We start from the raw sequence: 72,089 nt of genomic DNA, 5'->3' as shown, positions 1-72,089 counted from the left end.
TATAATATTTATGATATATATAATGCATAATATATAATATATATATTACATATATAATATATATTATATATATAAGAATCACAAATAACAATTTAACTGAAAAGATAAACACATATTAGTATATCAAATAATCAATGTTTTACTTCTACTGACACTAAAACGTTAACACTCCCTATTTAGCTAGGGAGAAGTAAAACTTTAATTAAGTCAGAATCATCATACAAGCAACACAATATGAACAGTAAATGATCTCTACTTGCACTTAAGCAATGTCTAGAGATAGCACATATAATCTCTACTTGCACTTAAGCAATGTCTAAAGATAGCTCATATAATCTCTACTTGCACTTAAGCAATGTCTAGTGAATCCTAGAAATAATCTCTACTTGCACTTAAGAAATGTTTAGAGAAGCCTAGAAATAATCTTTACTTGCACTTAAGAAATGTCTAGAGAAGCCCAAAAATAATCTCTACTTGCACTTAAGCAATGTTTAGATAAGTTCATGATACACATATGATCTCTACTTTAACTTAAGCAATGTATAGAGATGCCCATAACACACTCATGATCTCTACTTGCACTTAAGCAATGTCTAGAGATGCCCATAATAACAGGACTATCATTTGTAAGATCGTCACCTTACAAAGATTACCTTTTGTTTATTATCATGATGTCCGGTAGATTTTGGCCCAAAGAACCATGATAACAAGCCTATCATATGTAAGATCATCAGCTTACAATGATTACTTTTTATTTATATATGCCAATGAAAGATCGTCAACTTTCATTACATATCTGAAACAACAATTATATAACCAAATATAGATTGAAATCAACATATCAAGTTTTACCTTTGAAATATTTCAATTTAACATTTCCCTTTAGAACTTCTCATAGAGAAGATGTCATCCATAAGGGATTGCATCTCAAAATTTCTCCCTCTGAATATTGATCCTGGGATGTCAGGTCCTCTTGTTACTTCCTTAGAAACTCTCTTTTCCCAAGGATGCTTTTCAAACTCATCACTCCCTCATGATATACGTAGGAGTAGGCCCATCAACATCATGCAGTCACCCACATGGATTTCTAGACTCTCTCTGAGTATCAATCTTCTAAGTTCCAGCATTGCCTTCGAAAAAGTGTCACACTCCCTCTTAATGTAGAAGAATCTCATAATCTCAATCATCAAAGATTCTTGCATCAAGAGCCACAATTTATCTTGATCATCAGGGTCTTTGGAACTACTATCATTAGATTTATTCTATATAATATTAGGTAGCATATTGCAGTACCAACCTTCTTTTCTTGTAAGAATATCCTCAAGCATAAAGGAAAAAATTAAAGCAAATGACCCTTATAGTATGTATAGAATTACAAATAAATGAATAGATAAATGTAAAATATATAAGAACTTATCTATCCATGAAGGTCATGAAATATCTCCTTTTCTAAGGATGGTTCAAATGGGAATGAAACATTATCTATTATTCCCCCCCACAATGTAAAGTTACCACTCTTATATTATTGAACACTTTCACATCATATCAAATTTGATGACTTCTTTCTAAGTTCCAGCTTGCTCTTTTTATCCATTGAAGCTCCAACCATTCATTAAGTTGAATAATACCATTCATTAAGTTGAATAATAGAAGCTAACATGAGCTCGTCCACAATATGCCAATATCTTGATTGAGTATGATTGTGTCACTTGAATAAATCTAGAATTCATACATCAAGTATCATTTATCATAGATGATTAAGATCACATAGTTGCATGAATTAAAGTCCTCTTGACAGTTACAATTTATCAATCATTGAAGATTCTATCACAACATAGTTTACTCCCTCTGAATCAAAATCTTCATTTTCTTGCAATAACATTCTCAGAAAAAAAATAAAAAATTGAAGAACATAGCTCTTACAATAAATATTGAAATGCAAGTACGAGAGAGACTAATATAATTCTCAAAATAAGCTCTTTCCAATTAAATATAGATAAATACTAGACTTGAAACATAGGTACATATATTCCATTCAAATAGATTATAAAAATCATCTTTTCAATAATAATTTTAAATTTTCCTTTTATTACATTAATTATCCTAAAAAAATGTGTAACCATAATGAGAAATAATCTTATTAATTGTTAATCATTGATCACTTTAAACTAGTATACCTAAAAATTTAATTCAATTTTTTTTGTAAAATAAGCCGAGAGGTATCTAATTTGAAAAGAATTAATATAAATTTAGTAGTTCTATGAATAAACTATTGTATTTGTTTTCATATATACTATGCCTTGCCTTGATATTAATACATGAGATTGAAAAATTCAGCAAATCAATTTTAGACAATGATTTATTTCACCATGTACAAATTTTAACAAATCATATTCCATAAAAACCATAGCAATAAAAAAATGCATATCTCTATTTATTTTTTTTGACATGTAAATGAACATCAAGTTTTTTCCAAAGTGAAAAATGTTTGCATTGAAGGTTGCTACCACTATAGAAAGCCTCTCAGCTTAATTAATCCCTATCTCAAAAATGTGTGTGTGTGTGTGTGTGTGTGTGTGTGTGTGTGTGTGTGTGTGTGTGTGTGTGTGTACACTACAATGAATAGAAAAAAAAAAATTAAATATATGTCATACCTTGTTTACCTTACCAATCTCATTTCCCAATATTCCAATCATTCATTAAGAGATGGCTTTATCGCCAATTTCTAAATGGTGGTGGGTGCTCATTCTCACTTTAATCGGGACCACGATCCAAACTTATTTTTGAAGGTAGAAATCAATATCTCATTCTTGGTAAATCATATTCATTCATAAATTTCACTGATTCATTCATCTAGTTATCTTAATTTGGATTGTGCAACATCCTCTATGCTTATCCTCAGTATTAGCATTTGAGGGTAGGTTTGTATGCATCCACAATTTCTTGAATATAGTTTCCAAATAAGTTTAAATGATCTTACATATATTTATTTCATCTCCACTTACATGAGGTTTAGTTTATGGTACAAACTTTAATCAATCTTTTAGTAGCATTCGCTAAACTCTAAAGTAATTCTAGATCATATCTATATTCCCTTCGTTCCTTCTATTCTGAGGGGTCATACCTTTGTCAAAAACTTTTCATTGGTCATTGTGATCATTATTATCTATTGTGTGTGACTTGTGCAATTAAAATCTCTACTTAATACTTTTGTGGTTATCATTCTCTTTATGCTTTGCTGCCAATATTGAATAACGACTTGGTATTCCAGGTTGTTCATGAAAGAGGAGATGATATATGCCTTTTCTATATATGTTTCTAATAGATTACCCAAATTTTTACACTTGGTCATTCTCTATCTTCTATTTAATAAGCTGCCATCAATAAGTGTATAAATCTTATACCCACTTTGGTTGAGGCCAGATGCCTTAATATACATACACCCATATATTATGAGATAAAGAGTAGAAATTATGTACACCTCTCAATCCAATTGTACATGTCACACATACCTTAAAATATTTTCTTCTATCTTGTTGGGATCACCCGTGATCACGACTTTGCTTTTGCACTTTGAAAGAGTGTTTCCTACTCAATCCTAGTAACTACTATCGATGCATGTACTAGCCATTATTCTTGTTGGTGGAAGATGTCCCATCAAGGCTCATGTACATTGAATATCTTGGTTTATATATGAAATCCAAAAATGGCTATATTTATGGGGAGCGGTTGATTTCATAAGATAGTTTAGTAACTATTGGCCACCTTTGATGCTAACTAATGAATAGCTTTGATGGATAGTTTAGTATTTGACTTGTGTATAAAGCCTTTCCATCTGAGTTGTGTATGTCAAATCATAACTTGTGTTGTAGGCATCTTCTCAAGATCCCTAGTCTTCCCTAAGAGGCACCTTCTGTGCAAATCATAGCATAAATCTTTGAAGATTATTAGTAGCACATCAATAGGCAAGACTTCTCTCTATAAACACTAGAGGTAGATGTAAGTCTGTGCATTTAGATGTACCTCCTAATATCCTCATCTCCTCTCTTTTGGATGTTGATTGTCCATGTCTTAATTTGGGCACTGGCTAGTTATTTGTTGTCTCTACTTCAACGTTTGATGAGTCTCCTTTCAATGTTTGAGTTCTTCTTTTTTTTTTATTGTGACACTATACAATAGTTTCATTCTTAGTCTCTCGCAATGCTAACTAGAGGACATATTGTTGAAAACATACTCTACGATATGTAGAATCATCGTTGAACAAACAAATGTTGCCTCAACACCCAACCACAAGGAATTGAAGAGTTGATCAGGTCAGCCCCAAATAATGGTGTTGATTCCATCTTCGAGTAAAAATATCTATCCTCTACGATATCCCCTTACTTCTGGCATTCAACATGGTTCTTTTCAACCACTACGGCTTTGTTTCACCAGTCCACCCAGGTTCCTTTCAACTTCATCCAGTGTGCTCATCATCTATGCCACATATCATATTTGCTACCTCCCCCAATATGGTGCAAATCATGGTTGGATCTTACATATGAAGTAAAGACATCAGATGTGAGAAGACATTGGTGACTCATCCATGACATCCATGATACACATGTGGGGACCTACATATTCTTTGTGATCTACTATTCCAAAAAAGAACTCATGTTCAGTGACATTAATAGTCCATTTCAGTATAAATTTATCCTTTTCAAACTCTAGATTTTATCTCATTTGAGATCTAAATTCTGCAATTTATAATTTCTCTTTATACCCTTATCACTTTAATACATTTGTAGGTGACTCTGATACCATGTTAAAGTAACTGAGATTGTTTCTACAAATGTACTCCCATTGCCATTGTAATTGATGATTTCCAAATGCAGGTTTGGATCTCATATATGTATAATATGAGAGGAGACATGTCTCTTCAAGAGACATGAAGAGACATGCCTCTATAGTAATCACCATTTAGATTATCAATAACTATATGCATAACTTATCTTTAACATATATATTATATTATAGTATTATTATATAATAATATATAATGCATAATATATATAATACATATTATATTACATATATCATATATATGTATGAGATATATAATGCATAATATATAATATATATTATATATATAAGAATCATAAATAACAATTTATCTGAAAAGATAAACACATATTAGTACATCAAATAATCAATGTTTTAATTCTACTAACGCTAAAACATTAACAAGCTTCAAACATTTTCAGATAGACTCGCTTATCCTGTTAGGGAAAATTATTAAATAAGTCAAATTCAAATGAATTATAAAAATACAAGTTATCAAAAATTTGTGCAAGGGACCTCAACACCATGGATGGTACTCAAATAACTCTAATTCACAAAATCCACTTCATATTGCACTCCAATACTTGCAACCAATGACAAATCTCACATGCAATCACCAACAAATTACTAGTCCATGTTGATCCAAACAATTTGAACGCATTAAATTAAAGAAAACATAATAAGATAACAAATACACAATCTTATACTAGCATCAAAGTTCCCAACTAGCACATTGACTTGCACATATACATCCATGGAGCAAAGTTAAGAACTCTATCACCAATCTAAATTGCGTAACTAGTAGATAAGCCCTAGGATGAGAAATCCCATGTAGATAACTTATTAAAATTTCCCTATAACAATTTGATTTCAAAAAATCTTTGCAACTTTCTCATGATTTCCCACTCACTTGGCATTTGAATTTTGATGGGCGGTGATGGCCCTTCAGAGATAGGCCAGATCCCAGGGATCTACCTAGATCTGCAGCTTATCTTGACTTCAACTAGGAGTTTCTAGGGAGGTGCAGATAGAGAACGTCCCCTTGGTGCGATCTCAATGGAGTCTACTATGTTTCCTACGGATGGTCTAGATAGTGTAGTGAGCCCTAGAGTGACTCAGAGTTGGAAGGATTTAGTCTTAGGTGAGAAGATGACTCACATACCTTTGTAAGCCCCCAAGGTGATTAGTCATGAGGAGGGTTGGAAATTGTTATACAGGATAGCTTGGTCGATAGTTTGTCGGCTAACCTGAAACTGTGCCTAGTTGGCAAGTTTGTGGCTTTCTACCCATTGATTAAGATGGTTAGGAAGTGGGTATGTCAAAAATGGAAGGTGAAAGGGAGTGTGACTATTTATGTGATGTCAAGGGGTCTCTTCTACTTTAAATTTATAGTAGTGGAAGACATGACAATGGTTCTAGTTGAGTTTTGGTACTATGGTAAACACAGTCTGACAGTGCCTAAATGGAATCCTATTGTGCACCCAATGAAAGAACTAAACAGGTTGGCTCCTAGCTGGGTCAGACTCCCAAGTCTACCCCTTGAGTTTTGGGATGAAAGAGTTCTTAGGTCTATTTGGAACTCCTTTGGACACTTTCTTGAGATAGACATGGTTACCCTCTAGAAATCCAGACTTGTTTTTGTAAGGTTTAGTGTGAACGATCTGATTGATGTTGCTTTACTTGAGTCCATTGTTCTGAGCTCTAAGTGGGGGAAGAAGGTGTAGCCCATTGCTTATGAGAATGCAGGGCTATTTTGCCAAAGTTTATCAACGTTTGAACATTTGATTGTTGACTACAAGAGGAATAACAAGCCTTCTGGAAAGGAAGTTGAGGAAGAGAGGGATAAGGATTCAAAGGGAGTTGGAAAAAAGGAGGGGGAAAATGGAGGGGTTTAGGAAGAGATTCCCCTAGAAGGGGTTAAGGAGGTGGAGGTGGTGACCTCTAATGTGTAGGGCATAATGATTTTCCCAGCCATGGCCTCTGAGAGGATTCTAGAACTAGGTGGTTATTCAAGTATGGTGGAGGAAGGTGAGATTGTTGATATTAAGGTTGGTGATCCTTCCCCTTTCCTAAAAGGAATTGAGGATCTCCTCAGAACCCCTATGAGAAATATGGTGTTTGAGGAGCTGTGTAGGGACTTGGAGAACAAAGAAATATTGCTAGACAAGGGGAAGGACTTGAAAGAAAATGAGGTGGCTCATGTCCAGCTGGTGCGAGGATGCTCCCCCTGTCACCAAGTTGATAGTTAAACCCACCAATCCTACTCCCCCTCTTGAAGAGGAGGAGGGGAAATGGAAAACGTAGAGGAGGAAGACCAGAGTCTCAAAGAATCCACAAGAGGAAAAGCAATTGAAGTTAGATGTGGGGAAATTAGGCAAACATAATAGGATAATGAAACAGATGGCAAGGGAGGTGGCTAGTGGTTGGAAACCTACCCTGAAATCTATGAAAAAAGGTGGAAAATGATCATTCTATCATGGAATATGAGGGGACTGAACAGCCCCTAGAAGCATTTTGCAATTCAGCAGCAGTTGTTTAATATAAGGATAGATATTTTACTGATTTAAGAAGTTAAAATGACCATGGCTAACCTTGAAAGAATTGTGGTTTTTATCTAGCTAGGGGCCAATTTTTGTTATAATGAGGCAGAGGGAGCATCAGGGGGTGTTACTACCTTTTGGAACCCTAGTACTGGTAAAGGAAAGTTCATACATTGTTCTAAAAAATACCTTATTACTGAGCATAGGAAAGATGATAAGATTTGGAATGTAAGTAATGTTTATGCACCAAACTCAAAACAAGGAAGAGGTTGGCTATGGGAGGAACTGTCTAATTTCTTGTCCCATTATAAGAATACTTTCTGCATGGGAGATTTTAATTCCCCATTGTATCCCTCTGAGAAGGTTGGACAAACGGTGGATTCTACTAATAGCAGGAAGGATTTGGCTGAGTTCATAAATAAGAATGACCTGATGGATATGAAGATGTGTGGTGTCAAGTTTACTTGGTCAAATAATAGGAAAGGGTTTGACTTTATCCAAGTCAAACTGGACAAACTCCTTGTCCCGTCAGGCTAGGATGGGTTGACCTCTTCTACTCTCATGGGTTTACCCAAAATGGTCTCAGATCACGCCTCTGTCATTTTTTATTGGAAGGAGATGTTGCAAGGGGGCCCAAGACCATTCAAATATGAGATTATGTGGCAATCTCATCCTAACTTCCATTCTCCGATGGAGGAGTGATGGGGTATAAGAGTTGAAGGAATTGCTACGTTTGGGCTATCTGCCAAACTTGATAATGTGAGAAGGAATGTTCGGCCATAGCAAAAGACTCAATTTGGAGATATTTTTACAACAAAGGAGGAGGTGGAAGGAAAGCTAGAGGAGCTCCAAAAGGTGATGGGGGAGGGTTCTACCTCAAAAGATATGATTCCAGAAGAGGAAAATTGTAGGAAGGTGTGTAAGGACACAATGATCAGAGAAGATATCTTCTAGAAGCAAAGATCAAGATTTTTATGGCTAAAGTTAAGAGATAGGAATATGGTATTTTTCCATAGATTGGCCTCTATCCATAAAAGGAGGAACATGATTGATGAGGTGACGGATGACAATAATACCAAACTAACAAAAACTGAGTTTGGAACCTGGGCTAGCAACTATTTTAAACATTCTTATAAGGAGGAGCATAGGGCCTACAACAAGGAGGATAGGCAATGGTTGATTGAATCCATGCCTAATGTTATCTCGGTGGAGGAAAATGAGGTGCTTACACAACAAGTCTCTAAGGAGGAAGTTAGAAGAGTCATTTTCTCTATGAAAGCCTATAAGTCTCTAGGCCCTAATGGCTTCCCCCCAACCTTCTTTCAACACTTCTGGGAGCTTATAAAGGTTGACCTCCTAAGAGTTGTGTGTGATTTCTTCATAACTAGGAAGTTACTCAAGAGATTGAATAAAATGCTTGTTATTCTAGTTCCAAAAATTAAGCACCCAGGGGCTATCTTGGATTTCAAACCTATTAGCCTATGCAGTGCCACTTATAAGATCTTCTCTAAGATTATGGTGAACTGCCTAAAGCCACTACTGCATAAATTTATTGGGAAAACTTAGAACGAGTTTGTCCTGGACCACTAGATTCTTGATGTTTCTATAACAGCACATGAAGTGTTGCACTCTATGGAGAAAAGTGGTAATCTAGGTATGGCTTTAAAGTTAGATATTTCCAAAGCTTATGATGGGATTAATTGGACTTTTATGTATGAGGTGATGGCAAATTTTGGTTTTAGTCAGGAGGTCATAAAATTAGTTAGATCAATGGTTAATATTGTTAATTAATCAGTGTTGGTGAATGGGTCACCCTAGGGAAACTTCAACAGGGAGAAAGGTCTAAGACAAGGGGGCCCTATCTCTCATTACTTATTCATCATGGTGGCAAAAGTGTTGGGAAGAGCATTCCTGAGAAAGGTGGAGGAAGGGGAGATCAAAGGCATTAAACCTACTACCTTGCTTCCAGCAGAGGTTATACAGTAGTTCATTGATGATACGTTCCTAAGCAGGGTCCCTTCTGTGGCGGAAGCTAAAGCTTGGAAACATGTATTAGAGATTATGTTGTTAATTTGGGACAAAAAATTAACTTGGATAAAAGTATGGTTTTCTTCTTCAACACTGAGTTGGATATCCATAGGAGAGTGTTAAATATCCTAGGGTGCAATACTACTACTCTCCCAAACACATATCTTAGGCTTTCTTTGACCAAAGAAGTTAGCAATCACTTTTGGAATAAAATTCTAGAGAAAATGAAGAAAATTTTGATTTGGTGGAAAGGTAAAACCTTGAGTAGTGTTGGTAAGATTCAACTCCTGACTTCTTTCTTCCAAGGGATCCCAGTCTATTTTCTGTCATTGTTCAAAATCACTCAATTTATGGCTGAGAAGTTGGAGAAGATCCAAAGACACTTCCTTTGGTCGGGGGAGAAGAGAAGAACAAACTAAACTTGGTAAGTTAAGATACTGTGTGTAAACCAAAAGATAGAGAGGAGGTTAGGTATTAGAAAGATCATTGACTTGAACAATGCTCTCCTTGCTAAGGTTGGATGAAAACTACTAAAGGATGAGAATAATTGGTGTAAGATCTTGAGAGAAAAGTATCTAGGAAAATTGAATTTTATACAATGTATTTGGAGAAATGACCTTCCTATGGGATCCAGGGTTTGGGTTAGTATAGTAAAAAGAAAAAAATTTCTTAGGGAAGGTGTTAGATGGTTGACAAGAGATGGTAATCAGATTAATTTTTGGGAGGACACTTGGCTTCTTGAGAAACCTCTTATTAGAATGAAGTATGGTCATCTCAGAAACTACCTCCAACTACAAGAGGGAAATAAGGTGGGGAATTTTATGGAACTAGGTAGGAGATGGAAAAGGTTACAATTACAGCATGATTACTTAGAGAGTGGTCATTTGGTGGAGGAGCTGGAAGACCTCCTTGAAGGGTATAGAATCTAGAGGTGGTTCAAACTAACTCCTTTATTTTGGAAGGCGGCCACGTTTGGGGGTTTTTCTATTGGTTCTACCTATAAGATGATTTTTGAGAAAGATATGGAGCCTAAACGCTAGTGGAGAATATGACTTAGCCATCTAATCCCAAAGGTCAATATTTTTTGTTGGGTCTCTGATGCAGGAGCATCCTAAGCTTTCTTACAATCCTTCATGTTGGAACCGAGTGCCAGTGATTTTGGATCTTATGTTGTTGTCGAACTATCTAGTGGGTGCTAAGTTACTGTAGCACTTAGTGGATGTCGAGTTACTATAGCACTTAATGGGTGCCAAGTTTTCCTATTTATGCCAAGTGTCAACATTTTGGACATGATTTCTACATTTTTGGTGCAAGCCAACTTGTGGGATTTATTTTGACTGCAACGTTTATAATGAGATCTCGCCTTGGGATGTGTCCTGACCATTGTTAGGTTAGCCTTCCTATTTTGTATGTTCTAGAATGTTTTGTAAGCCATTTTGGCAAGTATAAACAAGGGTCTTGTTGAGTCTTTTAGTAGTTTAGTTTTTGGTGAGGAAGTGTAGATGTGAATTTTGAAGAGCTAGGGTTGGAGCTTGAGAACCAGAGGATCGCTTGGTGGACCTGAGGGTACAAGTGTGGATTCTCTTGGTGTTCTTATCCACTTGTGTATCTGGGCTAGCTAGGATTGGATTTGTAAGTTGGATCTTGTGGATCTTGCAGAACTGATTTTATAGTTGTTGTTTGTAGTTGGCCCTAACCCGGAAGGCCTTATAGTTAGGCATATTGCATGTCATCAATTATATCTATGAATAGAGAGTTATGATTTGGTATCAAATCTTGCATTACTATTATTTTGTGTTGTGTTTCCACCATTTGGTTTTATTGCTGGGGGCTAGGACATCTTTAGAGATTCTCTTGCCTTGCACTACATTAGTCTCCATTTATGGGAAGGTCCTTACCATTGATAATTTAAGGAAAAGGGGATTCCAATTACCCAATAGATGCTACCTTTGCAAAAGCAAGGAAGAAAGTAGTCCCCCATCTTTTCTTAGATTGTAGCTATGTTAGAAATATATGGAGTAGGTTATTATAGAAATTGGAATTTTTTTGGGTGTTTGATAAGGGAATTGAGAAATTTGTTGTCAATTGACATTGCACATTCCTCCACCTCTTCCTTATCCAGTTGTGGAAGGTGATTCCCCCTCATGTATGTTGGGGCATCTGGAAGGACAGAAACAACAGGGCTTTTAGAATTGAAGAGAGAAGTAGGGAGATTGTAATAGGAATTATTTTCAACTTGATTGTGGAAAATATGAAGATTTCTAAATGGAAGAACCCAATGTTCCAACCCAATACAACTGAACAAAGGATTGCCAGGAACTGGAACATTAAGGAAGGCTTCATGGACATCAAAAATTCAAAACATCTTGCTAGGAAATTGACTAGATGGAGACCCCCTAAGGAGAACTGGGTTAAACTTAATGTTTGCTGGTGGAGAGATGGTTAGAGATAATGAGGGCAGAATGCTTTTGGCCTATGTTGGTAATCTTGGGAAAGTCTTGAAAAATGTTGCAAAAGTCATGGCGCTCCTGTGGGGGTTTGAAATTGGTAATAAATGTGGGTTGGGAGAACATGGAGATTGAAGGAGATTCAAAAATGATTATAGAAATTGTTAAAGGCAATATGAAAGAGGGACGGGAGATCAAAGGAGTGATAGAAGACATAAAGCCTTTATCAATCATCCTGAAAAGGTTTGAGCTGCAGCATATTTTTTTGGAAGGTAATGGGGTGGCAAACAAGATGGTGGCGTTAGGGCTAAGAGTGCATGGCTTATGTTGCTGGAGAGAATTTAGAGTATTACCAAATTTGGTAAGACTTTTGGTGAATAAAGAAACTATCTTATGATTATACATTGTTGGAAAGATCTTTTGGATCCTAGTGACAACTCAACTCTGAGTGATTTGACAGAACTAGGCCACCATGGACAGATGGTAAGGAAGGATTTAATGTGTACTTTCAATAATAAATTTGCTTGTTTCAAAAGAGAAAGTACATCAAAGTACGATATGGGCATATTCTTGTACATTTCTTTGTACTTAGTGATGAGTAGAAATTCAAATTTTAAAAGGGTTCGGATCATAGGGAACGATGGAAAGGAAAGGATTTGGGGTAAAGGCAATTAGCACATGATATCTAAGCCAAGATGTGACATGGGGAGTCATGACAGTAAAGGCCTTTATGAACACTTAAGGCAACCCTTTTTTCGCATAAGTGTGACTATTTTCTGAATTTCCATCTCTAGGGTAGAGGTCTAAAAGTAGCAAAAATTTAGGTGAATATTGTTGATATGGGGGGGGTAGGCAATTTTCTTCATATTGAGCCTTTGATGATTGAGGATAGAGCCCATAAACCCTTTGTCTAGTATATGCTTAAGGAAGGGGTTTGATCCTGCTCATGGAGACTCTTAATGGCTTTGATGAGAGCTTCTCTCAACAATTTGTTAACTCCTAGGAGAATAGAAAGGTTACTTTAAATGTTATTACTTTTTAGATATCTAAGGAGATTATCTCAGACGCTAGCTTAAGTCATTTTTTTCAAGAGGGCGAGGAACCCATTAGGCATCATGGGGGGGTTTTGCGGGAGAAACTTTCAAAACCCTGGAATGAAGTTCTCTTGGTGTTGATGAAGTATTTAACACCGGAAGGGAGGTATGGTGTTTGTTACTCCTATCATTTTCCTCTCTTGAATCACTTCCATCATTGTGACTATATCTCTATCCCTTTTATCCTACTTAATGAATTAGTTGATACAGTTTTTTATGTTAAGGAGAAAATGAGAAAGGGAATCAATTATACTATCCTCCATCAATGATTGATGTTCCATCTCAAATAGTTTCACCTAGCCCTGTCACCCCCTAGAATCATGGAGGTTGACATCCCAACTATCCATAACCCCCGCCTCCACCATATCCCACTTAGAATTACTGGCCCTAGAGCCTCCACCCCCCAACCTTCACCAAGTGGGTTCCATGAAAAAAGGAAGATCCCCCCATGGTAAAATTATGAAAATAGAGAAAGGGAAGGAGAAGGAGATGGAGGACTCGGATGATGAGATGAGAAGGGGAAGGAGGAGATGACCCATGACGGTGTTTTCGTCTATCAAGGTTTCACCTAAGGAAATGTTTACTTCTAACCCCCCAGTTTTGTAGGTAATTGACAAGGGCATGGTGGATGGTAATCCGAGTGGTAAGTAGGAGGTCCCCGAGGAGACTAGTAAGCTAGCTAACAGTGAGCTAAGGGAGAGAGTGCATGCCTTGGAGGAAAGAGTGAGACTCCTGGCTAAATTCACAATCAAAGTGACACACGTTGCAACCACTACTTTGCACCTATTGAAAGAGAACTAGGAGGGGGACCTGACTCGTGAGGACTCCAGGATGTTGCTCAATTTTTTGGCTGAGTATAGGCTAACATTCTCCTAAGGGGAAGGATGACAAGAATCCCAATTAGGGCCTGTCCCTCTTGGTTTTCTTTGTTTTATGTTTTGCTAGTTATGGAACTTAGTTTGGTTTAAGGCATTTCTACACTTGTTGATAAACTTTTTTAGTTTAAGTAACATTGTTACAGACAATATTAGTATGATTCCTATGAAGACTTTTAGTATGTTACTTCATTTGTTGTTTTTTGGATTGACAGTTGTGGGAGGTAATTTTGTGTGGTGCTAAAGGTAGTTACCAATTTGTTTGTAAGGGCCAGCCCCCTTGTTTGGCTACTTTTTAATTCAAAAACTTATTTAAATTTCCCTGTCATGATTGATTGATTCAATGGCAGATAAATTTGAAAAGACAAGTTAGGACATTGCGCCACCTATTCTTTATATGATCTTGCAATAGAATCAATCTGTAAGATCCTTTGATTCAATAGTTTTTGTATGTTGAGATAGCATTTCAACTATAGAAGTCCATGGACTCATTTTAATAAGCTTGTTTCAATTGAAAGATCACCTTTCAGCATAATGCCTATAATGCTTACCCTATAAAGGGGGTAATTTAGTTTTACCTACATTAAAAGGAGGAATGTTTATTTTGATCCCAAGAGAGGTGGTGAGAAGTGATTGGATCCAAACTGTTACTTACAATCAACAGTCAACTATAGAAGTTCATGGACTCATTTTAATAAGCTTGTTTCAATTGAAAGACCACCTTTTAGCATAATGCTGATAATGCTTACCCTGTAAAGGGGGTAATTTAGTTTTACCAACATTAAAAGGAAGAATGTTTATTTTTAGCCCAAAGGGAGGTCGTCAGAAGTGAGTGGATCCAAAATGTTACCCTCAATCAGCAGCAAAGACCGATCATAGCAATAGCAAGGTTTATCTATAAAAGCAATAGAAAGATGGAAAATGTAGGGACAAAAGTACGTTAATAAAATGTTCAAGTCATATTACAGAAATAAGTTAAAATTTCCTATGGTAGGTACCAAGCTCTCATAAGAACTTAAAATGTTCATATTATTATGCATTGCAGAAATTAGAGGTTAATAGCTGTTCTAATATACAATCCAAACATTACTCCTACGGAAAAGGGGTGTGCCAATGTAATAGAAAATTTATAATTACATACCCAGTCAATACCAATATTGATTACCTTATACAAAATTATAAGACAATTAAAACTTGCATTTAAGATATTCGCATAAATGGGACTGCTCTATAATCTCTATAGCATTTTTCTTGGCAAAGATTCAAAAATGACAATAAAATGGCTGACAGTGGAAAGTAATGCCAAATTTGAATAAATACTACTTGAGACGAAAATGGTTGTAATGTACAATCAGTGGGTGTTATGGATATTTTCCTGACAAGCATCTCAGATTATTGCACTTAGCAAGAATACAAAATGAAAATACAAATGCAAAAACAAATGCTGTAAGCTTAAACCATTCTCAATTTTTGGAAGGCTCCACACTTAAGATGTCATGCCACTCTTAGTAGGATAGTACATCCATTATCCATGTTTATCATTATCCATGTTTATCCATCATTTAGATTGTTGCAAGTGAGTAGGATAGTACATCCATTATCCATGTTTATCATTACCTTTTTGTTTTTCTTGAATTTAACGCAAAAATTTGATGAGTGGGTATAGTTTCTAGAATGAATTTAGAGGCACTATGAATTTATGCATTTGGTTCATCTTTTTTGCTTTTATAAGTGCGAATAATAAAACTAAAGATGGGTTCATTGATTTACGCAGCAGTTTCGCAATTTGTAATCAATGCATTGAAATTTAGAATGTAAATCTTTTTCCTTTTCAGAAGAAATTTATAGTGGGATATAGTAGGTGTATACAATTTCAGGCAAAGACATAGGATGTATAGGGTCCAATATTTGATACATTTATAGAATTTATTTAGTTAGGTAATTTTTAGTTAGAAAAGCATATAGTTTCCTAAATTATTGGTTGACTTCAAATTTTTTTTCATCAATACTCAAAGCTTCGTACATTACAATATTCTTGGGCTTTTGTAAGAGTTTATTTTTGATAACTCACAAGCATATATAATTTCTATAGGAAAAGAAAGATAGGCTTATTATTAATGCATTGGTTTCAAACCTTGGCAGTAACCGACTTCAGTATACATGGCACTAAACATGTTCCTTGTAAAAATTAAGATTCCCACTAATGATTTTGATTTCTTTCTCATTAACATTTTATATGATTATTTGTATTGGAGCATGTGAATTCTTGACACATTAAATCTCTTTCAATATTAAAATATAGTAACATGCCACACAAATATGTATTAGTTCTACCAATCATAGCCAGTGAAAAGTGGTATGTTAAATTTGGTTTTAGGATATGAATTAGGGGATTTATCCAGTAGACTAAGAAATGTATATCAAGTAGTAGAGAATTACAATGGATAAGGAAATGATAATCTCAACATAAGAAGGAAAAGTATAGTAACCAAAGAATGCATGATAATTGAGTGGAAGTGAAACAATAAAGATAGATACAAATGAAGCTATAGGTCAAACTTAAGACAAAAGTGTACCATTCGTTAATATTAGTTAAATTTAGAACATTGTACCAAAATCAATGCAAAGCAAATAAAAAATATTAACAATACTATAAATTTCATCAATACAAAATTATAAAACTATTCCACATCTAAACCCCTATAGCTACCAATTCACTCTAAGCATATATATATATATATATATCATTTTTTCGAACATTTCTAAACATTCGTTAATCGATAATGTCAAACCACAAGAATAATATTTATAAACTTACAATTCAATCTCCCCGTGAAAACAAATAATAAAGAAAATCCCATAATATTTATTAACTACTGATTACCTTGCAACTTCTCGAAACATCTCTTGACATGGACTTAGTGTACATGGAAAGGCATGGAGATATTTGAACAAGCATGATAAATTGAGACTGAAAAATGTGTTTTGACGTTTTCTAATAATAATAAAATGATAACAATCATACCCTCTTTTATGTCATGATCGTGACAAATCATCTACAAACAAAGGATGGCTGTAATTATTCAATATATATTTATATGAACAATTTTACATATTACTCTACAGACCAAAGATTTAAGAGATCGGAGCAAATGGACAATTCGGATTAGAAGTACAGAACGACGAATCTAATGGAGAAATAAATAGAATAGAAGTTCCAATGGAACTTCAAAGTTGGAATAAAGAATTCAAAATATTTGCACTCACATTTAAGAATAAAGAATCAATGAAATTTAATGTTTTAATAGGTTTGCACTGACAGTTCAGAAACGCATAGAATTCAAAATATTTGCACACTTCCACGACCGCGAATTATGAAATGAAAGAAATTTAATATATTCATATCAAAATTGGCATGTCCTGTTTTCCTGGACTTGCTATTCTTAATATCTGCTTTCTGCCTTCATTAATGGCGGTGATACCCCCACCGGTAACGGTTTTATCTCCCAGAATAAGCCGCAGAAGAGCAAAGAGTTGACACAGTTTGGCACACGATATACGAACTTTTATCCGATGCTTGCCTATAATTGCTCGATTTTATCTCGCCCGTCATATTCCGAGTTCGATGGGAGAGCTGTTTCTAAATATTTACTTGTCGCAGAAGGTGTTCTGTTTCTGCATGATTCGTTGCCATAAAAGCTGTTTCTAAATATTTACTTGTCGCAGAAGGTTTTCTATTTCTGCATGATTCGTTGCCATAGTCGTTTATTTATGCCTCTTTCTATATTTTTTTGGTATTGATTCGTTGCCATAGTCGTTTTAGTATGAAAAGTCTACGAAAGGTCGGTGTAGAGGGGGGTGTTGTCAATGATGAATCTGCAGATGCAAACAGTTTCATTAGTTTTGATCTTGATTTGCAGAGTAATAATATTTCTGTACCTGTTGGTGGCCAACAAGAGGATAGACCTGCTATCCTCTTGTTGGCCACCAACAGGTACAGAAATATTATTACTTGTATTCTTGAAAGAGAGGTCACAAGTTCAAATCCCATTGGCGGTTAGGGTATGTACGCTTAGAGTACGAAGTAGTCCCATATCACTGTCACCATATGTAAATCCAAAAACTATGGCACAGTGTTGTGGACTATAAAACCCCCTTTCCTTTCCTTTCCTTTCCTTTCATTTTCCATCCGCTCAACTAAAAAGTAGGGGCTCCTAGTTAATAGGAAAAGATACCAAATTAAGCTTCAGCCCGCACCCCCCAAAAATATTATCATGGGACCTACAGCTCCTTAAATATAGAACCCAAGCCCCCTCCATGGGACCTCAGGGTTACTTTAGTAACTAAATTAATTTTAGTTTGTTTCGTAATTTATTCCAATAAATGAATCAGTTAGTTCATTATTATCCAAGAAAATATTATTATTTTTATTTCTGTATGGAAATTAGTTAGTTATAGTCAAAGAATGTTTTTATTTTTATTATTATTATTATTTCTATATGAGAATGTAAGAAGTAAAAAAATGTCTATGCATATCTAACTCATTTAGTAATTCACTGAAATAGTAATTTATTAATTTTTTGTAAAATTTCTTAAGTCTACTTTTCTTTAATTTAAAAAAATATCTTTAGATAATAAATTAATCAACTTGACTTTATTTAGGATTTGGTCATATGAACCTTTTTTCATAGTTGTAGCATGGAATTATTTATTTATTTGAAAAAGTCATGAAATATAAGAAAGTAGTTCTTTGATGAAGCTTTTTCATTATCTATGTTCTTTTTAAATAAAAGCACTAGCAATATCAAGCTAGTGTCCTATAGTACAATTCGAAAATAACATAGTAATAAAAGGAATCTAAAGCATAAGAGTTCCAAACCATAACAATAATAAACATTTTCACACAGGGAAAGTCCACATAAGTTATTTAAAGTATAGATAGTATAACTATAACTAAACAAACTAATGCCCCAAAAGCCAACCAATAAACAAAAAATAGAAAATCAAATAGTCCTCATTGGGGTATCTTCTCAGACGGCTTCTTTGATAGTAGCACCATGACCCATTCCTTCAAAATGAACATAAATAGATCCTTATAGTCATCATCTTCTATCAACTTGTCACCCTTACATTTGTTCTTGCAGCAAGCGCAAGGTCATTGTAGAGCTACAAATCACCCTAAGCATAAATTGACAAATGTCTTGCAATCTCTTCTCCAAACCCAAAACTTCAGTAATGAGGCTTTGGAGGGCACCATCAACACCTACATGTTAGGAATAACAATTCACACAATTGTGTGTTATAAATTTATAAACTTTATACTTTTTAACCAAATCACCAATGCAAAATATAGTAGTACAAAACTAAATGAACAATATATAAACCAACACCATAACACACAAGATTTTTGTTCTCAAAGAAAATGTTGTTAAGGGAAAAACATTAGTGAGGATGATACCTACAAGATCATGCGAAAATTTCCATGTTAGGATTTTATACAATACGTCTAGCACATAAGTCCATCTTAAAGGACTGAGTCCCTGTTAAAAGGGTGTCCTTCAACCCTGTTAAGAGTTAATGAGAACAAAATGCTCATTGCATGTAATGCATTTCTCAATGGAGAAGGTTAAAGCCACCTTCAATGGACTCATTGTCGAAACAAATAAAAGAGCACTCACTATCCAAAACATGAATTTGCTAATAACAACTCATTTGCCTTTACAATACCATTGAAGTGCATAAGGAATAATCACAAATTCCACTCATACCTCGGTGAAAGCATCAAATCTACCTTCTCCTCTGATCTAACCTTATTCACATCAATTCACAACCTCACATCTATCCACATATTCCATACATTACAACAAAGAAATCATTGTCCTTTATACAAGTTATTGTTGTCTCAAAAGTTTGCACCCTTGCCTAAAGTTTGACCTAAAGGCAACCTTGTGAAACATGGAAACAAAAACAACCTCCAAGTTGTGGGACTTGAACAATGAGATTGAGTCTCCAGAGAAGGTCGACTTTCTTACTATCAAGATGCACCTAATTGCTTCTTGAGAGGAAAAGGGAGAAGGAAATGCATGAAAATCAACTATCTAATCTAATCTAAAGGGGTGATGCACCAAATAGTATGTTAACTCTTGTCTCTACCTAGAAATGCATAGTTCATCAACATAATCTCAAAATACACAGATTCAATCCTTGCTTAACTCAACAACCATACATAGATCAAAAACCAAAGGAATGCTATAAGGAAGGGGCTTCACTCTATATCATTCAAGGCCAAGTAGATACAATTATACAGTTGAAAAATGGAGGAAATACATCAACATAAGGCAAGAAGATATTGCACAATATATTAATGAATAAAGAGGTACAGTAGAGAAGTATATTCATTCAAAGGCAAAAGAAAATTACAATAGTAGAGCATGTAACAAAACTTCTATAGAATCAGAGAAAAGACTGATCTTTGGAAGGGTTACAAGCATAACTGAGAAAACTTCTATCGAAAGCCAAAACTCAACTACTGTCTTTAAGTCACAGAGAACAATCACTGCAAATCTAGGGAAGATTGGATCGGGTGTACATCCATATGTAGGAAATCTTATCTTTACGTGCAACTTGGGCCTTCAAGAGATAGAAACGGCGGCCACAACTTCTCTAATTTGGTACATGGATAACCATGGTAGTGGTAGGAGGAAATTTGCATTCATTAGGCATGGAGAACACTCAAAATAGTAGTTGCAAGCGATCAAGGACTTGTTTTCCATTAAAGAACTATTGTTTTCATGTTCACGACCACACCAAATTAGTTGTGTCATTATTCAATAGAAAACATCAGTCAACTCACCATGTGGCCCTATAATCTTTAAGCATTATGCTACCCTACCTAGCTTTGCTTATGTTAGGTTGACCTATGCATGTTCTTGTTCGCAACTTTGGAACTTATTGCCCTCGCTAACTATTCGGTCTTGCAAGAACATGATCGCTTCATCTCGTACCTTTATCGCTACTTCACAGCTTGAAAACACTTTAGTCCTCTAACTATTGTGACCCTGCAAACATCATAAAAATGGACTATTCCGCACCTTCACAATGGTTAGGACCTAACACTTCCTTAACTGTGTGATGTATCAATGACCCTAATTGTTCCAATATTCTTTGTTTGCAGCTTCGTGACTTGAGATTTTTGTTCATGACTTAACCATACGAAGCTACGATGACTGTCAACCTGACCATTCTCTCATTTATCCTAGCCTCACAATCTTGAAGATCTCTAATGCTTACTAACCTGCGACATTGCGATAACTGCTAAACTAATTGCTTCATGTCATGGCAACCTTGCAATTGTATTCCTCCATTAACCATGTTGCCCTGCAAAGCAATGAAGACATCTTTAATTGTTTGATCGCTTTGTTGCAACCCTGACTCTTAACCCATCTTCTAACCTTGCGAGAGTGCAACAAGGGAAATTGCCACTTCACTACCCAAACCTTGGTTTATTCTTAATTGAGTACGATGGTGCAAAAGCATTGAATTTGATTGCAGTTGTTTGACTTGGCATCTTGAAGCTTTGAAGCTTTTGATGGAATGATATTGATTGAATTTATCTACTTTTATTTGATGAACAACTCCTTCAAAACTGATCATATTAGTTGTCTCCTGACCCCTATGACAATGCGATGAGGATCTCATAAGAATTAGGCCCACCAAGACACGTGTCATCTCGTCATCTCCTCACAACCTAAAAGTAGAGTTTAGAATTTAAACTTGCAAAAGCGTGATCAAAGCATTTTTCTACCTTGGAGCCTTAACTTTGGGTTAAACCTAACCACATGTGAAGGTGTAAAAACCATTAAACTTTATTATTGCCCTCCATTGCAACTTCAAAGCTTAAGACTCCATATTGCATAAATGATCTACGACCATGCGATCCATAGCTTTCACTTCTTTGCAACCAGCATTTGAATGTTAGCCCAGCAATTGTGAAATTGTGTTAACAATGAACTTGATTGTTTTGCATGGTTGCAACCCTTCTAATAGTTTGACCTTAAACCAGAGTGACAAGGCGATGAAAGGATTCACACCGTTGCAACTTGAAATACTTATAAGATATAACATACAATATGAAGAATATAAGACTTAGGGATATAAGGAAAAGAATGAAGTTTTTTGCGTATCCCCCTTGTTTGCATGGAAAATATGAATAATTCAATGAATGTGGACATGGCCATCACCCTGGGTGCTTCTTAAGACTGACAACATTGAAAATTTAGGAAGGGCTAAAAATGCTAACATTTCTGGTGACTTAGAGGGGATGCTTGTCTACTAAGCATGGACCAATGGCCTTAAGCAATCCATTGGGATGGAGTCACAAAAAAAATTGGGTCCTACTAAGCAACAAACTGTAACCTCTTCAATTGCAAAAACTTCAAAACCTACTTTCTCACAGAGAAAAAGCATGTCCTCGTGCAATTCTTTGAAAATAGGAAAACTACTCTATTATGTACAGAAACTCTCAACTTTCTCTAGAAGCAATGCTTAATGTAAATTCCATTGACTGGAATTGGCAAAATATCATGATTAGGGTTGGATAACTGAAAAACATTGGCCTCTTTGTAGCTAGTGATAACATATGGACCAATCCACATAGCATCAAACTTGGGAGTGTCTACCTAGCTTAGCTTTTTTTGCTTCCCACTTGAGAACAAGGTCTCCTTCTTTGAAAACCCTAGTCTTATCTTTTCTATCAAAACTCCTTTTGACCTATTGTTGATGTGCCTCAAGTATCTACATAGTCTATTATAGTTTTTCTTCTAGTTCCATCAATTTTGCCATCCTGACTACCATAGCATTATCTTCAATTAGTTCCAATTAATGAGCTAATTCAAGGGAGGGGAATTCAAGTGAAATAGGAAGCCTTGCTTCCCTTCCATAAACTAGCATGAAGGGTGAGTTCCCAATTTTTCTCTTAGGTGTAATCCTATTAGCCCAAAGGGTTGTTCTTAGCTTTGAATGCCAACACCTCTGATTGTCCTCAATTATCCTCTTGATTATCCTGATTAGGTTCTTGTTGGAGGACTTGGCCAAGCCATTCCCTTGGGGATAGTAATTTGAGGAAGTGCTCAAATAGATACCATGGTCAATTTCCCAAGAGCAAATTTGAGTCCTAACAAAGGACTTTGCATTATCTGATATTTTTGTTGGAGGGACACCAAACCTGGTAATAGTTGCATCAAGGAATTCCACCACTGAAGTCTTTGTGGCATCCTTCAGAGTTGTTGCTTTTGTCCACCTTGTGAAGTAGTCTATTGTAGCTAATATCCACTTGTGACTAGAGTTAGAAGGTTGATTGATTGGACCAATAAAATCTAGCCTCCTCTGGGAAAATTGTTGATCAACCTAAATAGGATGAAGGGGAAAAGTTGCTAACCTTTGTCTACCTAAAAAATAATGCACACTTCTCAAATTTTCCCACATGTTTATGATAGTCATTGACTAGAGTTGTCCAGTAATAACCAGCTCTCATTATCTTCATGGTTGTTGTTCTAGATAAGAAGTGGCCACCATCAAGGCCATCATGAAACTCTTTGATCATTCTATCTGTTTGATCGGAGTTAATGCATCTTAATAGGGCTCCATTAAGAACCCTCCTAAAAAGGATCCCATCCACTAGGATAAAGCAATAGACTGCAATCTAAGTTATCTTCTTTTAGCTCTTGCCTAAACCTCTTCCCGCTAAGATCTTTCCTGATGAGGATCTCACTAGAGAAGCTCTTTCCTCTTCCCACTAAGATCTTTCTTGATGAGGATCTCACTACATCACAAGTGACCGAGTTAAGGCATTCGCAAGGCCTAGTGGTAGAGGCTAGGTGCAATGAGAAGTGGACCATTATCAGGGACCTCATTGCTATTATTTTTTATTCTATTCCTCCTAGGTGGCAATCGAGTTTAAATGACAAGACCAAATGATGATCCCAATGATAGTTAGAGAATGAGAGGCCTCCCTCTTGCTCTCTTCTTGTCAACAGCTAGAATGACAACAAAACCTTTGGTCATCATGATGTCTTACTCAGGATATCATCGACTTTGTCAATATCTTTATTGTCACCAAGACTCATAAGAGTCCTTCTACTCCTTTTCTTGACTTCGTTGGGTACCAGTGGCTCTCTGTTTATAAAGACAAGGTCATGTTTTCTAGTGGGGTTAGGGGCTCTGGTGGTGTTGCCTTCCTAATTCATGACTACCTTTTTAGCTCTATCTCAGTTGTCCTCTCTGATTCTCTAGCTAGATCTGTGTGGATTTGTATTGATCACTTCACCTCTCATCTCAGAGACATCTTTATTGTTGTTTGTTATTTTTCATCGATTGCCTCACACTATGCAATATACACTGTGGATGATGGGGACCCTTTTATAAATTTATATGAGTGCATTTATAGGTTCTCTATCATGGGTGACATCTTCATCTTAGGGGACTTTAATGCACATACCTAAGATAATGAGAGCCCTCTACATGACCATGGGTCCAATTGGGTCTGTACTCCTGAGCTAGATCCCTCCATCTTGGGTCTTCAATGCTCCTCTAAGAACAATCAAGGGCCTCTCATGTGCTATGGGCATCATCTCCTATTCTACAAGGCTGCTAAGTCAATGATCTTGAATGGGATCCCTATTTACCTGGCTCTAGGATTTTCACCTCTTGGACTCACTATGGTAGTGTGAATGTAGTGGATTATGTTCTCTCAAGTGCCTCCTTCATCTCTTCCATGACCCACTTCACTATCTCTTGGCTCCCCCTTTCCAACCATGCCCTTCTCAACCTCTCCCTCTATGCATCTCTGCTTGCCCTCCCCCCATTCCTCCCCCTCCCCCTATTGTATCGTCCCTAACCTGTACTTCCTTTCACTTTTTTGAGTGTGAATGCGAGCTCTTCACACTACATCTTAGGTGACTTCCACCCTAGGCCTCTTTCTCTAAGTCCACTGATGCTTCCTCCATGTTTGACCTTCTGGTATTCATGCTTTGGGAGTCTGCCATTCTCTCCATCCCTCACAAAACCAACCCTTTCTCTTGCAACTCCATATGGAGGAACACTTGTCCTTTGAACCAATGGTTCGGTGATGACTGCAAATATTTCCATCATCTTGTTTGTTTGGCCTTCACCTCCCATTACTCATCCTTCAACTAGTTGTGCCTCTCCTACCACTACCTTCTTTGTCACATGAAGCAATTGTTCATTTTATTGTAGTGTCAGACTCTTTGTACCTCCCTCTTGCATTCCCCCAAGATCTTTTGGCTCTTGGTGTATATTTGTCACCCCCCTCCCTCCACCTTGGAACATAGCTCCTTAGTCTCCCACAACTCTACTTTCTAAGATGTCCTAGGCCAACCCTCCCTCTACCTCACTCCTTCAAACCCTTTTCACCTATTCACCTTTTTCCATATTAGTGAGGCTATTCAATCCATGATTTGCAATAGGATGATGGATGAGGAAGGGTTGCAGGAGAAACTCTTCAATTTTGGTTGCACAATCTTGGGTTCTTTCCTCATTGTACTCTTTAATAGAGTGGTCTACTTGGGCTCCCCCATCTCCTAGTTGAGAAACATTATTTGCCCCATCTGCAAGACCGAGCCAACTTCTAACCCTAGAAACTATAGGACTATCATGATTGGGCACACTTTTTCCAAACTCTATGCTACTATGTTGAACACTAATCTCTCTAGAGAGCTTGATGGGAGAGGTTTTTGTATGAGGGGGTGGGATGGCTTTTAGACTTCTTGTCATACTAAAACTCATATCTTGATTCTTTGGGCTATTAATGAGGAAGCTAATCACCACCCGGTGAATGTTTACTGCTTCTTTGTGGACTTTCACAAAGCTTTCAACTCTATTCCCCTAAGGCTATTTTTTAGCAACTCAAAGACATTAGGATCTCTAACACTCTTTTGGCAGCCATTATGAGATTATACTAGTCTATGGTGGGTAGGTTAAGGACTCCCCATGGGTTCTCCAACCCAATTTTCAGCACCATTTTTTATGACATGTAGATAGCTAAGAAGTTTTATTTCTCCTTGTGTTCCAAAATAGATATCATTTTAAATTCCAAACCGAAGCTCCCCAATTATTTATTTATTATCGAGTGGGAATGCTTTTGGTTGATTTATCCTACACAATATGAATGAGATTTATGTCATTTTATATACAAGTCATTTTTAAGCATACGTAGTGCTTTGAAACAGAATGATTGTAGGGTTCGAGATAAATTGACACATTTATATTTACACAAAACATCTTCTATTACTATAATAAGACAAAGTTGAACCAAATAAAATGCCCAAACCTTGCCTCTAAGCTTAACAGAGCATAGAAGACGATAAAACCTAAGTTGTGTGGAAGCAAAAAAATCATAGTAATGAGAGCACCAAAAGAAAAGAAAAAGAAGACAACATAGTAGCATTTGTCAAATAATATATATCTCTCTCTATCTATCTATCCATCCATCTATCTATCTATCTCTACTTCTCTCTCATCCTCTCACTCTATTTGTTTCTCTATGTTTATCTTCCTCCACCTTCCATATCCCTTCTTTTGTCAATCTCCATCTCCATCTCTATACCTCCCTCTATCTCCTTAATCTCATACTCTTTCTTATACACCTCTCCCTCTTTATATCCTCATGTCTCCCTACCTCTCCCCCTGCCCCCTCCATATTTGTCTTTCTCTACTCATCTAGCTCCAATTCTCTATCTCCATATTTATCTCATTATCTATCCTCTCTATATATATATCTGCTCCTCTTCATTATCTAATGTCCCCTAATTCTTCGTTGCATTTAAAATTATTTAACTTGTACAAAAACAAGTGTTTTATTTTTGTTTGGAAGGGAAAGCCATTATTGCCAGCTCTTTTTCTTCTATCTCTTATCCTTGTTATGAAAAATCCTTACTAAGACTATGTGAAAAGTGCAAAATGGATTGTTGATGAGACAAATGGAGCATGCTAGTGGTAGCCACCATAAATTAAGATTTTATTAAAGTAACTTGTGCAATTTCATACCGATGAGCAATTGCAATTGATGACTTGCCCAAATCTGGACATCTTATTGGGTTATAAATTGTGCCACCTACTATAGGTCCTAGGGTTTTCTTTTACATACTGTGTGTTGAATATAATAGGACTACATTTTTAGTAGGATTCTTATTTGAATCATTGCTCCTAGCACTTTGATCCACCAATAAGAAGAATTGCTCTCATAATTCAAGATGATTGTTATTTCCAAGGATATTACTTTATCAAGTGAACTCCACAAATTCAACTGGACTGGTCTTATTTGTCACTCCAAATCCCACTTTGTCTATTTTATCAGTTTAACTCAAATAAGTTTATAAAACGTTATTTATTATGTGTTGGGGAATCTCTCCTCTTTGTGATCCGTTGATCTCTTCTGAAATTAGCTCACTAGTGATATTCCACCTCAATTCTACCAACTCTCAAATCTCTTGATATTCATCTTGAATGACAATTATAAAAGGGAACCACTATGTCTACTCTATCCACTTGTTGAAATTTTATGTCACGTACTATTTGAAAATTTGGGCCAATTTTAGAGATTTACAATTCCTAGCATTTATTATACTTTTCAAAGAAACTATCTATAAAATTAATTTTATTTATTTATTAAAGTCAAAACCTAATTCTATTTTCCATGTTGTGTTTAAGCTAATTTATATTTTATTTTTAAAATCATGTTTGATTTTTTTAAGTATTTTATTAAAATCAAAATTTATTTCCAATTTTTTATATCCCTTATCACCACTATAAAGGCAATGACACTTTTGATGTTTATTGAGCTGATTCCCCACTATACATGGACTAAATCTCTTAAAATCTTGGCAATTAATATTGATTTCTTAAAATCTAAGACAGGTGACCTCCAAGGAAGTCCCACTACTTCACCTATGTCAGCATCACCTAGATCCAACAAGTGCTAAGTGTTCCATTTATTCTTATGAAAGATGGATTCATGTGTGAATCACTATTTGTGGTATGTGGGTCAATGAGTTTGACTCAAAAGCTACACAATTTTTTCCTGATAACATTATCACAAATTGATTTCCTTTTTAATTAACTCTTGAGATCTTATTAACATATCCATTTTCATTTATCTCTACAACATTAACATGATCCTCCACGATCTCTTGCAAATCATATAAACTTTATGTTTAAATGTGAAACCTGATATGAATGTTGAAATATAGATTAAATTAAAAAAATAAAAAAATAAAAATATATTAGCTTTTGATTGTCAGATTTTATCAATGGAAGATTGGACAGTAGAAAATATTTGGAACACAAAGTTTCCTCAGTTTATTTTACTGAAATTTGATCATGTTAGATGAGCCTAGCAGGGTTTGACACAGGGACGGTCATTTCTCAAAGCATTTTCATCATAGTCGATTGAAGATTGAGCCTCTTTTCTCCAAATGTACGTAATGTAAGGAAAGATAGGCCAATTTAGTATTTTCCTATCGGCTCTTTCCACTTTATAATCAACTAATATAAAGTGTGGGCCCCATAGGTTGGTTTTCACCAAGGCTATACAATTCTTGAAAATATCTTTGAAAAATAGAGAGTAAAGAAAATTCCAACAAACATCACAATTTCCATGATAATGCATGTCTAAAATCAATGTGAATAACTTGGATTATAAGATATATGTAGATTCAAACTATCTAAATCCTTTCAAATACCCCATTCCTTATCAAATCAATTGCCCTTTAAGGGAAAGATATAAAAGTGGGAGTCAAAGGTGTTGTCTACACTAGATAATGCTCAAATGCAATCCTATCATTTCCAAGCAATCTTAATTGTAGCATGGTATTTTTTATAGACAAATATGATATATTTCGCATTGCCCTAGTTTCCAATTTATTGCAAAGACTCTACTTACAAATCTATTGCTTTCTTTCCTCAAAGTGATGGCTACCTGAATCTACCTCACTAATATGACCCTATTTATCTATTATTTAGCAAGAAGAGGCCAAGTGATCATTGAAACTCTCTGAAAGACACTCTTTGGGGTAGAATTCCACCCGCACTATGAAAGTTGGAAGCCTCATGTAGATGGGTAAGAATTAAGAAAGAACAAGGGTCTTAGTGTTGATATATGATTGAAAAGATCATTTGAATAGAAAGATTGTTGAAGAAGACTATGTGTTTCAATCATTGTTTTGTCACTGATGTCAAACTTGCTACATGCTAGTAAAACAATTGCTTATATGTTTCAAGCACTATCTCTTAGTTGATTGATGAGGAGGATTTGATCAACAAGATGTAACAAAAGTACCTAGAGGAAAGGTTGAGTTATGATAATGTATTGAAGTGCAAGAATCAGTTAAGATAGTGATAACATAATGTATGGATGATCTACTTGAGTAACAAAATGATTGGCTACACTTAGAAAGTTTAGAAGAATAAAGTTAAACAAAGTTCATTTACCAAGCTTGACCAAGTTGATAGTAGGTGCCAAGCAAAGTTAGTGCAAGTCGAGCAAAAAGTCAGTTGGAGCCAACTGAAAGTAAATTAGAGGGGATGTCGAGTAAGTTAGTAGATGTCGAGCAAGTTAGTTGATGTTGAGTGCTAGTAAAATCTAGTTGATGCTGCGTAATTTTTAGTTGATTTTGAGCACCAGTAAAATCCACTTAATGTCGAGTGATTTTATAGTAGATGCCAAGTAACACAATATGTGTCAAGCATCAGAAGATTGATAATATCGAGCTACTAAATTATGACAAAGATTGAAGATTCAAGAAATAAAAGTCAACAAGTTTGTTTTCTTGAAACTTGTGAATCAAGAGGAAGATAAGATTGATGAGATGGTGGCACAAAATCTTATGTAAACCATTTTGGAGGTGAATTCAAATAAATTCAAAGAGAAGTTTCTAGGGAAGACAAGATATGGGGTAGATACATTGTATCCTACCTAATCCATCGAAATCCCTAATTTTGGTGATGAATAATGAGCAGGAAAAGTGTTCTAATTTCCTATGTGTAGGGATGTTTGGTCATGAAGCAAAGAGTTGGAGAGTTTTGATGTGAAAATCTGACAAGGAAAAGGAAAGGGGTTTGCTTCATCAAGTGACCCAAGAGAAGAAGTCTACAATGGTGTACTAAGTAAGAAGGCTTAAGGAGGATGAATGCTTGAAGGGTGAACAAGCTGTCAGAGCTGCAAAAATTGGAAGCCAAGCAATGTTGAGGATTGAATAGTGATCTGAAATCTACATGTAAGGTTGTAAGTTGTATCAAATCAAAGCTCTACTATTACTTTTTAACAATTGTATCAGCCTAGGGTAAATCCTTTGGAGTAAGGTTGACTTAGTAGTCATTGGAAAACCCTTTAACAAGGTGGCATTCTAAGTGAATGGCCTAAAGTCCTCTAACAAGGTGTTAGGATAAAACCACAGACAAAAATAAAAACTACATGCAAATATAACCAATAACAGAAAATAATAGACCACATAGAAATGAACACAGGGCACCAAGATTTAATGTGGTTCATCCAATCCCTGGGCTACGTCCACCAAACTGCAAGTCCAATATTATTACAATCTAGTGATTACAACCTAATTACAATCTGTAATCCCTTACAGCTCAATACCGCCACCAGATTTCACATCACAACATAATAATAAAATACCTAACCTAAACCCTTTTATACAAGTTTTTTATGCCATTTAAGGGTTATAATTAATAATTACATGTCGTCTCAAAATCTCGATAAAATAGGGCCAAAAAAATTTGACCCCAAAAAATTATGGAGTATGTACAATACTTTCCTGATCAGTCACCACAATCTAACAATCTCCCACTTGGGGACTAATCAAGCTCCACACTAAACAACAATCTCGCATGTGGAGACTTATCCTATACCAATACCACTACCACATGGGGCTCCCACTGGATCAAACCACCTTAGACTCTACGGTTCTTTTATTCATGTTCAGTCTAGAAGACCAACCGAAGCTAAAGAGGAGTTTAGCTTCTCCCTTGTTACAACCTTTGTCAACATATTTTTTGGATTTTCATTTGTATGTATCTTCACCAGCTTTAACTGTCCATCCTCCAAAACTAACCGAATGAAATGGTACCGCAACTGTATGTGTTTGGTCTTAGAATGCAGAGCTGAATTCTTGGCAAGATGAATGGCACTCTGACTATCTGTGAACAAATAATTATCCTTCTAAGGATGTCCCAATTCTTCCAAGAAGAACTGAAGCCATATCATCTCCTTGGCTGCCTCTATAGCAGTGACATGCTCTGCCTCTATAGTGGATAGAGCGTTAATCTTTTGTAACCTAGAAACCCAGTTCACGGCTGCCCCACCAATAGTAAAGACATAACCTATAGTACTCTGCCTAGTGTCAATATTCCTTGCCAAATCTGAGTCAACATAGCCTTGTAAATCAATAGTAGAGCCCCCAAAGTGTAAACACTTATTGGATGTTCATCTCAAATATCTGAGAATTCACTTGATAGGATTCCAATGCTCAAATCTTGGATGACTCATATACCTGCTAACGACTCCCACTACATGGGCAATATCTGGCCTAGTGCATACCATAGCATAATCAAACTTCCTAAAGCTGAAGCATAGGGTACCTTGGACATCTTATCCTCCTCTTCTTGTGTCTTAGGACACATCGCCTTAGTTAATTTCAAATGACCAAGTAAAGGTGTGTTGACAGCTTTAGCATTCTCCATAGAGAAATGTTGCAACACCTTCTCAACATAATCAGCCTGAGATAGCGTCAATGTTCTATTTTCCCTATCTCTGAAAATCTTCATACCAAGGATTTATTTTACTACCCCCAAATCCTTCATAGAAAATGCATGTGCTAATTGGCATTTCAGCCCCTTAATATGATCCATGTTAGATCCAGCTACAAGCATATCATCAACATATAAACATAAAATAATGTAGCTATCATCATCCAACCTCTTAAAATAAATACAATAATCTGAATGACACCTATTATAACCATGCTCATGCATAAACCTGTCAAATTTTAGATACCATTGCCGAGGTGTTGCTTCAAGCCATATAAACTTTTCTTCAATTTGCACACTAAGTTCTCCTTACCTTTGACCTCAAAACCCTATGGTTGAGATATATATATTTCTTCATCCAAATCACCATGAAGAAAGGTTGTTTTAACATCAAGCTACTCTAAATACAAATCTTCAGTAGCCACAAGACTTAAAATAGTCCAGATAGAAGTCATTTTAACAACAAGAGAAAATATCTCATCAAAATCAATTCCCTTTTTCTGTGCAAATCCTTTTACAACTAACCTGGCTTTAAATCTTTTCTTACCTCCTTCCTCTTCTTTCAACCTGTAAACCCACTTATTTTGTAAAGCCTTTTTACCTGCAAGCAACTTGCATAAATCCCATGTCTTATTATTTAGCAAAGAATCCATTTCATCTTTCATTGCAGACTCCCACTGAATCTTAGTATCCACCTACATAGCTTCATCATAACTTTCAGGTTCACCAGCATCAGTAAGTAAAATAGAATAAAAAGAGGGAGAAAATCTTTGTGGACATCTAATTTGCCTTGTTGACTGTCTAACATTCACCAGTGTGTGTGGTATTTGTTGTTGCAGTTGTTGCACATCATGAGGAATGGCTGGAACATCAACTTTTGGAGTATCATCCAGCACTACATAATCATCTTCTATCTTCTCATGTTGCTACAACAAATCTTTGTACAACATTTTCTCATTGAATATGACATCCCTACTTCTTACAATTTTTTTATTTTCAAAATCCTAAAGCCTATAATCAAATTCATTAATGCCATATCCAACAAATACACATTTCTTTGACTTAGCTTCTAGCTTGGTTCTATTTTCAGAATCTATGTGAGCAAATGCTTCACAACCAAAGGTCTTGAGAAAAGAATAACTCACCTTCTTACCAGTCCATGTCTCCTCTGGAATACCACAGCCCAAAAGAGTAGAGTGACCTCTATTAATCAAATATACTACAGTACTGGCAGCCTCTGCCCACACATGTAAGGGCAACCCAGCATGCAACCTCATGCTCCTTGCGCGCTCTGTTATAGTCCTGCTCATGCGTTCAGCCACTCCATTTTCTTGTAGAGTCCTTGGAATAGTTTTTTGTCTAGGAATACCATTAGTGGAGCAATAATCTTCAAATTCATGACTGCAATACTCACCACTATTATCAGATCTGAGACATTTCAATTTCTTACCAGTCTCATTTTCAACCAAGCATTTCCATTTCTTAAAAGTTTGAAATACATCAGATTTCTGTTTAAGGAAATAAACCCATACTTTTCTAGTTGCGTCATCAATAAATGTAACATAATAATGAGATCCACCAAGGGAAGATACCTAAGCCGGTCCCCATACATCTATATGCACAAGCTCTAATTTCTCCTTTTTGTTTTCCTTCCCAGTCTTTACAAAACTCACTCTCTTTTGTTTTCCATACACACAACTTTCATAGAAATCCATATTAATGCATTTCAGACCTGGTAAAACTTTCTTTGAATGAAGTACTTTCATACCTTTCTCACTCATGTGCCCAAGTCTGTTGTGCCACATCGATGTATAAGAAACTACAGCAGCTATTTGTTCTGCTTGCTCAACTGTAGCAATTGTTCCTGAACATTCATTTTTCTCTGAAATAATCAAAGTAGAAGGAACAATATGACCTGTACAAAGATATAAGGTGCCTACTTTCACACCTTTTGCTACTACAAGGGAACCTCTTGAAACCTTCCAATTTTTATCATTAAAAATAACTACACAACCCTCATCACCGAGTTGCCCTGCTGAAATTAAATTCCTACTCAGCCTTGGAACATGTCTTACCTCATGTAGTAGCCAATGATTCCCATTCTGCAACTTAATCCTAATTTTACCCTTTCCAACAATCTGATAGGGTTCATTATCCCCCAAATAAACAAGCGCAAAATCCCCTTGGACATAATCAATGAAATAACCTTTATGAGGTGTAGCATGAAATGAAGCACCAGAATCTAATACCCATGAATCATCAACACTTTCTAAAGACAGAAGCAAAGCATCCTCTTTAGATTTTTTATTTACTACATTTGCCTCCTTGTCTCCATTTGATTTATCTCCTTCATTTTTCTTTCGATTCCAGCAATCTTTCTTTTTGTGCCTTGGTTTCCCATAGTACTAGCAATCATTCCATCCTCTCGATTGAAACCTCTTCCCCTTTGACTTTCCTCTTAATTTCCCATGATATATATATATATATATATATATACATACATATATATATACATACATATATTTATATACATACATACATATATATATATATATATATATATGTATGTATGTATGTATGTATGTATGTATGTATATATATATGTATGTATATATATATGTATGTATATATATATATGTATATATATATATATGTATGTATGTATATATATATACATATGTATATATATAGATATATACATATGTATATATATGTATATATATACATATATATATACATATACACATATATATATACATATATATAATATATATATATATACATACATATGTATATATATATATACATACATATGTATATATATATATACATACATATATATATACATACATATACATATATATATATAGGGCATAAGGGTAAGCTTCGAAATAAAAGTATTTTTACCACTGACATCAAGGTATGATTTGTGCAATTGAGAAAGAAACAATAATGAAATCAATATTCATTGACTATAAGGCTCAAAAATAAAAGGAAAAAATACAAATATTATAAAATGGTTAGATATATACAAAATGATGATTGAAGACTATGAGAGAAAGGAAATTTATGAATCTAAGCATAAGAGATTAGGAATGGGACTAAGGGTGTAATTTCATGAGGGGGCCTTCCTAAATCAACTTAGTGATTGTTTCTGAATTTATTTAGGATTATTTTAGAGTGGGTGATTCCATAAATTTTGTATTACAATTCATTTTTAAATGTTTAAGCTCTACAATTAATGAAAGTCAATTGTCTCATAAATTTTCATTATGTAATAGATTCCATTTCCATGACTACATAAAACAAAATATTACAAAAGAAGTGTTTATAAGAATTGGAAATTTTTATATGATTTATATGTGGTAGGAAAAAAACATAAAATGGTTGAGCAAATTCTAGCCCCTTCATCCTCGAATTTGGACCCCAAAAAGTAGTGGTTGCTACTTTTAAGAAAAGTATTTAAATTAATCATGTAGAAAACTTGTAAGACCTAAACTCCATAAAAATAGATCTTTGAGTCCCTGTTATGAACAATAGAAAACAAATAGTCAAGAGAAAAGATATTTTTAAAAGTTGTAGGTGAATTTTATATAAAATTCTAATTTTTTTTTTTTTAAAGTTAAGTCTAATATTGAATAGAATTAAACAATACAATATTATTGTCATTTTAGTTATATTTTATTTAGTTGAATTAAACAATGCAATATTATTGTCATTCTATTTATATTTTATTTAATTGTTCTAATCTATAGATAAGTTTCTATTTTTAAGAACTATAAAAAGAAAAAGAAAAAATTAGAAATCTCTCTCAACAAAATTATATTTGAATTCTATAAAAGATAAGTTTGAAGATTAAAAATATTTACATAGAAGAAATAATATAAGAAAATATATGAAATTACTAATCAATTTGAGGTTAAAATTTTGTGGACTATTTTCAATAGTGTTATATGTAAATAACACATAACATAGGTTGACTAAATAATGCCCTTGGACAAACAAATCCCTTGCTTCACGCTAAAACTCCCCTTGTAGTGCCTGCCCTCGTTCACATCTTTCTGGACACATTGTTGCTATTATTATCGGACTATGTTAGACTAGTTTTATGTTGATGGATTAGTGGTATTATTTTGAGACTATCAGACATTATGTTATGGATTCAATTGATATATGATGAGATCATTTAGACTTTACATTTCATGTATGCATGATGATTATTACATTGCTTTCAGTTATTGATGATGATTAGTTAGATGGTTTATTATCTCATGTGTTTTATTATGGATACTTACCCCATACTTGCATGTGTATGGTGTGCGTGTTTGTTCCTGTTGTATGGCGTTTCTGATGTGGTTAAGGAAGGGAGTCGTAGTCACCTTCTAGTCGGGATCTACACGATGCACCACTTCCTGCCATTGTCTATTTAGTTTAGTATTATATATACTGTATGTACATGCATGGTTTTTATGCAGGTTGTAGGTACCGAGTATCGACTTCTCTGAATTGCCAGGATGAGCGTACCCTATTATATTATCTCAATGATAAGAGAAGGGAGATAAATTCTCAAGTCCAAATCCCAAACCCTTAAAACCATTGTCCTAAAGAGATAGGACAAGTATCTTGATATTTTACCTTTCGAATGTGTCGAATGACATAATTCGTGATTTTTAACCCTTTAGACTGATTTTGTATGAATTGTTCTATGATGAGTTTTTATATTTTATCTTGGAGGTCTATGGTGAATTTTCTATTAATTAAGTCTTAATAGATAGATTTAATTAATAAATTAATTATTTGGAGAAAATTAATATAATATCATGATCTTTGATATTTTCTCTATAATTAACTAAGCGATAATTAATTGAGAAAAAAAGAATTAAATAAAAGAAAATTAGAAATTAAAATTAATAATAATTATAAAATAATAATAAAGTAATAAATAAATAATAATAATAAAAGTTATAAAAATTAAAATGAAAGTTATAAAAAAATTAAATAAGAGTTATAAGCTTGCCTAGGAGTAAATGCACCTTTTTATTTCTCATATGTCAACAACACGGGGTTTAGTGCACCAATTAAGCACATGGTGTCTACAACCTTATGACTCATCTAGAAGGTTGGAAAAAGCTCGTGCTTAGTTGTCTACACCTTCTAGTCGTTTCTAGAGACATTCTAGGTGCTTCTTGAGAGTCCTTTATATTCGGGCACTCCTAGAGGCTTAGGGAGAGCATTTTTGGAGCATTGGAGGACTCGAGAATGTGGGAGAAGGAAGGAGCTTGCTCTACAGTTTCTGAGGAGAAGCGAATTAGCATCAGAATTCGGGTAGACTCTTGTGATTTTGTTTATGTTATTTCCGCATCCCGCACTTCCTATCTTCTTCATGTCTTCCATATGTTTTCTGAGGATTTCCATATTTTGATTGTATGCATTATTGCCATGGTTAGTTAAAATCTTTTATGAGAAACTTTATATGCATAGATTTGAAGAGATTACGGGGCTAGGGTTTAAATTATAGCCAAATCCATTAGAAAATTTATTGAGTAAATTTGGAGAACAAACATTTTATAGATTTCTTAAAATTGAAAGTCTTTAAAAATTGTGTTGATATGGACATGCTAATTCAGATCGGCACACACACACACACACACACACACACACACACACACACACACACACACACACACACACACACACACATAAACACATACATATGTATATATATTTTATTTTTTTATTGGCAGATCGAATGTTATATCACATCGCAATTTATGTTTTTTGTAAAACATTTATATAAAAAAAATTAATTAAACCCGAATCATATTTGGGCCAAGTTAAAACCGAATCGTATATGATACGATTGGTTTTAAAAAAGAGAAACGCAAATTAAAGTGGGTGGGGAGGGACGAGCCCGTACCCCCACCCCACTCTATACCCATGGCAGTGGCGCGTCAGCAGGCCCACACGGTACCCCTCCTTTACGATGACGTTTTTTTATATATATATGTTATCGACTTCAATAACGTGGGTAAAAGTTATAAAGCGATTTGTGATTCGATTTTTATATTTCAATTTTTATAAAATATTATTATTGTTTATATATATATATATACATACATACATATATATACATATATATTATATATACATATATATATATATATATATATATATGTATATATGTATATATATATATATGTATATATACATATATATGTATATATACACATATACATATATATGTATACATACATATATATACATATATATGTATATATACATACATATGTATACATATATATATGTATATATACGTATATATGTATATATACGTATATATGTACATATACGTATATATGTATATATACGTATATATGTACATATACATATATATGTATACATGTACATATACATATATATTTATACATGTATATATATATATATACATACATATATATATACATACATATATATGTATACATACATACATATATATATATATATACATACATATATATATATATACATACATATATATATATATACATATATATATATATATACATATATATATATATATATACATATATATATATATATGTATGTATATATATATATATGTATGTATATATATATATATATATATATATATAAGTATATAAGTATATATGTATATATATTATTAGTTATAAATAATTATTATATATAAAAGATAAATGATCTAAAGTATTAGTAATAGCTTGTCAAATATTATTAAAAGTGGAAAGATATTAATAATTAACTGAATTAAACTTAGTTTAATTAAGGTTAATCATTAGAATGTGTTATAAATCAAAGTTTTGAATTATGCAATTATTGGGTTCATTAGAATTGTTAATTGATTAGTGGAACTCGATAGGGGTCTTTTTTAAACAACGTTTATATAAACAATATAATGTTAGAACAATTAGAAAATTGAGTCTAATGGTTTTGGGAGAGAAAATTTTGTCTATCAAACAAATACATGGGTTGGAAAAAATGTACAAAATGTTCCTCCATTCATTATCCAAAATTGGGAACGAAAACTAAAAACCTTCACATTTAATTCAATGATGTAATTTTAGCAAAATCAAAACATGTGCTTGCATTGTGTTTTCTCTATGCTATTTGTTTTGGGTTTTGGGTTGACTAGTGTTGACCAGTTATAGAACGTCTACCAGAGGCTCGGAGGTTATGATTGTGATGTCTTGATGATGTCTTAATTCTAATCTTTATAAACCCAACCATTGTATGTGATGGTATGCTCTATGAGATGTTGTATTTATTGTTTGTTATTGCTCATCAGTCTTCATGTGTGAAGCTGAGATGTATGTGTATCTAAGACACTTAACTTAGCCATTTTTGAGTCATCGATCAGTTATCCTTGGTTTATTTTCCAGTCGCCATGATGGGACTAAAATGTTGATTTATGATGTCATGATGTGACATGTTTTGACTCAACCATTTTGGAGTCTTCGATCAATATGATTTTGAGATATATTTTGGTTATTGAGAACCAATGGATACTTTTGATTATCAAGGATACCTTCAGTTGCCAATAGAGAGAACTGTTGTGGTCATGATTATCTATGATGTTTTTCAGTTCCTTGTGGAGATTTGATGTTTATATTGTGGATTATCTTTTGTGATTTTGAGATTTATGATTCCATGAGCTTAGGGTAGGTTACCTGCTTGTAGTGTCAGCAAGTGGCTTGCAATGGGGGTCGGGGCCCTAAGAGGTTGCCAGGGTAACTCATTGTAAGTTGTTTTAATAAGTGAAAACATTCACGCCTAATACTAACTAAATGAGCCTAAAAAGAGAATTGTTTTGTTCTCGCCCATGCCACGAGTGCTTGTACAGACTAGGATGGGAGTAGAGAGAACGCTTGGTTGTGACCTTGCATTCCATAGTATGCCTTGTCAGTATGAGAGGATACTAGTGGCCGCATGAGGATTAGTAGGGACCTGTGGAGTATTAGCTAACTTCCAGGGTAACTTCTACATGATATATGCGATGACACTTTCCCGCCTGCATAGTAGGTTTCCTACTTAGAGAGTATTTATGCTATGTGATTTGGATAGCCTGTTTGGGACTTGAGTTTATCTCCTCAACAAGGTGGGAGTGGACCACTTAGGTTCCACATGGTCGGGTGGTAGTGCTTTATCACTCTTATCATTTGAGATCTGTCTGAGACACCGTGGTTGATGCATTCTTTGTTGGCTTCTATATTCATGGATTCTGATGGTGGACATGTATCCTCACATTGATGATTTGCATATGTTAGATGATGTTATCTTATGCTTTACTTTGCATGTTAGTAGGATGTTTTAGGAGTGACATTCCTACTATGTTAATAGTCGATGATCTCTTCGGTGACTTGGGATGTTACACACGGAGGGATGACTAGGATCCATGATGGTCTAATGATGCTATTTACGGTTGGGAGGAATTGTGCACTTAGTTTATTATGTTTGATCTTTTATGATGATGTATCATGTATGATGTATGGATTCTTTTATGTTATTGCATCATGGATGAGAACTAGAATGATGACATACTTTATTTCACATATGTATATTCTTTTAAGCCTATCATACCCTATGACATGTACAGTGGATGATTGAGCATTCAGAAATGTAATTTATGAACATTGGACTTTTCATTATTATTTCATGAGGATGTGTTGATAGATGAATAGATAAATTAGATGTGATTCAACGTTAAGGGATCCATGGAGAATGTAACCTGTTATGTTTACTTTTAAATAGTTATTGTTATTGCTTCCGTTATTGTGTATAAGTTATATGTGGTATTTACTTTCATGTATTTTTTTTTAAAAAATGCTACCAAACTTAGTGAAATTCTAGGTTAATTCTTTGTATCCCTTGGTGGGGCATTACATCCATTGGCTCAAAAATAAATAAACTCCATCAGTTTAAATATTTAAAAAGAACATTAAGAAATATAAGCCTGATGAAAAGATAGGAAATTGCTCAAAATCAACTAAGAACAATATTAATGGTAATGATAAAGGTATCTATGCCACCTCTATTTGTATGTACACATGCATACATGTGCATAAATTTAATCATTTGCTAGAAAGTCAAATGGTTGTCATTTGCTAGAAAGTTAACATTGGTAAAATCAATTCTTGCGTTGATACCAAACTATTTCTTTGCTATTTTAAAGGCACCTAAATCCATCGTTAAACAGATTGAAAAAGTTATCAATAACTTCCTGTGGAATAATAATCTAAATGAAAAAAAGGATCCCATTGATATCACTTGATGGGATGACATTTAATAAACAATGTGGGGGTTCAGGATTACATGACATTGCAAGAAGAAATATGGCTTTAATTTGGTGCCAAATTGGTTTGGCAATTATACTCTAAACCAAATATGCCATGGTGTAGAAGGATGCACACTAAATATTTAGATTCCATGAATCCCATAAGAGTGTTTACAATTGCTAAGTCATGAAAAGTCTCATAAATGTGGGATTTTATGATATCATCTCATCATCTAATTATAGAATACATTTCTTGGGAAGTTCATAATGAAGAGGATGTTTTGTTCTAGTTGGATTCTTGGAATGGGTTTGTTCCTCTAATTCATCATGCTCACTTCCTTCAAATATATGAGATGATTTCTAAACTTTGGGGTACACAATTGGTTCACTGTGTTGATTATGTGGATATTATTTTGGGAAAGGTTGCGTAGAAGGATCCTAATCTTCTTCCTATTGACCAAGTGAGTAAGTTCTTGTTCAAAAGTATGTTGGATAATAGAGTTGTTTACCCCTCTGCACAACCTAATAAGGTAATTTGGCTTCCATCTAATACTAGACAATATTAAATTAAGGTCGGTTCTCTAGCCCTTCAAGCTCAAGATTGTCAAATTGGTTCACAAAGTGCTTATAAGTTTTGTTGGAATAATGATATTCCTCCAAGGGTGGACACATTTACTTGGATGGTATTGAAACATCGTGTTCTAACTGGAGATAGATTACATAAATTAAAGATTATTGATTCTATGAAGTGTGTCATGTTTGGTATGGCTTCTGAAGATGTAGATCATTTGTTTATGCTTTGTCCTTTTTCTTACGAGTGTCGGTGCTTCATATTTGGAAAATTATGTTATATGTCTCTCATTCCTTCTAATCTTTGGGATATATTACAATCTTTCTTGACCCTATACTCAAACTCATTATTTTCCAAATTGTGGGAAATCATTTCTGCCACAGTCATAGGCTCTATTTGGTGGGAGAGGACTAAGAGAATATTTCGCAAGGTGTCTTCTCCTATTGAGATTGTTTAGGCTTGAATGGTTTCTTCTATAGCTGAATCCTTAAATGCATTCACAATCAATAATGTTGCAAGTAACAAACAATTTTCTTCATGGGATAGCGAAATTCTCAAGATTTGGTCGGGTGTTAGGATTCCTATGTTTTATTATATTCCTCCTAAGATGAAAGTGAATAGAAAAGAGATTTGATGGCGTAGTCCTCTATTCCCTATGGTTAAGCTTATGTTTTATGGGGCCTCGAGAGGTAATCTAAGGTTATCAGGGGTAGGATTACATTTAAGATATTTTTAGGGGAGGTTAATTTGGTTGAAGGCTATACCACTTTTGTCAAGAATCAATAATCAAGCTGAAGAATTTGCTCTTTTTTATGGTATTTGAAATGCTTTTTAATTGGGTATTTCAGAATAACATATTGAGGGTGATTCTCAACTCATTATGCATGTTATCCAAAAAAGATCTTGCCAGAACTAGAAATTACACTATATACTTAATCAATATTGGTCACTTTTGTATAAGTTTAGTTCTTATGTAATTTCTCACACATACATGGAAGCGAATTCATTAGGTGATCATTTGGAAAATTTTGCAATCAATTATGCATCAGTAATTGTGGTTAATAATTCAAATTGACCCCAAGTTGTTTCCTTCAATATTTCAAATTACAGATATTAAGGTTCCTTTCTCTACTCAACTTTCTCCTTCCTATTTTCTGATTATTCCTCTCAAAATCATACCGGCATAGTCCAGATATTTTCTTGGGTGGCCCGATTTTCATTCAAGTGCTTGAAGACTGTATTCCTTTGGTCGAGCCAGAGTTTGGGTTTCATCTTTTTATGATTCACAATTCTAATGTTTTTGTCCCTCATTTGTATTTTCGACATCTACACTTGGGTGTCCACATTGGTTATATGCTCATGTCAACCAATCATTATTCTTGTCCATGGCATTGATGTTTCATGCTGATGTGTCATTTCCTTTTTATGATCCTCTTATTGCATTTGTGTGCCATTTGATATTCATTCAATTTTGTCCTTGTTTGAAGTGGTATAATGCCACATTTAGTGGAAGTAGTACAAATCATTCTTAGAGAAAAACATGGAAAAGGCAACAATAATGAGTGATAAGATTGTTTGGGGTACTTTTTCTATTTTTTTATAGTAATCTCACCTGATTCCATAGGCAATCCCATGAGAAATCTGTAGGCTATTTTTAATGTGGGAGATTATGTTTTAAGTAAGGGATATTTTCAACTTGCATATGCCTTAGCCAAAATTGAAGTGGGTTTTATTGCATATCAATAAATTTTCTCTCTTCAATATTTGAACGTGTTCATCTACAATTTTAAGATGAGTTTTGTCGACTCTTCATTTGTTTAGGTAACAAGGAATGATAGGGTTTTCATGCAAAATTGTAGGAGTTGTTGTGTCTTCATTAGAAACCAAATGGAATATATTCTGCAAGATTGTGATCTAGTGTTTGAAAATATGTCTGATGAAGAGATGGGGAATTATTTTAATACATCTTGTTTTATTTGTAGAATGGTTGTTCGTGACATTATAGATGAAGAAGTGTTGTCTCCTATTTCCTGACATGATTATTTCCTTGGCAAATGTTTTCTATATTTGTCTCTAACGCTTATGATATCACCCAAAATCATCACTTCTTCATGATTGCTTATAAGAGATGTTTTTTACCAGGTTTTAGATGAGGTGTTCAGAGCTGAATTGTTGAAATACAATCTTTGGAAAGATATTGGCTTCGTGGTGGGAATCTTTTCACAGAAGTTGCTACTAAAGAAGCCATTGTCTATCTTGGTGTTTGACAACATTAAACTTACTTTTCAAAATTGGGATATGGAGCATACACTGGGTTTTATTGCCAGAAATTGAAGGGTTCTTATGTTGGACTAACTGCCAACATTACTCATCAAGATTTGTGACATGGCTTAACTGCCTCCTATGTTCTATAAGTTTAATGGTTGTATCGAGCATTAACAGGTCAATTTTTTGGTGTAACGACAACCCTAGTTTGTAACAAGTGGTATCAGAGCTTGGTCACAGGTTTGAATCTCCTCAGGTAATGTCGAGGGGGGGATTGTTGGACTAACTGCCAACGTTCCCCTTCGAGATTTGTGACATGGTTTAAACACCTCCTATGTTCTATAAGTCCAGTGGTTGTATTGAGCATTGACAAGTCAATCTTTTGTTGCAACGACAACCCTAGTTTGTAACATCTTAGTGCTCCATTGATTAGGTGGCTTCGTTCATAGGTTTCATAGATTTTTAGTGTGATCTTCGAACATGGTGATGAGCATCTTTTTCTCTTGTTGTTTGTGATTTGGACACCGATATTGGTGTGGCCATGTTGTGGGGAATGGATTTGGAGGATGTTTATGAACCTGATCTTCAAGATTTGATGGTGCCTCCAGTGGTTTCCAATCAAATCGTCTCATCTTCTTGGGTTCATAATCTTCCAAATCTAGATCTGAATGATGATGTGTATTTAACTATGATGGAAGAATAGTCTTTGTTTTGGGTATCGTATCCAGTAGTTTTTTTCTTCTTCCAAGATTAGGGTGTTGTTGTATTTTGGCCTAACTACTGGCTTAGTGGTATTCAAATGCGATTATGTGTTTCGAAGGTGGGCATTTTTTTTGTTTCTTGGTTGGTTGCATGGTCTAGGTTGGGGTGTTTTCTCAAGATTTAGCTACTTCATTGGGGTTTGTGTTTGAGTTGAAGATTGACACTGGTGATAGCTCCAACTTCATCATTTCCACCACATTGATAACTTCACTCCAACTCCATCATCACCGTATTTTTCTATTCAAGCTCCAATTTCATCTTTTTTTAATGCAGTCATTGTTCCCTATTCCATCGTAGCTTTTTTTTTTTTCTATTAGCATGCAATAAAGAGTAGTTTATTAGAATGTAAATTGTTGTTATTAGCACTCTAGTTAAGTTCATCCACCGTATAAAATCCTTTCTTGGTTTTATATTTTATTGGAATTCATTCAATTTTTGTGATGAATGTTGCAATAAAAAATATTTTCTACAGAGCTTACTTTGTTATGAAACAATGTTCTTGTTTATTTTTATTTTTTATATTGTTTGGGTTTTGTTGTTGTATTTATGGTTTTTGTAGGTGTTTTTAGTTTTAGCATTTGGTATCAGAGCTGAAGATTTTGGATAGGTAGTAGCATGGAAAACAATTTGCATATCTCAAAGTTTGATGGAGTTGATTACCAATATTGGTCAATCAAGATGAAGACCTTTTTGATTAGGGAAGATTTTTGGGAGATCGTTGAATCCGGATATGAAGAGTGTGAAAGTAGGATCTCTAACAGAGACACAAACTATTATTGTAGATTCAACTAGTTTAGATTTACTTACCAATGGTTGTATATATAATGTGTAGTTCTAATGCAGATCTTTCGAACTTGACCAGTGATGTAGAATGGATAAGCACAGCTTGATAAATATTCTTTTTTGCAGGAGAGTGATCATTGAGTTTGAGTATTCTTTTTTATTGATATCAAACTCCATCAATCGCTCCATGTTAAATATGTACAAAGTCATGTCCCTACGAGGACATAACTGATCACCATTTAGTGTATAAACAAATACATTTAGTTTGCTTCTCAACCAATGATCAATTAGTGGTAATAAGAAATACATTTAGGAACCCCAATAACATAATAGTATCTTCTTATGATAAGAGTCTGATTAATTAAGTAAAGTCATTTATGAATAAATAGAATGTGTGTGTGTGTGTGTGTGTGTGTGTGTGTGTGTGTGTGTGTGTGTGTGTGTGTGTGTTGTTCTTATCAATAATATAAGACATAAAAAAATGTTCATGTAAATCATGAATATAAGTACTCAATATAATGAGTACATCACTTCGACTGATGCTATACTTCAACACTCCCACTTAGAAAGAGAGAAGTGACAAAAAAATTTATGAGATATCAGTATTAAGGATATCTATATACAACACATTATCTGACTTTAACACACTGAAATAGTGACTTGTCAAATAACTAGAATCACAATGTTATGAACACTATCAAAACATATATTATGATCTCTTATTGTTCAAGATAATATATAGAGTAATCATAATACATTTGTTATCAATGATTTTTGACATATCTAGAACAAAATTGTCATAATAACAACCCTATCATTTGTAAGATCGTCACCTTACAAAGATTACCTTCTGAATATATAAATGTCCATGAAAGATCCTCACCTTTCATTTTATATCAGATGCAACTAAACAACTATAGAAGAATAAACACATAAATTTGAATTTTAAATTCAATATACAACATTACAATTTAATCATACCAAGTTTTCCTTTGAAGTATTCCAATTTTACTTTGGCAAGAGGCCTGGTAAAAACATCCAAAGTTCGTTCATTTGTACTAATGTAATCTAGTTTGATAACACCTTGATCTACCATATCCCTAATGTAATGATAAGGTATTTCAATATTCTTAGATCGATTGTGAAAAACTAGATTAGATGAAAGCTTGATATAACTCTAATTATCGCAGTGAATGATAGTTGGCTTCAACAACTTCTTAAAGAAATCAACTAACAATTTTTGTAACCATACAGCTTATTTGGCTCCCATGCAAGAGGCTATATATTCTACTTCAGTAGAGCTTAATGCAACCAAGGATTATTTTCTATTGAACCAATAAATCATCTCAGATCTAAGACTGAAGCAACATCATGCAGTACTTTTATATTCAGTACAGTTGTTTGCCTAATCAAAATCTGAATATCCATGAAGATTGATTTTGACTTGATCATATCTAAGTCCCATACCAATTTTACCTCTTAGATATCTTAAGATATATTTGGTTGCCATTAGATTTATTTCTTTGGTTCACACATGGACTAGCTTAAGGTATTAGTAGCGTAACATATATGAGGACGAGTATTCACCAAATACATTAAGGATCCAATTATCTGCCTATAGTAAGATGGATCGGCAGATTTAGATTCAATCATATCATCCTTCAGCTTATGTAAGTTGACTTCTGTAGGAGTAGTAACAAGTTTATAATCCATCATTCCAAATTTTGTCAAAATATTAATAGTGTATTTTCCCTAATTTACAAAAATGTAGTTCCCCTTTTTCTAGACTTCTAGTCCTAGGAAGTAGTGGAGAAGACCTAGATCTTTCATATCAAACTTTGTTGTTAGTTCGTGTTTGCACTTGCTTATAAGATGCTCTTCACCTATAAATAAAAAATCATCAACATATAACACAAGAATAATCATGTCATTACCATTTATTTTGGAATATATGTTTGGATCAACTTCGTTCTTAGAATATCCTAACTTTTTTAGATAGTTGTCTATTTTTTCATACCATACCTTGGGTGCATGCTTAAGACTGTATAGTGCTTTCTTTAATTTATAAATCTGCCCTAGGTGAACCCTTCTGGTTGCTCAATATAAACTTCTTCTTCAATTTCACCATTAAAGAATGTTGTCTTAACATTCATTTGATGAATTTTCCATCCTTTGGATGCTGCAATTGTTGAGATAGTTATAACTGATGTGTACCTAGAAATTGGACCAAAAGTTTCTTCATAATCGATTCCATCCTTCTGTGAGATCCCTCGTGCCACAAATCTAGCTTTGTATTTTTCAATGTTGTCATTAGGTGCATGCTTGATTTTATAAAGCCACTTAGAAGAAACAACTAATTTGTTCTTAGGTCTGGGTACAACATCCTATGCATCATTCTTTAGTATTGAATTATATTCTTCAATCATTTATTCTTTCCAAGGTTCTCTTGATAAGGCTTCTTCAATATTTGAAGGTTTTTTTTTTATAAGTTCAGTTAATAGTGCCACATAATATGATTGATTTTGTGTTCTCTTGTTTGTTAGGATAAAACCACGGACAAAAATAAAAACTACATGAAAATATAACCAATAACAAAAAATAATAGATCACACAGAAATGAACACAAGGCACCAAGATTTAGCATGGTTCACCCAATCCCTAGGCTACATCCACCAAACTGCAAGTCCAATATTATTACAATCCAATGATTACAACCTGATTACAATCTGTAATCCCTTACAACTCAATATTGCCGCAAGAAGCAATTTTGCATCACAACATAATAATAAAATACCTAACCCTAAACTCTTTTATACAAGTATTTTATGTCATTTTAGGGTTATAATTAATAATTACATGTTGGCCCAAAATCTCGGTAAAATAGGGCCCAAATTTTTTTCCCGAACCCCAAAAAATTATGGAGTATGTACAATACTTTCCTAATCAATCACCACAATCTAACAATCTCCCACTTGGGGACTGATCAGGCTCCACACTAAACAACACAAGACTCACTTTTAACAGGGTGATTGAAATCCCTTAACCAGGTCACATTGAATAGTGTGTATTGTAACCTTTAATAGGGTTGGCTTTTAACAAGGCATGACTTCAGAAGAGTGAAAAAGGAGTAGCATATTACTAGTGGTTTTTCCCAAATTCAGTTTCCACGTTAAATCATTATGTCAAATGTGTTGATAGATATGTTGTGTTTCATACTTTACATTTCTGCATGTTGATTTGACAGTAACATATTAGTTTTAGTTAACAAACAATGAATGCATGCACGGTTAAGAACATTTTATGGGTTCACTGAATTGTGAAAAGTTTTATTTGTACATCTGGACCTTGAGTAACTGATTCAACCCCCCCCCCCCCCCCCGACCCCCCCCACCAGTTATTTTAAAAGAATTCGAACAATTGGTATCAAAGCCATCTGCTTAAGAGGATTAGTTTTAATGTACTAGAAGCACAAAGATCAAGATGTCAAAAAGAGAGGTACCCAAGCTCAACAAAGATAACTTTCCTACATGGCAAAGTTTGATGAAGCTAAACCTTAGAGGACTTGGAGATTATGCACAATCTTGCATTGTAGTAGAACATGTTGATCCAGCAGGAGCCCTAATTGATGAAGATTTGAAGAAAAAGAAAGAACACAATTAGGTAATGTTGGAGATTGCCTCTGCCCTAAGCTATGCTGAATTTGATGATATCAAAGGCGTTAAAAATGCAAAGCAAATGTGGGATGCCCTAGAAACCATCTATGGAGGAGACAAAAATGTTCAAAGAGCCAAATCAAAGAGCCTTAGAGGTAAGTTTGACGACATGAGAATGGAAGAAGGTGAGAATATTGCTCAATATGTTGCTAGAATAAAAGAAGTTGTTAGTGCAATAAAAGGTGCTACTAGTAAAATAGATGATGATACTATGCAAAATAAAGTCTTGAGAACATTGTTGCCTATGTATGCTAGCAGAGTGTCTACAATTCAAGAGTTAAGATGTGTTAGTAACTAGTTTTTCTCCAATGATTTGATATTCAAAATAGAGAAAAATGCATACCAACAAATTGAATCCCTACAGAATGTTAAGGAATTCTTCGCTTAAAATTTTTCTTCAGTAAAATAGGTGCAACTACCTTTATTGAAAAAGAATAATTATTCGATGTTTTACCCCAAAGAAAAAGATCTTTTCAAAGCACAATTTGCTAAAAATACTAAATCAACTTATTCTATTTCATCAATATAAAGTAGATATAAATGCTAAAGAACCACTTGATCTTAACCATCAATATTATCCACATGAAAGTTAAGCAAACAAGCAGGCAGATCAAATGAAATTCACTTCTCACAGCTCCTTAAATTTTTTGAATAGGCAATCTCAAAATGAACGATAATTTTTGATATAAATAGTATTCTCAAGAACACTGATTCAAAGAAGTAGACAATAATATCTACCTCCAAAAAGCCTTTAGCAAAATCAAACTATAGAGTTCTATTTATGTTTGTTGATAATCTGAAATGCTATCTTCAAAAACTTAAGATTAAACCTAAAACAAAAATACTTTTATTTTTCAATCTGTTGGAGATTAACCCTATGCCATACTAATTATTACATTTCTATAAGGCATGAGGTTGGACAGTTGCCAAAATTACCCCGCTAGGAGTAAAATAGTCTTTTAGTTAACACAATTGTGTTAACTAAAATGCATGAAAGTAAAAACTAGAAAGAACAACTAAGCAACTATCTATAACTATGCATCTCGATCAAGTAGCACCATCCATGCCAGCCACATTCCTCAACACTTTCCATGCTTCATAGGTGGTTGAAAATGCAGAGATTAGAGACTGATGAGGCAAGCCAATGTAAGCGAGCCATTGTTTCCAAATTTCTTTCTCCTTTTTCATTTCCATTATCTTTTCCTCATGCATTTCCAATTGTTTCAAGTTAATTATCAGCATGGCTTCAGTGTGGGATACATTCAAAAAGTCCTGCTTAGTTGGTATCTTCTTATCTTAGAGCTCCTGGAATTTCTTCTGGACTTCTTTAATCACTTCCTCTACTTGGGTAATGGATTCATCCTCTTTACCTATGAAGTGTTTGCCAAACCATTTGAGGTCCCCTTGAATTATTTCATGTATAACTTTGAGTTCTTGTAGAGTTTCTTTGATTTTAGTCATACCTTATACCAATGCTTCGTTCCTTCACTCAATATAATCTTTGATTACAGACAAGGTTTTCTCATCCAAACTAGCTATAGGACACTCGGCTTAAAATTTCTAAAGTCCAAATTCTTGGATATCTTCTAACCATATTATCACCTTTGCTCAATTATTCCTTTATTTCTCGTACCCTTCATTGATTAGCTCTACCTTTTTGGTGATGGCAGAGATTTCCTTCAAAGCCTTATCCAAGAGGTTTACCTATTTCACAGTGTCATCTGAGACACGCTGCACCCACTATCCTACTGTCTTTGCAACCGCTTTGCACTTCTACAAATTACCAAAAGATTGTTGGTTGGTTGCAAAAGTCACATCTACAATTGCTAAAATTTCATTGATGGGCTTTGCTTCTAGGTGAAGGATGGCATTGATATACTGTGCCACGTTATTTATTGCCTCCTTCATCTCTTTTTTATCCTGTGCATCCTTCCATACCCTATTTGCAATTTTCTTATTAGAGGCTTCAAAAAACTCCATATCCACTTCACGGTTTCCTTTTCCCAAGTCAACCTTTGTTATTTGATAATCCTGAGAGGTTAGAGATTCCTACGAGCTTCCATCTAGTGGCATGGCTATTTCAGTCGACCAATGCCCTGAGTTTTTATCAAACTTGATTCTTGACTCTATTCTGGCTTTCTTTACCTTAGATGTTTTCCCCAAACATTTACTAACCAAATCATCAATTGGCATTGAAAGAGGCCTCCGCTTCCTTTCAATAGAGGTCTCTAATCACTTGGGTTTAACTGGTTCCTTATCATCTGCAGGGGAGAACCTAGCCAAGATGAGGTTACCCTCTTGACTATCAGTGTTTACTGGTGACTTCTAGGGTTTTGGTACATTGTTTGCCATTGGTGATTATTCTGTAGCCTCAAGATCAACTGTCACCGTATCTTTGCCTTTGTTTGATGATGTTTTCTTTATACTTGAATGAGTCACTTGATGCAGGAGCATCCTGGGTTGCCTTATTATCCTGTTCATTTTGTTCATTTTGTAGTTCCTTCATGTGCCTAGTAGTCCTTCACGTGCCTAGTAGTTCCTTCATGTGCCTAGTAATCCAATTTTCTTCATGTGCCTAGTAATCCACCTTTCTTCATGTGCCTAGTAACCCAATTTTCTTCATGTGCCTAGCAATCCAATTTTCTTCATTTGCCTAGCAATCCAGTTTCCTTCATGTGCCGAGTTACTATAGCAATTCCTTCATGTACCGAGTTACCTAGTGTATGCCGAGTGACTCTTCATGTGTCGAGTTACCTAGTGTATGCCGAGTGTTTCTTCATGTGCCAAGTTACTTAGTGTATGCCAAGTGTTCCTTCATGTGTCGAGTTATCCAGTGTATGCTAAGTGCCAGTAATTGGACGTGATTTCTGCGGGCCGACTTGTGGGATTTATTTTGTTTGAGACATTTATGTTAAGATCTTTTCTTGGGATGAGTCCAAATTTTTGTTGGGTCGGCCTTCCTCTTATGTAATGTTCTAGAATGATCTGTAAGCCATTTCGGCAAGTATAAATAGAGTGTTTAGGCTTAGAGTTAGGAAAGTTTTTGGTGAAGAAGATTAGAGAGCAGAACTGAAGGTACAAATTTACTATTGGATCTTCGTATATGAATGTATTGTGATTGGCCATAACCTAGAAGGCCTTACAGCTGGGCATGATGAAGATATTTTGATGAATCAATAAAAGTATTCTCTCTTCTTCCTCCTTTGGTTGTTGTTCCTTGTGTTTTCTTTTGTTGTGTTAACTCTTGCAGGGTGGTTTGGATAGTTGGGTGAGTGTTTGGCCCTAGTTATTCTTACTCTTGCCTACATCAGTTGGTATTAGAGCTTGAGGTTCATCCTTGTGGAGATTGGATCATGTAGAACCCTGATTTGAATTTGGTTGTAGGGTGGTAGATCTGTGGATTTGACCTATAACTTGCAGAGGGTTACGATCTTGTAGGAACCTGATTTGTAAAGATGGTTCGTGGTAGAAGAAATGCTGATGATGCTATATTGGATCAGTTGAGACAAATTGCAACCAAATTAGATGTTGTGGAAACAGCCCAGAGGAGAGGAGCACATCTTGATGATTTAAGTGATGATGAAGCAACAGCACCAAACCATAATCCAGAACCTGAAGAAGATCAAGATGAGGAAAGATTGTTACAAGTATTGTCTAAGGAAAATTCAAAGCCTACTATAGAAGTTGTTCCCTATGATGGAAAATTGGACACCAATGTTGTGTTGGATTGGATCTCTGATATGGAGAAGTTCTTTGAGTATGAAAACACTCCTAATAATAGAAAGGTGAAGATTGTAGTTACTAGGCTGAAAGGTCATGCATCACTATATTGGGAGCACTTGCAAACTGATAGAAAAAGGAGAGGAAAGGAGAAGATCATGACTTGGCCAAAGATGGTGAAGAAGGTAAAGAACAAATTCCTTCCTACTAATTACCAAGTTAACTTGTTGAGAAAGATGCAAAATTTGAACCAAAAAGACATGACTATGAAAGAGTACACTGAGGAATTCTATAGACTGGACATCAGATCTGGACATGTGGATGATGATGTTGAGAAAATTGCAAGGTACATAAATGGATTGAGATTTGGAATACAAGATGAAATAAGTTTTGTGAAGTTGGAGACTGTGGAAGAAGCATACCAATATGTCTTGAAGGCTGAGGAGATCTTGACAAAGAAGCATGAACAAAGGTAAAGAGGTAGATGTGGCAGATTCTAGAGAGGTAGAGGTAGATTTTATGGTGAAGGTGGTAGATCTGAAAATTTTGTGCAAGATAAAAGCAAATCTAAATGGAAGAATGATGAAAAAGGCAATACTGAATGGAAAAGTGGTAATTCTTATCGAGGAGGCACTAGTTCTTATAGAGGAAGAGGTAATTCTTATTCTAGAGGTGGATTTCATGATAATTATTTTAAATGTGGCAAAGAAGGGCATAGATCTTTTGAATGTTGATCCTCTGAAAGTGGGCAAGTTAGTAGAAATGCTATGATTCAAGGAGATGATGAGGGTTCACCAAGTGGACCTGAGGCTAGAGAAAATCTGATGGTGAGAAGAACTTTATGTAATAAAGGAAGTGATGAGGAACCTGTTTTAAGGAGGACTCTTTTAAAATGCTACAAAGTGATCATTAACAGTGGAAGTTCTACAAATCTGGCATCAAAGGAGTTGGTTACAAAGTTGTAGTTGTAGAGGTTGAAAAATCCAAAACCCTATCATGTTTCATGGATCAAAGATGAGCATAAGATATTGGTAAGTGAGCAATGCCTTGTAAAGTTCAAAATTGGACATTACTTTGATGAAGTTTTGTGTGATATTATGCCCATGGATTGTTGTCATATTTTGTTGGGTAGACCTTGGCAATATGATAGATATGTTGTACATGATGGAGATTGAATCAATATACTCTTTGGGTAAATGGAAAGAAACAAACATTGCTGCCTTTGATTGAAAGTCCAGATGAGGTTAATTGTACCACTATAAAAATTTGCATGGTTAGTGGGAAACAATTTGAAAAGGAAATGAAAAAGAATCAAGTATGTTTTTCCATAGTTCCTAGAGGACCGAGTGTTGGTAGTAATGGCCAAGTAGCAGAAGCTAGTAATGACTGAGTGACAGCAGATAGTGATAGCCAAGTACCAGTAGAAATTACAGAATTGTTGAATGAGTATAAAGACATTATTGCTGATGATATTCCTGATGGTTTACCTCTAGTAAGAAGTATAAGTCATTGTATAGATCTGATTCCTGGAGCTAGTTTGCTAAACAAAGCACCATATAGATTGACACCTGCAAAGAATGAAGAACTTAATAGACAAGTGCATGAGTTTTTGCAGAAAGGTTTGATCAAAGAAAGCTTGAGTCCATGTGTTGTACCTACTGTATTAGCATCCAAAAAGAATGGAGAATGGAGAATGTGTACTGATTCCATAGCCATTAACAAGATAACAGTGAAATATAGATTTCCTATGACGAGGATGGATGACATAATAGATTGTTTGAGTGGAGCAAAGTATTTTACCAAGATTGATTTGAAGACTGGCTATCATCAAATCAAAATCAGAGAAGGTGATGAATGGAAGACTACTTTCAAGACAAAAGATAGTTTGTATGAATGGTTGGTTATGCCTTTTGGTTTGACTAATGCACCTAGTACTTTCATGAAGTTGATGAATGAAGTTTTGAAAAGATTCTTGGAGGAGATTGTGTATCTAGGATTTGTGATTTCAACTAATGGTTTGAAGATGGATCCTAAGAAGGTTAAAGCAATTTTGGAATGGCCTACATCTAAGAATGTGAGCAAGGTAAGATCATTTCATGGTTTAGCTAGTTTCTATAGAAAGTTTGTAGAGAATTTCAGTGTTGTTTGCAATGCTATGACTGAGACAATGAGGGGAGATAAAAAGGAATTCAAGTGGACACATCGAGCTGATAAGAGTTTTGAGACTTTGAAACAAAAGGTTGCTGAATTACCTGTATTGGCTTTGCCTGATTTCAACAAAGTATTTCAAGTTGAATGTGATGCAAGTGGTAATGCAATAGGAGCTGTATTAAGTCAAGAAGGTAAGCCTGTTGCTTTCTTTAGTGAAAAGTTGAATTATGCTAAAAGGAAATATTTTGTGTATGATTAAGGGTTTTATGCTATTGTTCAAGCATTGAAGAAGTGACGACATTATTTGATGCCTAAGGAGTTTGTGTTGTATATTGATCATAAAGCTTTACAATACTTGGGAAGTCAACATAAATTGAATCAAAGACATATGAAGTGGGTTGAGTATTTGCAGAGTTTTACATTTGTCATTAAGCATAAGAGTGGAGTTACTAACAAAGTTGTTGATGCATTGAGTAGAAGACATTCTTTGTTGACTAAAATGAAGGTTGAAGTTCTTGGTTTTGATGAGATGAAAGAGTTATATGATGTTGATCCTAATTTTTCTGAGGTGTGGAGAGAGTGCAGAGCACCAAATCTAATAGACCACATAAGTAAGTATGATGAATATTTCATTCAGGAAGGTATGATGTTTAAAGGCATTCAGTTATGTATTCCTAGAAGTCCTATGAGGTTGAATCTGATTAAGGAAAAGCATAGTGGTGGATTAGCTAGACATTTTGGAATTGATAAGACATTGAGTTTGTTGAAAGAGAAATATTATTGGCCACAAATGTATAAGGATGTTCAAAAATTTGTAAAGAGTTATGGAGTTTGTTAAGATGCAAAGGGAGTGAGTCAAAATACTAGTTTTTATATACCTATTACTGTTCCTGAGAAACCATGGACTAACATTAGTATGGATTTTGTTCTTGGATTACCTAAGATAGTGAAGGGGTATTATTCCATATTTGTTGTAGTGGACAAATTTTCTAAGATGGCTCATTTCATACCATATAAGAAGGCATGAGATGCTGAGCATGTTGCTGAAATTTTATTTAAAGAGATTGTGAGATTGCATGGATTACCAAGAAGTATTATTTCTGATAGAGACAGTAAGTTTTTTGGCTACTTTTGGAAGACTTTGTGGAAGAAAATGGTTACTTAATTGAAGTTTAGTTCTACATTCTATCCACAAACAGATGGTCAAACAGAGGTTGTGAATAGAAGCTTGGGTAATTTGGTAAGATGTTTAGTTGGGAATAAGCCAAGTAATTGGGAGATGGTATTAGCACAAGCTGAATTTGCATATAATAATTCTATGAATAGGAGTACAGGGAAGAAACCTTTTGAGATTGTTATTGGAATGCATCTTAGAGGTATATCAGATTTGAGAGATGTTGCTAGTGAAGAAAAGAGAAGCACTGCAGGAGAAGAATTTGCTGATTTTATGGAGTCTTTGCATAAGGAAGTGAAGTTGAGGTTGGAACAAAGTAATCAGAAGTATAAGGAGAATGTTGATTAGTCTGGAAGATACCATGATTTTCAAGTTGGTGATGAGGTGGTGGTTCATCTAAAGAAAGGAATATTCCCAGTTGGAACATACAGTAAGCTGAAGATGAAGAAATTTGGACCTTGTAAGATCTTAAAGAAGTTTGACAGTGGTAATGCTTATGAAGTTGAGTTACCTGATGACATGGATATATCTCCTATATTCAATATTACTAAGTTGTATAAGTATCATGAGTCAGAGGATGAAGTTGTTGTATCAAATGATTATTCTAAGAAGTAGATTGAAGAAGTTGAACAGATATTGGATCAGAGAGTTGGCAAGAGCACAAGGGAAAAATATTGCTCTGAATATTTGGTGAAGTGGAAGAACAGACCTATTGAAGATGCTTCATGGATTTCTCAATTTGATTTGGATTTAGCTCAGGTTGGGACATCTCAATGATTCAAGAGAATCATTCCTCTCAACCCTGGTTGTTTGATGCAGGAGCATCCTGGGTTGCCTTGTTATCCTGCTCATTTTGTTCTTTTTGCAGTTCCTTCATGTGCCTAGCAGTCTTTCATGTGCCTAGCAGTCCTTCATGTGCCTAGCAATTTCTTCATGTACCTAGTAGTTCTTTCATGTGCCTAGCAGTTTCGTCATGTGCCTAGTAATCCAGTTTTCTTCATGTGCCTAGTAATCCAATTTTCTTCATGTGCCTAGTAACCTAGTTTTCTTCATGTGTCTAGCAATCCAGTTTTCTTCATGTACCTAGCAATCTAGTTTTCTTCATGTGCCTAGCAATCTAGTTTCCTTCACGTGTTGAGTTACTATAGCAATTCCTTCACGTGTTGAGTTACTGTAGCAATTCCTTCATGTGTCGAGTTACCTAGTGTATACCAAATTACCCAGTGTATGCCGAGTGTTTCTTCATGTGCCGAGTTACTCAGTGTATGCTGAGTGTTCCTTCATGTGCCAAGTTATCTAATGTATGCCAAGTGCCAGTAATTGGATGTGATTTCTGCAAGATGACTTGCAGGATTTATTTTGTTTCAGACATTTATGTTAAGATCTTTTCTTGGGATGAGTCCAAACCATTGTTGGGTCGGCCTTCCTCTTATGTAATGTTCTAGAATGATCTGTAAGCCATTTTGGCAAGTATAAATAGAGTGTTTAGGCTTAGAGTTAGGCAAATTTTTGGTGAAGAAGATTAGAGAGCAGAACTAAAGGTACAAATTTATTGTTGGATCTTTGTATATGAATGTATTGTAATTGGTCATAACCAGAAGGCCTTATAGCTGGGCATGTATCAAGATATTTTAATGAATCAATAAAAGTATTCTCTCTTCTTCCTCCTTTGGTTGTCATTCCTTGCGTTTTCTTCCATTGTGTTAACTCTTGCAGGGTGGTTTAGATAGTTAGGTGAGCATTTGGCCCTATTTATTCTTACTCTTGCCTGCATCATCACCCTTTTAGCCTTAAGATTTTCTGCTTGAACTTGAAGTTGAAGTGATTGTGGGATTGCTTTAGCTTTAGCTTCAACTTCAATTGAACCTACAATGGGACCATGAACACCTTGGTTAGTGGTAGCTTTGTACTTTTCAGAGGCCTTTCTACTTTTGGTTTTTGAAGATTTTCCTGACAGATTAGGGGTAACAACATTTTTTTATTTTAGCCAATTTTCAATCCTAGTCAGCACATCCTTAGTGCGAGAAAACAAATCATCTTCTTCTCTTCTTTCCCAATCAATCTTAGCAATAGGCATGCGTTCAATTTGGTCAATATAAATGGGATCAATTACTTCTTCTAAATCCTCCTCTTTTAACCCATATGTGTCATGATCAACATTAAACATATTAATTTGCTTAACCATTAACCTTGACCATAACCTTTTTCTTACTTCAAACTTATCAGGACAATTTTCCCAGTAGTTCTCTAAATGTGGAATGTGAACAAAAGAAACTGCATTTTAAAAATTGTTCCTAACAAATCTTGTGTAATCAAAGTTTTCTTGAGGGAAAAAAAGGCTTGAAACATAGATAGGTCAATGCAATGGAAAAGAAAATAGAAAAAGACCTCTTGGTAATTTCAAAAGACTCCACCACTAAGACAAATTGTCTACAAATTTCAGATAAAATAACAGGGTCTAAGCAATAATGAAGCAGCTTTAATGGTTCGCCTGAATAACCACCCATTCTGAGGTATGTGAACTTAGGGAACTTGTATAGCCTATATTACTTCCTCGGATAGTCTATTATTTTCATGACCCTGAAGCTCAAAAACTAGCTTTCCCAAAAAGACATCATTTACTTTTATGAACTCTTTACACAAAGCAGTCTCTTAGAGATCACCATAGTATTGGTAAATAAGCATTTCATCTATCCATGGTGAATGTGGAAGGCTTTCCCATTCTTTAGATGCTACCAAGACATAGACTATAAAAGAGGATAGGAAAAATGGACCAAAATGTTTAACAGTCACTAAACCCTTGTGTAGATTTTCAGCAATTAGGTCAGCCCAATCGATGAACTTATCCCCCTCAACAATCTTTTGGATGAAAAAATACATCCATGTTTCCCAATGAAATGCATGCTCATTTCCTTTGACCCTATTCAAAAAAAGCACAATATCTGCAATTTCTTTGATGAAATGTTCAATGGTTAAAGGTTTGGGCAACCTTGAACCTCCTTCTGCTGGTTTTAGGAGCCAAGACTAGGCTACTTTGTTGTCATAACTATTTTTCCTCTCAGCATATAGGGATTCTACCTCCTCAAATGTCCATGGTTAATAGGGTTCCTTATGAGGGATCCTAAGGGCTGAGAAAACACTGGTCTTGTTGAGTTTGACTACTACTCCTCGTGAAATTTTCTCAACACGCCTCGTGCTAGGATCATAGTGGTTTGCGCATTCAATGATTAACTCTAGGCATGTAATAGCTGCAAGAAATGTGACAACTTCAAGTAATCCACTATTAACCAGTTTTTGATATATAGGACCTAACCGGGCATTTCTAGCTCTTTCAATTACATCGGTCAAGCTTTTGTTAACTAGGAATGTGTCACAAATCTCGGGTAAAGAGCTAAGGAGACATGGTTTTTTCAATTTGGGCATTTTGGGGCAAAACAATTTCATGGCTTGCTATGGGGTGATAGGGTCTAGAAGATGCAAATTAAAACCTTTCAAAAAAAAATCAAGCATAAGTAAAATTACAGAGGGAAATGGCAATGCACTTGCAGTTTGACAAAGCTTATCCTACAACACATTCTCCCTACTAGATGACACTGAGATTTTCCTTTTGCAAATGGCAGAATAACCAGTAAAATGGCTAAGCAATGCATTTAAGGGATAACTTATGGAGAAAATCTCAATATAGATATGGCAAGTAAATATAATAATTACTATTCGTGTGTCGTGCACGTGTAAAGACTCTCTGAGTGATTTTCTATTAATGCCTACCAAATCCACACGCCTATTAATGCTCCATGTCATCATGAAATAACAAATTTACCTTTTCCCCAAATCTTTCTGTATCAAGACACATGCCTCCTTAACATCCTTATTTATTATTTTGCGTGTCTTGGAAAATGTCATCATTGGGGCCCAATTTCGCCTTTTTTCACTTCAAAGATTGAATGCTTGCATGAAAACATAAGGTTAGTACACAAAGATGATGTCAAAGTTGAAGTTGAAGTTTGAGTTATTCCAACTTCAACTTCATAAGGACTGACTCATGGTAGTGAATGTAGGTTTTGATACATTAAAGACAATGGGAGGATGCAAACTTGAACTTGAAGTTAATTGAAGCTTCAAGTTCAACTTCACAATCAAGAAATGACTTATGCATGAGACATTTTATTTCATAAGAAAAATATGAGTGTGGTAACAAGATGTATACTATGAAATGATCTAACCCTTGAAGGTCTAGTAGGAAGACTCACTACTTTTGAGCTATCTAATTTTGACAAGTATAGACCAGAGAGTTTTGAATCAGCTTTCAAAGCAAAGTTGTTACTAAAGGATTCTGAGGAGGTAAAGCAAAAGAAGAAGAAGAAGAAAGATAAAGTATGCATCTAGTGACAGTAACACAAATGAGGAAGACATTGAACAATTGGAAGCATTGCTAGCCAGAAGATTTCACAAAGGAAAAGGCAAGTTCAAAGGTAAGTTACCTATCAGTTGTTTTAATTGCAATGAAGTTGGTCATATTGCAACAAGATGTACTCAGAAGAAGAACTTCAAAGAAGGGAACAAGCACAAAAATAGAAGAGAAGATGATGGAAGAGACTACAAAGAAAAAGGCAAGAAGTCATGCTACATTGCTGATGACCACGACTTTAATGAAAATGATGATGAAGTGGTATATGTTGCAATGTAGGATGAATCTAATGAGGATGAGGCAACTGCGCTTATGACTTGTGTGAACAAGAATGATAAATAGATCATTGATAGTGGATGCTCACATCACATGGCTGGAGACAAAAGTAAATTCATTACCTTAACTTGTTATGATGGAAATAGTGTAAGATTTGGTTATGATGCACCATGTTTGATAAAAGGAAAAGGGTCTATCAAACTCATAGACAAGATTTCATGTGACAATGCTTATTATATTGAAGGATTGAATTATAACTTGTTAAGTGTGTCACAATTGAATAATTTGGGATGTAAAGTTGAATTTAAAAATAAATCAACCAAGATATATGATACAAATGGAAACTTGATTGGAAAAGGTGATCAAACTAGAAGTAATCTATTTCGTTTGGATATAGAAGGTGCTACTTTTCTTATTGCAAAATTTGATGATGTATGGATTTGGCACAAGAGATTATGTCATGTAAATTTTTATAATCTGATAAGTATCAGTAACATGAAAAGAGTTAGAGTTTTGCCTAAGCTAAAGAAACCAAAAAATATAATGTGCAAACAATGTCAGAAAGGCAAGATGGCAAAGTGAATCTTTAAAAGTAAAGCTTATACTTGTAAGGAAACACTTGAAATTGTTCATACTGACTTGTGTGGACCTATTGAAGTGCAAAGCTACAAAGGAGATACATATATAATGTTGTTTGTTGATGATTACAGTCATGTTTCTAAAACAAAAATCAGATGCTTTTCAAATATTTAAATGGTACTTGGCAAGAGTGGAAAATAAATAGGTAAGAGTTTGAAATGCTTGAGATCAAATAGAGGAGGAGAATTCACTTCAAATGAGTTTGAGATGTTCTGTAATGATAGAGAAATCAAAAGACAAACATCTACACCTAGGACCCCTCAACAAAATGGAATTGTTGAAAGAAGAAATAGGTCTATAATGGATTGTGCCAGAACACTCATGATGGAGAAGAATGTTGCTCTAAAATATTCGAGAGAAGCTATAAGTACTACTATATACACCTTGAACAATGTGCAAGTCAAGAAAGGTACTCACTCAACACCTTTTGAACTATGGTATGGACATCCACCTAATGTGAAATACTTTAAGGTATTTGGAAGAAAATGTTATATTCTTAAAGGTGTTAGGAGTGGAAAATTTGATGCAAAAAGCGAAAAAGGTATATTCCTTGGTTACTTTGCGAGAAGTTAAGCTTATAAGTGTTTAAATACTAACACTAACAAAATTGTGGAAACTACAAATGTGAATTTTGATGAGTTTACAGAAGCACATGAGGTTGAATCTACAAAAGAACCAAAAGATTACAAATCATTTGTCTATTATTATAAAGGAATGCCTACTAAAGAAGATGCTACAAATCATGTTGCAAACCAATAGCAAGTCTCAACAACTGCTAAGTCACATGTTGTGAATGTCAAGTTGCATTCAAATGCCAAGTTGCAGAATAAGAAAAATGCACAATCTAACTCTAATATTAGCACACATGAAAGAGATGTTGAAACACCTGACAGAGATGCACACAGTGATATTGAAGTTGAGAGACAAAATGTGGCTACAAGAACTGAACCTAGACTGTCCAAATATGTCAAAAGACACCACCTTGTAGATCAAATCATTGGAGACAAAGAAGCAAAGACAATGACAAGAAATAGGTTGAGAAGTGAATCATGTTTGTTAAGCATGAAGGAATCCAAGATAGTGAGAGATGCATTGGAAGATGATGACTGGTACAATGCTATGCAAAAAGAAATTCAGCAGATAGAAAAGAACAAGACTTGGAGTCTAGTTCCTAGACCAGAAGATAAGAATGTGATTGGCACAAAATGGGTATTCAAAAAGAAGTTGGATGAGAATGGTGAAGTGACAAGAAACAAAGCAAGACTAGTTTGCAAAGGGTATGCACAATAAGAAGGAATTGACTATGGTGAAACATTTGCCCCTGTTGCAAGAATGGAAGGAGTGAGAATTTTGCTTGCTTATGTTGCATGCAAAGGTTTCAAAGTTTATCAAATGGATGTAAAGTCTACATTTCTAAATGGTATATTGGAAGAAGAAGTCTACATAGAATAGCCAAAAAGTTTTGTTGATAAAAATAATAAGAACATGGTATGTAGACTTTATAAAGCCCTATATGGATAGAAACAAGCACCAAGAGCATGGTATGAGAGACTTCATACTTATGGATTTGAAAGGACAGATGATAACAACAATTTATACATGAAGATAGATAAAGAAAAAAGTATACTGGTATCTGAAATATTTGTTGATAATATCATATTTGGAGGACAAGATGCTTTGTGTAAAGACTTTGCAAATCAAATGAAACAAGAATTTGAAATGTCAATGTTTGGTTGGATCAAATTCTTTGTGGGATTACAAGTTTATGAGATAAAATATGGTGTATATATCACTCAGTCAAAATATGTCGAAGAGGTATTGAAGACATTTGGACTAGAGGATTCAAAACTAGTAAGTACATCTATGGTGACAACACTCAAGCTATCAAAGAATGATGATTCAGCTAAGCTAAATCAAACATTATACAAATCCATGATTGGAAAATTGCAATATGTAGTACATAGTGGATCTAATATTGCATTAGCTATGGGGATAGTTGCAAGATTCTCTGCTAATCCTAGAGAGAATCACTTGATGGTTGTGAAAAGGATAATGAGATACTTGAAAGGAACAGAAGAGTATGATTTATACTATAAGAAGAATGAAAAGTTTGAACTGAAAGCCTACACTGATGTTGATTGGGCTAGAAATATTACTGATAGAAAGAGCACCAATGGAGGAGCATTCTTCTTAGGTAGAAGACTTGTTACATGGACTAGCAAGAAGCAGAGTTGTACTTCCCAATCTATTGTTGAAGTTGAGTATGTTGTTACTGCTATCAATTGCACAAATATTGTATGGATCAAGCAGCTAGTTAAGGGAATGAAGGAAGAAATCACAGAACCAGTGACACTTTATTGTGATAATAGAAGTGCTATCAATATATCAAAGAATCTTGTAATGTATACAAAGATTAAGCACATTGCAATCAAGTATCATTATGTAAGGGAGTTGGTTCAAGACAAAGAGGTGAAGATGGAATATATTAACACAAAGGAGCAAATTTTTGATATCTTCACAAATGAATTACCTAAGGATGCTTGTGAGTATCTGAGAGGTAAAATAGGGGTGATACCCCTATCAAAGGCTATGTAAAAGATAGAGGGAGTACCCTGCATCAAACAAGCTGACAATCATTTCATACAATTGATGCAATGGATCTTACTTTAGGAATTGCCTAAAGTAATCACAGAACTGGAATTACAAATCAGCCACAAGCAAGGTGATAAAGGGAGAAAAATGAAGAACCTGCAAAGCCCATATCTACATATATCAAAGATGCCAAGTGTTGAGTATATGTCTTTGGCATTATTTTCAAAGAGGTAAAAAGTACATTAAATTGATCAAGTGCAAAAGGAATGATGGAGAGCACACCATCAAAAGATCAAAAGACAAAAAGAAAGAAAGATGGAGAAAGTAGAAAGCAATCAAAGGAAGGATCAGAATAAAAAAAGGGAGATATTTTTGATATTTTGTTGATCCATGGAAGAAGAGAATCAGATAAAGAAGGAACTTAGAGGGAGTTATATTTTGTAACCTAGTCAGAAGAGGGAGCTATTGATAGAGGGAGAAGTTTCAATCACAAATTTTCTTTTTGGTATTGCCTTACTGTTTTAACCTAGTTACTTTGATGGAACAAGATGTTCATCATTTGTTTGACTGGTTGATCAATTTGGTTTGCTATCAATGCCAAAGAGGGAGATTGTTGATATATGATTGAAAAGACATTTGAATAGAAAGATTGTTGATGAAGACTATGTGTTTCAATCATTATTTTGTCATTGATGTCAAACTTGCTACATGTTGGTAAGATAATTGCTTATATGTTTCAAGCACTATCACTTAGCTGATTGATGAGGATGATTTGATCAACAAGATGTAACAAAAGTACCTAGACGAAAGGTTGAGTTATGATTATGTATTGAAGTGCAAGAATCAGTCAAGACAGTGATAACATAATGTATTGATGATCTACTTGAGGTAACAAAATGACTGGCGACACTTAGAAAGTTCAAAAGAATAAAGTTAAACAAAGTTCATTTGCCAAGCTTGACCAAGTTGATAGTAGGTGCCAAGCAAAGTTAGTGCAAGCTGAGCAAAAAGTCAGTTGGAATCAAGTGAAAAATAAATCTAGTGGATGCCGAGTAAGTTAGTAGATGTCGAGAAAGTTAGTAGATGTTTTCATTTTTGGAACCCCTGCTACTACTCAAACCCTCACAACTCAACTTCACTTGTCTTTAACATTTTTAATTTTTCCCTCCATGATGTTTGGTGTCTCATAAATTATTTTAGTACACTTTATTGTTATAATTTTTATTTTATGTCTTCATTTATATAAATGATTTCCCCCTCTAACAACAACTTATACTTCCATAACTTGGGGGAAAAGTGACATGACATTTTATTATATTTTATTATAGGAAAATCATATATTTTTTATTTATTTAAATCATTTACAAAATCATTTAACTAATTTTTATGTATTCATAAATTTCTCATATGGACTCTTAATTGTAATATGATTAATTCCCATGGATGATATTTGAATGGAGGAGGCTTCCCTAACAAATAGATATCCTTGTTAAAAATAGGATTTAAACTTATCACCTATAAGATTTAAACTTGTGACTTCACTTTCATGAGTATGAGTTGCTTCCTTCTCGTTTCTCTTATGTTTATGTTTACAATGACTAAGTTGTCTTAATAAATTAGCTATTGTATCTAATATGTTTTTTCACAAGTAAGGTAGAAAAATAACATTATTGTAATCATATTTTATCTCTATATACATTCCATGAGTCCCAGAGTGACTTGCCAAATCTATTATTTAGCAATTTAGTTTTGGGAGTGAAAGAAATACATATATTACAAATAAAATATATAAAGAACTATTTCTTAATTTTAATTTTAATTTTTTTAGAATTCCTTTTTATTCTTATTATAATATATCTAAATGATGTTTATCAATATTTGATTTTAAAATAACCTAAAATCCAAATTTCTAGCATGAGTCAAGTATAAGCGAACAAGCATTTCTAGTGAAATGGAATATATATTAGTCTATGATTATTTCATCAAATGTTATTATAAATGAGTAATAACATTTTATTCATTCATTTTTAGTTGAGTGACTATCTATTTAGTCATTTATTTAGTAGTTTTGGTTTAGGTGACTAATTATAAGTGACCAATTTGTCAGTTATCTATTTAGTCATTTATTTCATAGTTTATGTAGTCACTCTTGTTTGGTTGGTCTTGTGATTTTACCCAGTGACTAAATTAGTCACTTATTTAGTCACCTATAGTTGTAAATTACAAAGAAATGGTAGAATGTGATTAGTTTTAGTCATGTGACTAAAATTTTATGTGGTGCAACCAAAAGTTTTAGTCACATAGTCACCCATTTGCCAAAATTTACTAGCGGTTACACTAGCTTTTTCTAAATTTCAAACAGAGAAATTTCCGAAAGATGGATTTGATTTTTATAAAGATTGTTATCAATTTTTAGTAACTTGCATATGGGCAGTGGATTGTTGGAAATCTTAATGGGAAACAAGATACTAAGAAGGGAAGGGGAGGTGTAAATCAGGATCTAGAATAATTTTCACTAATAAAACAATTCACACCTAATCCATCTCATATCTTAGATCTCATTCCATATAAACATAAACATGTAATGCTGAAATGAAATCTATCTAAGCATAACATCCATGTAAAATATCAACACATAGCACAATGATTTTGGTTACCCAGAAACAGTTCAAGTTGAAGGTAAATTTGGGGTGGGGATGAAACCCACATATCTTTACTCCTACAAAAACAAAGTTAACCTATTAGGGTGACATTTTGATCATATTAGATTATCTTTACTCCAAAAATCTTTACTCCTACAAAACAAAGTTAGCCTATTGGGGTGACATTTTGATCTACCTTGAGGTGTCTGTTGGAATACAAACACCACTGAGATGGGGGTGAATCAGTGGTTTAAAAGACTTTTCAAAAACTTGAAACAATCACAAGTAATAAAATTTAACACACGAGCAAGATAGGTAATGCATAACAAAGTGACACAATATTTTAACATGGAAAACCCCTTAGGGTAAAAACCCACTTTGAATTTAAAACTTTATTGGCCTCTTGGGCAAATCTTTTAGAGCTACAACTCTAGGAAGCACCAACACCTTGTTTTAGAAACACCAATTTCAAGGAACGCCAATCCCTTACACCTAAAGCACCAACTTCATGAATAAAAGAAGCACCAAATTCCAAAATGGAAAATGAGATACAAAATTAGAGGATCATCTTTGTTACAACACAAATCATGAATCACTAGTTTCAACTTCTTGTTGAAAATATAATGTAGGATATACTTTTGTTCTCCTCAAAACATCCAGTATCCAAATATGTTTTCTTTTTCCATTAAAAGATCTAATCAAATACTGATATGAATGAATGAAGAAAACATATATAACCCTTCTTCTACCTTTGATAAAATTCTACAATGAAAATCAAATCACAAATAGGAAAATAGAAACATAAAGCACTACCCTCTTCTTTGTTGTTAAATATCTGCCTGCAAATTGTTCGGTCTACAAAGAATTTCACACAAATCCTGCAACTTTTGTCAAAACCACATGTTAGAAATTTTAGAGGACTGTATCATCTAATTATAAAATAGAAAATTTAACATTTTGAAGGAAGGTACATACCCCAAACTTCAATTAGACCAAAACTTCTCAAAACTGCTAAAACTATCATAACAATTTGGTAACTACTTCTAATAAACAAACTTTTTATCTTTTTCGTACATGTGTTGTGCAAAAACTAACAAAGACCCATTTTAGATAACTCAAAGAACATTCCAAAATGGGTATGATGGGGGGAGTCTAATTGATTAAAAAAATTGTCGACTTTCTAATAGACCAAAACTATTTTTTATAATTATTTTCTTAGCCAATGTGAACACTAAGTGTTAATTGTAATACACTTAAGTGTTTGTCTTGAATATGTTTTGAACAATATGAATGACATCAAATAATATAATTACATGATGTTAACCATGCCATATTCTCATTATAATTGCATTATTGATATAAATGACAACAATCAAAGACCAAATACCAAGGGTTCAACATACTCCCCCTTTGGCATTGATCTCAATACCAACTTCCACCTGTATATCTATGTGTACTTGTATATCTTGTATCTTTACATGTATATCCATGTATTTGTACCTATATATAAATGTGTTCCTGTACCTATATATCCATCATGTAGATGTTTTCATTTTCATTTTTCTCCCCCTTTGACAATAATGACAAAGAAGATATACCAAGGTTTCATTGTAACAAAAAGATAAGAAAAATATGCTCTCCTTGAAACCTATGACTCATTTATGAACTTATGTAAGATAAGAGAGGGATAAAACCCCCAATCTTGTTCTTAACCCTTCAAATTTGGCTCTTGAGAGAGGTTTTCTAAATATGTTAGCAGTTGATCTAAAGAAAGAACAAATTCTAAGTCAACCTTATCATTCAAGACACGTTCCCATATGAAATTATAACGAACATCAATTTGCTTGGTGTGTGAATTCATAACTAGATTCTTAGAAATACTAGTTGCACTTTGATTATCACAATAGATAGGAACTAGTTTAGACACTATTACTTTCATATCTACTAATGTTTGAACCATCCAAAGAACCTATTGACAACAAGAACATGTGGCTATATATTCAACCTTTGTGGTAGAAAGTGTAGTAGATTCTTGCTTTTTTTATTGATAATATTTGTTTGTATTGATATTAATAAAGATAGTACATTGTAGTAATATGGCTTCAAGCCTTACATTTTAAGCTACCCTTGCCCTATCATATACCATTAGATAAACAAAACAAAAAATGGAGTATTAACACTCTGATAGCACTAACACCCACCCATATATTATCCTATCTTTATAACAAAAAGAAGTGCCACCACCTCTATTGTTAGCTACTCCTTGAACTAGGCTGCCACTTCCTCACAAGTAAAGGTCAGGGTTGCATGATCATCCTCCACCAATAATCCCTGACCCATCCTGCAACACTTTCTACTACCTTTTGCCTCCACTGAAAGCAGAGAAGCATCGATCCACATTCCCTCTGTTGTGGATGCCCCTTCCTTCAACTAATATTTCTTCACAATATGATGGCGAAGTTGTTGTCCAAGGGCCAAAGTGCTCTTCCTCGACGTGGCCTTCATAAACCCTCACCCCTTCTCCTTCGTCACCCAAATGTTCTCAGCCAGGTATTCCTTGATCATTTTCCATCCTTTTTCTTCTTTGGGTATGTGAACTCCCTGAGGATTTGAAGATGTCCACACCACCAATGATTGAATAGAGGATTCCCCACCGCCAATCAGCCACCAGGGTTCAATACCCATTTCAATTCGCTCCCTAAGAACAACTCACTCAATAATTTCATCCAATCCTAGGAGCCATTTCTTGTTGATGCTTATAACCACAACTTGTCAAACCTCGTCTTTTAATCACCCCACCATCAAAGTAAGCACCACAAAGATGCCACATCCAAATTTGACCTTCTCTTCTAGAAATGATGTACATACTCTAGCTTGAATAATTATTGAACTCCTTTCAGAAATCTTGGGTCATCAATAATGAAAATATGCTTTAGGCACCGCATAGGTATCCAACCTTCATAAGTATGTATTTGCACATCCAAACCAAGAGCAAAATTCACCTCCATTTCTATCTCAAAGAAAAATAATGGCCTTTCCCTAACTTCCACCTGAATTTAACATCCACGAAACTCTCTGGAACATGGTACCAAAGCACACCAAACACTCCTTTGACACATGCAAGGGATACCTTGATATCATGGAAATCTTTGCTTACCCTATGATGATTAATGTCCTCATGAGTCAAAATCATTATGCCATTCCTTTCGGACTTCAAATTGAGGTACCATGAGAGGATTATGAAATCTAATGACCATCAAATTTCCTCTCTTTATTTACTCTCCAAGGTGACGAAAGTCCTCAAAATTTTCATATTGAGGACCCAATGTTGAATTGGCTCCTAATTGGCTAGCCAATCCACCACTCTATTCACTTTCCTGAAGCAATGTGAAACTTTAAAATCCTCGAAGTCCAGAAGCAACTCCTTGATTTGTTGTATACTTTGATCCAAATGCCACACCTCCACCTTTCCTTTCTTAATGCCATTGATAATGATTTTTGAGTCTCCTTCCAAATGCATACATTGACATCCAATAGATTCTTGCTTCTTACTATGCCAACACACTAGGTTGTTACCCAAGAAAAATGTTGCTCCTAAAGTACTTTTTCTTTCATCTAGACAACTTGCCCAATTTGAGTCAATATAAGCCATAAATCTAAAATCACCATGTTTAGGATACCAAATTCTATAATCCAAAGTACCCTAAATATATCTAAAAATTCTTTTAACTGCCATAACATGAGATTCTCTGGGTGAAGATTGAAATCTTGCAACCAAACATACATCATGCATGATATCAGACCTTGAAGTTGTGAGATATAGTAAACTACCAATCATGGATCTATATGTAGTTTGATAAACATTAGGAGAATCATCATTTTTATTAAGTCTACATCTTGTTATCATTGGTGCTCCCATAGGCTTACAATCTTCCATATGAAATTTCTTCAACATTTCTTTTGCATACTTAGTTTGGGATAAGAATATACTATTTTCCAACAGAGATATTTGCAACCCAAGAAAATATGATAGTTCCCCAAGCATGGACATTTCAAATTCAAATTGCATAAGCTTTGTAAAACTTTGACTTAAAGCATCATCATTGGACCCAAATACTCTATCATCAACATAAACAAGAACAATGAGAATATCATCATGTGTACCATAGATATACAAGTTACTATCAACAACGCCTCTTTTGAAGCCATTTTTAATAATATATTGATCCAACCTAGAATACCAAGCCCTCAGAGCTTGTTTCAAATCATAAAGATTTTTTTTTTAGCCTATAAACATGATTAGGATAGTCTTTATTTTCAAATCCTCCAGGTTGATCCATATAAACCTCTTCAACAATATAACCATTAAGAAATGTTGTTTTAACATCCATTTGGTAGATTTTAAAGCCCTTTGAAAGTTGAAAATGCAAGAAAGATTCTAATTGCTTTAATTATAGCAATTGTTGCAAAAGTTTCATCAAAGTCCACACCTTCTATTTGTGCATAACCCTTACAAACCAATCTAGCCTTGTTCCTTGATATCTTTCCATTTTCATCAAGTTTACTTCTAAAGACCCATTTAGCACCTATTACATTTTTATCTTCAAGCCTAGGCACTAATTCCCAAGTTTTATTTTTTTCAATTTGACTTAGTTCCTCTTTCATGGCATTAACCCAAAACTCATCCATACTAGCTTCTTTATGTGATTTAGGTTCAATTTGAGATAACAAACAAAGATTAACACATTCACTAGATGTAGTTCTTGTTCTTGTTTGAATTCCTACAAGTTTATCCCCTATAATCTATTCTTGAGGATGGTACTTCTTAAATCTTATTCACCTAGCCTTGGTACCTATGGGTTATGGTGTTTCTATTTGATCTTTTATCTCTTCTTCACTTTTATCAACTTTATTATCTAATTCTTTCAAGTCTTTATCACTATCTTGTAGGAAAGTATTATCCATTCTTATTTCCTTTTTATCCTACACAACTTCATCCACTTTCATATGTACACTTTCAACAAGTTTATTCAACCTTTTGTTAAAACATTTGTAAGCTTTACTTTGAGAAGAATGTCCTAAAAATATTCCTTCATCACATTTTGAATCAAAGCTTCTTATTTTATCATCAAATTTTTTAATGAAACATCTACTTCCAAAAATTCTAAAATGCTCAACAGAAGTAGGATGTCCATACATAACTCATAACGAGTGTACTTAGTTTTTACCCTTAGTTGTGTCATGTTTGAAATGTATACTGTTGTGTGAACTACTTCTTTCCAATACCGGTTTGGTACTTCAGATTCATCTAGCATAAACTAAGTCACTTGGTTAACATTCAGTGGCTCAGTCAACACTAGATTAACATCACTGTAATTGCAAGCTCAGTAAGCACTACACAACTCGATTTGACCTAAGGAACTCGATAAACCTTATGAAGCTCGGT

The sequence above is a fragment of the Cupressus sempervirens genome, chromosome 11 (assembly GCF_028749045.1).
Source record: "Cupressus sempervirens isolate cs-2001-9-10 chromosome 11, ASM2874904v1, whole genome shotgun sequence".
Taxonomy (NCBI): Eukaryota; Viridiplantae; Streptophyta; class Pinopsida; order Cupressales; family Cupressaceae; genus Cupressus; species Cupressus sempervirens.
The sequence above is the reverse complement of the archived record's forward strand: the minus strand, read 5'-3'. Positions refer to the sequence as shown.